The sequence below is a fragment of the Corvus cornix genome, chromosome 4A (genome assembly GCF_000738735.6).
Source record: "Corvus cornix cornix isolate S_Up_H32 chromosome 4A, ASM73873v5, whole genome shotgun sequence".
NCBI lineage: Eukaryota > Metazoa > Chordata > Aves > Passeriformes > Corvidae > Corvus > Corvus cornix.
The window spans coordinates 3,303,965-3,374,210 of NC_047058.1; the positions used below are offsets into that span (position 1 = coordinate 3,303,965).

Consider the following 70,246-nt stretch of genomic DNA (forward strand, 5'->3'; position numbering starts at 1 on the left):
GGAAAAATGTTCCCAGTTCTTTCCCACAGCTGAAGTCCATTACAACCCCGCTGCTGTATCTCCAGAAGATGGTGAGACCAGCCATCCTTGTCCACGAAGAATACTATCTATGGATACAGGGTTGCAGTATCCACAGAAAGTAGGAGTTTTACACCGATACTGAATTTGTTTTCCTCTGCTTATCTAATGATGGTTCTCTTTTGAGGCATGTAGAAACACAGTTCTAAAGAATTACTTCTGATGTACAGATATCACTCTGGACACAATTATAGAGCTAAAACATCCCATGACTCAACTTTAGGCTTCATTAGGAGTAGCAGTACTGACCACAAAAGGATATGGTCCCACTGTGTTTCCAAGATTAGTCCTCATGTTAAACAGAGACTGGAAACATTCCTCATCCTGAGCCCCGTTCATAGTTCATCCTCCTTTTTTTCCCTTTCCACTGTCCTGATAGCCCTCTGTTTCCTTCTTCATCTGATACTTATCTTGATGCCTTAGGTTTCACTTCAGGCATCAATCTCAGAATCTAATACTGGTAATATTGAGTTACAAGTGATATTTTTGAGCCTGTTGGCTGACTGTCTCAAGCATGGATATCTAGGATCCTTGATCAGTATCTTTCCTTACTTTTCTGAAATGGTCTTTGACCAACTCATACATGAAAAAGTTGTACTCAGATTTCCATGACGTTCCTCTCAGTTGTATGTTTTTATTTTCAGACATGCTGTCAATGATGACTTGCTTAGATCCCTAAAGAGATGTAGATGCATGTCTAAGTGTTTGAAAATTTTGCCCAGTACCTTCCAATGGAACGTGGAAACATTAAAAACTGAAATTCCCACCTTCAAGGGGTATCCACAGGTATGGTATAGGTTTCAGATTATCTGTCCTAAAAAAACCCCAAAACTAAACCCAAACAGAACAATAAAGCCCTACTATCGTTGGAGCTGGAAATAAGGAAGTTTTCCCTTTAGTGTTGCTTTGCTGTGAATACAGCAGGATGTGAACTCTATTTCATAACATCGCAAGAGAGACTTAATTTTCCTCATCTGCTGAGCAGGGGCTTTTTTTCAGCAAATGTGTTTGAATCAGAAATTTGCCTGCTCAACCATCCTAGTTTTTTGAATGCCCTTCTCTGTATCATTCAAGTAAAGATTTTTAAATTATTGTTAATATAGTGGAACACTAACCTGTACCCATGATAGAGGAGTAAAATAATATAATGGAGTGATGTCTTAGAACTGGTATGTATGATACAGAAGACAAAAGGTTCTTTCAGTCTGTGAATAACTCCCACATAGCAATTAGTGGAAGAAGATGAATATTTTAATGTACAGTAGCTACAGCCAACCTACTTGAAATCAGACAGATCACCTTCAGTTCCTTGGTTCTATGGGAGAAATCTCGGCACTAAAAACATGCAACCAAGGTCCAGCTTGTACTTGTTTCTAACTTGAAATTGCTTTCAAGGGGAATGAAATTTAACATAAATGGCAGTTCATTATGTTGGACATGAACTATTGTATTTTTTATTTTCTTTAGTAAACTCTTTGTTCCACAATCTGCTGCTGTTTTCCCTGCTTTCCAATGTGAAGCACAACACACTGTGCTGTAGTGCTAAAGCTGTGCCCAACCTCCCCTGCACCCCTAACCTGGCTGCTGCACACCCCACTCTCAGGGATCCTGAGAGACTAAGGAAAGAGACTATGTAGTTCTTTGGGAGAACTGGAGTTTTAGTCCTCCCCCAGGCCCCTTTGAGACCAGTTTCTCTCCACCACATCAATAAGACCAGGTGGGTGGACAGTCTGATGTGTCTCTATCACCTTGCTTTGACCTGCACTTTCTCCTTCATGCAGTAATTCTTTCTGCATCCACTTCAGAGGACAGAAAATAATAGGCTTACATTACAAATAGACGTTCGGTAACAATTTCTATTTTTAAGGAATAAGAGGTCTGGAGAGCACATGGAATTGCCGTCACTGCAGGTCTTAAAAAACACTCAGGGTGATGAGACAAATATCTGCCAGAATTGGTATTGGTTGATTTTTGCCTTAGGGCAAGTCCTTCCAAGAGTATTTTCTATGACTCTAATTTAAAATAAAAAGACATCAGAAGGGGGAAAAACATGAGAGCAACATAAGACTGGCCTTGTCTCCTGCATCCTGTAATTGTTTTTTTATATTCCTGATAAAAGCTGAAATGTACCTTGATTTTCTAAAGTTTTTGCTAGATGCCCTCATAAAGGATTAGGAGAAACAAAGATTCAGGTAAAAGCTGGACAAGCAGTGAGAAAAGTGCTGGAATACGGAAGATTTCTCAGGCTGCCGAGAAATGTCTGGAAATGCCATTTCTTGGGCATATCCATCAGCATGCTTCCCACTTTGGAGGTGTACCAGTGGGAAGAAGGGCTAGCTGCACAGAGGGGAGGTCTTCATTCTTCCTACTGATTATTTTATTTTTTTTTTTTAATCTGGAAGTCAATTTTTAAAAACCTGTCAAGTTGTTTATGTAAAATGCAAAGCGCTATTTGTTCTGGGAAGGTGGTTAGCTCACTTCCACTCTCCATCACATGCCTAATGCCTTTTCCAGCTAAACAGTGTATCATTTATGTTTCAAGCATGGCATTGTGTAGGTTGTCAGCTGGAATGAAGATGTGTAATTTTCCTTGGGCTGAAATAACATCTTCCGCACCAGCACTGTTGCATTTGCTCTTCTCCAACATATCTGTGCTGACATTCTGTCACAGAACTGTGCATTGACGGTTTTCACAGGGAGAGGACACGCACAAAGACAAATCTAATAAAATTTTCTATGCGCTTGTGTTTCACATCCTAATAATTTTAAATGATGGGAGCAGCTTCTGCAGCTCTGGCTGGAACATGAGCGGTGTGTGACCAATACAAGAACATCCTCCTTCTCCCCATTTGGATTCTATCAGTTGACTTCTACCCATGGCAGGGTGCTGGAACGAGATGATCTTAAGGTCCCTTTCAACCCAAACCACTCCATGATTCTATGACTCAATGTAAAAGCTGCTTTGATTTCTAAGTTACTCTCAATTTACTCCTAGATTGCTTATTTTTAGTGATACATACACCAGGAAGTGTGTGCTCTATTTTAAAGCAATAAAAGGATTTCAGAAGGTATATTTATCTATGAAGACAATTATTTGATGTCAGATCTCAGTGGGTTGTTAACAATAGGTTAGGTGATACAAGAGAAATAAAAAATGATAGTAAAATCACAGCAGCAGTTGTGGTAAATTGAACAAAACACTCCCCCCTCCGACTTTACTATTTAGACTGGCACAAAACTCCACCACTCTTCATCCTAGCTAAGTCACGGGACGCAGATCCAAGGTGTAGGCAGCTCACTCATGCGTTCCTGGAGACTTTTTAAGTCTCCTCATGGACAAGTAGCTAAAGCTGCTTTCTAGTTCAGCATACGTACAGTGGTTTGGTAACCCTGGGATAGATAAATATTACATAGGATGACAGCTAAGGGTCAGTATGGCTTGTTTAAGCTTCCTCCTGACTGTGTGAATCTGCAGTAGTGGTTAGCAGTACACCCAAGATGTATAATTCTTTCTAAATTTAGCAGACAGTTACTGGGACAATGAAAGAAATGTCATATGGGAAATGATTTGAGACTAAAAATCAAAATACTGGGAAGATAATTGCCTATTGCATAAGATGATTGTTGAGTCTTAATGCACAATTCTCTGGTATTTTTGGTATCAGAAAGTATTTAGCATGTAATGGCACTTTAATGGTTCCAAATTAAATGTATCGTGGAGAGTTTCAAAGATGCCCAAAAGAATTATCCTTGCTATATTACTTCATTGCCTGATTGCTCCTGTAACTAGAGAAGCGTGAGGACACGTTTCAGTGTTTATTTTTCTCTCTTTTCTAAGAAATTACACCAATATTTCACTGGCCATTCCCATACTGACACTGGCTGAGGAAACTCCTGGAGAAGGGGGCTGGAAGGGATGCAAGAATGGAAAAACAGGATAAAAGGTATTTGGAGCCATAGATTAATGACAGCATCTGAGATCCTGTTGCAGCCAAATTGCAGCACACTAAGTCCACTGAACAGGCTGGATTTGGGCATCGTAACAAAATCAGAAACTCTTTTCTTATATTTTTAACCAAAAAGATACTCCATCTTGTTGCTGCATCACTGAATGCTGCTCCGGACAGCTCCTCTGAACTGACCTTCCATCTCACTTTTGTAACAGTGCCGGCTGGGATGGTATTATTTTTGCTTCTAGACATGCTGATAAGTCTTGTGGTATTTGAAAGTTTAATTGGGTAGCTCGTCTTCAGTTTCAAAAAACAGGGACACTGTTCCAATTAAGCATTGCAACAGGATTTTATGCCCTGAGTCTCAGTACCTGCACAGCTCCCTCAGCCCTTGGTGTAAAATCAACTCCACACAGATATACCCAAAAATAACCCAATGTATTTTTCTCCTAAATAGGTAGTCTTTGACAATAAATGGTTACACTCTGCTATGAATGTGACACAGATGAGGAAATTGTCATTGAAGTGTACTAAAAAATATTTTCCATTTTCATTGCTCAGTAGTTGTTTAGTCTCCAGCTGCTGAGGAGACTGGGCAATAGTAAAAAAATCAAAATACAGGGTAGAGAAGATGTTCCCACTTAGTGGTGAAAACCTTCAGATTGACAGACACTGAAATCAAGCTCTTGTCATCATAAGTGAAGGAATCCAGCGTGGGCAGTGCCCTCTGCAACATTCCTCCCCTTTGCCTGAGACTTGTAGCTCTGAAATAGATGCCTGGCAAGATGAGGAGGTGATGTTCTCTCTGTTCCAGGAGGCACTCGGTGTGGTCCGTGGAAATTACTTACTCCCATTCTCCCAGCAGGACAGAGCAGAACAGAACACAACCCCAAATATGTTGGTAATCTTCTCTGAACATGGACTGCTCTCTCCGACGTGGATGCTTACTCCAGCATGCATTCAGGCTTCTCCACTTAACACTTGCCTTCCTGAAAACTAGAAAAAGGATTGGGAACAGTCACACAGCCATGACACGGCTTTTTGTCCCCTCATCTTGCCATTATTTGTCATGCCATTGACAATATCAGTTTAAAGAGAAGACATTAAAGCTCTAACACATTCTGACTGCTGTAAGTCAGAAACATGGTAATCGCACACACCCATCCCTGAGAATATGGTCTCTAGAGCAGGGACTCCTCTTCCCAACACAGAGGTGCCAAAGCCAGTTCAGAAAACATTAGGAAGAAAAATACATTTCAGAAGTTCTAGTTACAAATGCAAACTCTGGTTTATAAATTGGAGTTGTTAAAGGACTCCAGGTCAGGACTTCTTGATGAAGGAGCAAAAAGCTTTCCTGCATGTCAGAAAAACATGACCTAAAAGGAAGGCTACTGGGACTTGCTGAAAGGGAAAGATTTACATTGATCTGGGAAGACTTCTAGACTTAAATCAGTTTTCCTCATCCTGGGAGGAGTAGGAGGAATGTGCCTGTGGTGTCCCAGCAGCAGAGTCCCACTTTGCACTAAAGAGTTTGGGCACATGGAGAGCAACCAGGCTCACTTGCAGGAGAGATCCTAACCTGAGAACAGCCTTTTATAAGAGAAGATGCCACAACGGAGTCTACCCAATTCAGAACTAGGATAGACAAGCTGTTCAGAACCTCTCTACCGTAAACACCCGACAAACATAAATGTCAGTTCACTCAGGGGAGAGACAGAAGGATACGTCAGCCAACAATAAACAGATGGTGAAACTGCTAGGAGAGACAATCGAAGGGTCTAAAATGAGTTTGAGACATAAAAGAAGAATTAAGACAACTAAATAGTTCTATTCAGAAGTGATACCAATAACAACCGAAAAAAAGTGAGCTAAAATTACCCTAAAAACACCGGGCTGGCTAATATAGCTGCAGTTCAGTGTGTATCAGTTTTGTGTTCCCAGCACTTCAGCTACAAAGCATTCTGACATATTTGTATAAATAACGATCAATGCAGAAAGACCAATGTACCTTGAAATAACAAAAATAAGCAACACAAAACAATTACTATTTTGGAAAATAATTTTCTTTAATGTGAGTTAAGGCTTTGGCTGTTTTCTTCTATTTTGGCTTGGTGCAGAGCAAATGGTTCTGAAAGATTTTTCTGAGTGGGTGACACTATGCAGCGCATGGCAATGATTTCAGTCAGTTGGCACACTGCATTAAAACAGAAAATTTGCATTAAAAATGCAGCTAAATGATATACTCTTGAGTATTTTACTCTTCTTTTTTTTGCAGCATGGAGTTCAAAAGGAGCATTTATTTTCTGTGAAGCTGGAACTTGAAAAAGTAGCCAGAATTACTCAAATTGCTTTTCACACCAGGAGGCAAAGCTCTAAAATAATGCCTTAGAGTACTTTACTGTTTGGAATAACAATGCCATTCTCTTCCTTTTCAGCTGGATTTGTACAACAGAAAGCTATCAGAAATAGCTAAAATTCTACTATCATAAATTGCAGATGTGGTTTGCTGTCTGTCCTTCAGATTTTCATTGGTCCTAAACAATGTTATTTTGTGTGCTTTTTGAAAATAGTGTTTTTCACCTCCTACTGATCCACTAAGACGGTATCTTAGGCTCCATAAAGAGAGAACCTGGGCAACTACCTAAAACTTCCAGTAATATAAGGACTGAAGAAAGAATTGTGAGAAATGATGAAACTTCCTTCTGCCACATTCCCACTGGGAGGCAGAAAGATGGGGGAAAAAGCAGTTTCTCAGTGGAAAGAGAAAACCAAGTAGAATTTCATGTTGCTCTGAGCAGGATTAGACATATGTACTGTGCTCTGTTAGAGAGAGAGAGCAGGGAAAATGTGTCTGTGTTTCCAGACTGGGGGGGATTCTAAAGCATGAAGCATCAGAACGGGCATTCAGGTCCAGGTACATGAACTCAGATCCAGTTCAGGATGAACAGCACATGAAGTACCAAGAGTAATGAGAATTTTAAGCTTTTGCCCCTTTCTGGAGTTGCTTGCATCTGTGACACATGTTGATGTCCTCAAGAGGCTTTAATATGGGTCGGGAGGTCTGTCTGCTTTCCCTTCATATCTGAATCATCCCCCAAACTAACTGGTGGGAGCAACTCACAGCTCAAGAGCCCAGTCCTGTGGATTATGAGTTACACAGAGGGGTATCAGTTTAGGTCCTCCATCCCAACATACAAAATGCTCAAGTGACAGAACTACCAGGCTTCAGAGTTCACACTGCCAGCCCGAATCTCTCAGATGGCTCTGGAAATTCAGGGACTGTAAGCATTGGTTGGGATCTCTGCTGCTGGCTGAGCTTTGGTGCATTAATCAACCTGTGGTGTAATTCAAGGCAAGCAACAAGCTTCTTTCAGCTCAATTCCAGTTTCAGCTAAACACCCAATGCTTCATTCAGATGCCACCCTTGAGTACTCAACACCTGGTGGAGTGCAATTAGTTCCAATGTTTGGTGACACCCTGCTTCTCCCATACAGGAAAATGAAACATTTTATGTAAGTATCTGACATTAAGCTGTCACAATCTGCTACAGTTACTGAACTCTGTATTAAATTTAATGCATGGTACTACGCCAGTGTGGGTGGACAACATAATCAGGATCCTCAAAGGTACCTAAATCTGTGAGCAACCTACATAGTGTGCCTGCATGAAAGGACATATTGTGGTTGATGATGACAAGAGCTTCTCTTCTAAAAGCACTTTCAAAAAGCATAATTGGAATTTTTAACCCATGAATCCTCTTTCCATCAGTGACTCCTTCTCCCACCATGCCACAGTACAGATCTTCCATTTGATGTACAATCTACCACCTGGTCTTTCACCACCTGATATCTATGGCATGGTTATATTTGAAAGGACTGGGGTTGGGAGAGGACAAATTAGGCCTCTCACGCATAGTACTTAGAGAAGTTTTTTTTGAGTAAATGAAACAAGCTTGATTTTGTGTGTCTGCGTGTGTGCAGCTAAAGGGACTCTGCTATAAGGCTGCTTTTGTGATTTGAGCAGGGTACCTTCCCCACTCCAATGTCACAGCTCAAGAACAATCCAAAGCAAAAATACTCCAGCACCTGATCTAAATTTTCGAGGCATAAGGCTTTGATCCCTTTTCCACTCCCACTATTTAGAAATTAGATCTTGGCTTTCTTAATTTTAAGAGATTTAACTCAATGCACCACATTTCTTGTATCTTAGTTTACACAAAAGTTAGTCAGGAGTTCATCAAAGTAAGATGATTTGAGCACATAATGAGATGATGTGAGATTTGACTGTTGACTAATCTAAAGATAAGAAAACCCATACTACTACTAACATGACTGTTTGAGAAAGCATCAGGAAAAGTTTTTTTCTCTCAGAAGATTTAAATCATCAGTTGTACAGCCAATACATACATGAGTTATTGCAAGATAACAGGCATCTATCCAGCAACTACATATGAAGTTGTTCAAACTTTAGCGTAAGGTGTGGTTTTAATGTCAGTGGGGCTGCTTCAAGGGAAAAAACCTAAGTGTTACCAGGACTGTGGCCATGAATTTTGATTTTATATTGCCTTTTGGAAGGTCACTGCATATCTGTGATAGAAAGACTAATCAGAGCATAGTCTGTCTCTATAGCTTTCTCCGCAAATACTAACTATATTCCGATATCTTTTATCTGTCATTAATGTATACTGAAGAGTTTTGTGTTAAATTAGTATGTTCTCTGCTTACCTGTACTACTGAGAAAACTATTTCAGGTTTTCATTTTATTTCCATTTTAGAAAATTTTGAACAACGGTAACAAAGGTTTGCTACGTAATATACAAACCCTAACATTACAGTTTTGATACAATATGATATTTACTTGCCAGACATCTCCAGGAAAAAACCCACCTTATTTCAGCTAATGTCTTTAAAGAAACTTCCTTTCCCTTTTCCCCCTCCCTCTCTGTTCCAGTAGCTGAAAAGCCAATAAAAATATTCTCCTCCTCCCCAGTTCAGAACAAGATCTATGTGCATTTCTCCTAGGCATTTTTCGAGATCCAGAAGGGGATGAAAGTAGTCAATGTGCAACAGGAATCTGAATTTCAGACGCAAACCTGTACCTTTCCCCTGACCCTGCTGATATGCTGCAAGCTAAATGTTAAACATTTTTTTGATTAATTGAAGTCCAGCCTGGGGAGAAGAAACAGTTAAAGAAATGTCTCAATTATACTTGCAATCAGCTAATCAGACTTTGTGTGCATCTACAGATGATACAGAACTGAAATCAAGCTCTGATAATGAAACCACGAATGAAAAATGGACTGAAGACTCCTTTCCAGGATTAAAAATACTGTGCATAATTTATGTTACATATGCTGTGATCATTTCAGTGGGTCTCCTTGGAAATGCAATACTCATCAAAGTCTTTTTCAAGATTAAATCAATGCAGACGGTTCCCAATATCTTCATCACCAGCCTGGCATTCGGAGACCTGCTGCTTTTGTTAACGTGTGTGCCTATAGATGCAACACGTTACATTGTGGATACCTGGCTCTTCGGAAGAATTGGGTGCAAGCTGCTGTCTTTTATCCAGTTAACATCAGTTGGAGTATCAGTGTTTACCCTGACTGTTCTCAGTGCTGACAGGTGGGTCTGTGCAACTGATTTACCAGGAGATGCTGCAGGTTTGAAGTTAGAAATGGATAAAATAGCAGGTATTATCATTTTGCACAGTCTTAAACGGCACACTGTAATAGACTAAAAATCCCAAACTACCAGTCTCCCATGTAATTTAAAAATGCGTGTTAGTAAAATCGTAGCACTTCTTTTTAAGGTAGTGAAGTGAGAAAAACTCTTTAACTCTTCTGACCTTTTATTAGTTTGAAGTACAGTACAAGGGTTAGTCTCAATTGCACAAAAAAGGAAAATGGCTTAAGTTGAGAAAAAAAGACAGTATATTGGTGCTATCTAGTGGTACAGTGAAGTAGTCGAGGAACATGAAAAATAAAACTGAATATGAGTGAAAATTCTTTGATCTATGCACTCAGGGAGGATTTAAAATCCTAGAACATAAAAGACTGACATGGGATAAAACGCCAAAAGAAAACACAGAACAGACTTACGGACAAATGAATTACTCTCATGATGTGATGGCTAATATACTTTTCAGCTTGAAAAGTGCATATCTATTATTTTTTTTTCTCTTGTAGTTCTTCTGTCTTTTACAGAAATATTATAGCCCAGGGGTCCTGAAGTTAAACTCAGGTGGTAAGGACAGCATTGCTAGGAGGGATCAGTATTCTGACTGCTGTCAGGAAGTGCTGAATCTTTTTTCCGTGTACTTCTTTCTTGAATGAATAAAACTAAGATGATATTTCAGTTCTGATAATCAGCAGGAGCAGGAGCATTGAGGAGTAGAAAAACAAAAAAATAAAATTTACTATTAAGAGGGAAAAATATCTTCATCTTGTCCGCCAGCAATTTTAGATTGTATGTAATAGCGAATTGTTCATGTGTCCAGAATTTTACCAATGGTACTGTTACTGTACTCTAAAATAATCAGCCAGCACAGGAATGGCCACATAGGGTCAGATCAAGGATCCATGTAGACCAATACCAGCCTCCAGCAGTGGTAGTATAAGAACAAGAAAAGACAAGTAGGAAGAATAAAAACCTCTATCCAACTACATTTTTGACCCTATGCCTTCAGATGACACTGAACAGATGTGGTTTCTGTCTATTTAATAACCTCAGAGGATTTCTCTTCTGGATACTTGTTCAGCCTCTTCTTGAACTTGTTTAACAATGGCTTTCACTGCCTGTACCAAACAACTCCTTTTACTTCTGCACTGCACATGGCTTCATTTAGGGTGCTGGCTCTTGTGTCATAAGAGACAGTGATCCCTGTTTATGTCTCCAGGTTATTCATGTCATAATCTCTCCTTAGGTTGTTTGTGTTTCTTTTAGTTAAGGTGTGCAGAGCAACACATGGTATTCAAAGGTTGCATGAATCAGGGATACAGGTAATTGCACAATTGTCTCTTTTGCTCTCCATTATTTTCCTAATACTACCTAACATTTTGCTTTTTTGTTGTTGTTTTGGTTTGGGTTTATTTTAGGGTTTTTTAACTACTGCTAAAGATAATGCTAATGTTTACACTGAACTATCTATTGTAGCTCCAAGGTCTTGGTCCTGTATGACATCAATTCAGAATTCACCATGACTAGATGACCTTTAAAGATCCCTTCCAACCCCAGCTCTTCTCTGATTCTATGGTTTAGACACTTGCTTCTGTATTCAATTCTTCACGGTAGCTGCTACATAAATACTCTGCACTACATTCTCACAGAGTCACTACATGGTAAACTTACAGAGAAAGCTCAGGTCATGTGCTCAACACCAGACTGTTATGTTCCACTGTGCTAGAAGAGCTCAAAGTCAATAAAAATGGTATTTATTTGATAAATAGCAAGCCAGCTTCCAGCTTGCTATTTAAATTTGCCTAGAGGAGAAAAAGACCAGATCCTCAGCTTGCGCAAAATGGTACAACTAAGCTGTCTTATCCTCTGGGTCCTTTTTCACCACCTTTCTTTTCATGCCAGCCTTGTGCCCCCCTGGAGGGGTTGCTTCTTTCTGCATTATCAAGACTCCCTGGTCCTTTAGGAACAGGGTATAATGTTTCCTGCTCTTCATCTGCCTTCATGGAAGTTGGTCTTTTTCCATGTGCCACTTCCACACAGATTATCATACATCTATAGATTAATCCAGATTTTTCTCGTATTCCTGACTCAGTCCACATGCTGCAGAATCACAGGCATGAATCAACAGCAGTGCCCTCTCCTGCTTTATAAATATGAATGAATCCTGGAGCATTATTTTGAGTCAGATCACTGCACTCAGCTGTGGTCTTAGGAAGATGGAAGAAAGGAGGGGTGAACATGCTTGGTTTCATGTATTTATGAAATATTTAACCTGTTTCATCCCTTCATCAGTTTTGCATACTAATTCCCTCATTTATCTTTCAAGGCAGTGTCATAAAATTAGGAGTGATGATTGCCCTTAGTGATCCCAATTCAAACTGTAGAAGTCATCTTTACATAGGAAGGTTTCAATGGCAAGTCCTGCCTGCCAATCCATTAAAATACATGCTTGAAGTTAATTTTTACATTTCCATTTTAATTCCAAAGAGCTAGTGTCTCTTTTCATTTCCAAGAGAATTCCAGCACCCTTAGTTTAGCAAGAAGAGTAATGGCTTTAGCCTTAAGAATTTTGCAGTGTCAGAGCTCGCATTATTTCTGTGTTTATTCTAATAGTGATGTTGGTCATTCTAGGTACAGAGCCATCGTTAAACCCTTGGAACTGCAGACTTCAGATGCACTCCTGAAGACCTGCTGTAAAGCTGGCTGTGTTTGGATTGTCTCCATGATATTTGCTATCCCAGAGGCTGTTTTTTCAGATTTGTATTCTTTCAGCAATCCTGAGAAAAATGTAACTTTTGAGGCATGTGCCCCCTATCCTGTATCTGAGAAGATCCTGCAGGAAGCTCACTCCCTGGTTTGCTTCTTAGTGTTCTATATTGTGCCCTTAGCTGTCATTTCTGTCTACTACTTTCTTATCGCCAGAACTTTATACAAAAGTACATCCAACATGCCAGCAGAAGAACATGGTCATGCCCATAAGCAGGTAAGCTCTGATCAAGCACTAAACTCTCCAATTTTCCAAAGTGTATTGTGCTGATTAAATCTGAATTCTTGAGTACAAAACCTGACAATGGAGTAAAAATCGCCACAAACTCAGCCCATACCAAACTCAAATCCAAACTCAGCTGTGCACTTAGGCATGACACATGCTCATGACTCATCACTTGTGAGTGTCCACACTGCCCTAAAGAGGGACGGGTCTGTCATGCTTTATCATGACCCTGTTAAAAAGAGGAGTAGCCTGTCTGTACTTAGTCACTAGTTACTGCCTTCATTTAATATAACAAAGCAGCTTAAGAAAAGAGTGTTTACCTAATTAAGGATTAGCTAGCAAATTGCTGGTTCCCCTCTTATAGGGAGCAAAACATTTCAGAAAAACCTGAATTTTAAACACTGGGACCTCATCCATGTGAGCTGACACATTAATTACTGTACTTTTAAATGCAAGTCTAGATGATAGTGCCATATGATTTATAATGGAAAGGAAATGTGATCTGCACTGGGAATACTTTGTTAAAAAATTATGAAATAGATTTACTTTCCTGTTTAATTCTTCTGGTTTAGGATTTTTGTTTGTTTTTTCATTTTCTTTTTACTTTTTGCTTTTTTGATTACTCATGCATTTAGACTTTTACACTGCTTTGCAAATCAGCACCAACAACACAAACATTTTATTAATTGGTATTAATACCAGCTATGCATTAATTTCTTGTAGATTGAATCCCGCAAGAGAGTTGCCAAGACAGTGCTGGTGCTTGTGGCTCTGTTTGCCTTGTGCTGGCTGCCCAACCACATCCTCTACCTGTACCGCTCTTTCACATACCACACGTCTGTTGATGCTTCCACCTTTCATCTTATAGCAACTATTTTTTCCCGCGCCTTGGCCTTCAGCAATTCTTGCGTCAATCCTTTCGCTCTTTATTGGCTGAGTAAAAGTTTCCGGCAACATTTTAAAAAGCAAGTCTCATGCTGCAAGGCAGCATTCTGTGCAAAGCCTCCCAGTGCTCCCCAGAGCAGTTCTCCTACCAGAGCCCTGTCGGTCACAGGCAGCATGCATGGCTCAGAAATCAGTGTTACACTGCTAACAGATTACAGCATCACGAAAGAAGAGGAAAGTGTTTAGTCCATGTGGGATGAAGAAGGACAGAAACTGAGTCTTTGCTATCAAGTCACTGCTACTGGGATCCTGGAAAGAGGTGCCATGGCTTGCCCTGTCTGTGAAAGTGTGTTCATCAGGAGTTCCTCATTTTTCAAAATATAGAATAAAGAAATCAAACTGGGGGGGGGGGGGGGGGGGGGGGGGAAGAAGCTGAAACTTTCCAGCATAAGCTCAAAGGGATTGCTCATGTTCCCAGGCATGAACATAGATTCCTAGCTGGAATTCCTGGACTGGAAAGGAAAGGACTTAGCAGAGTTGGTGCAAGAATTGGCTGTAAGGATGGTTTTGTTCTTGGTGACTTGCTCTTTGAGTCATGCCTGAGAGCTCCCTCTGACAGCTACTTGCTTCTACAGCAAGCAAGAAAAGCCACTTGGTCGTAACACAACCAACCAGGCACATTTATTTTCTTGTCCTAAATGTTAATAATTGGTAAACACATGAGAAAGAATGCTAAAATGAAAGAAGGCTAAGGTTTGTAGCACTGTGAAGTAAAAAAAGAGAAAGCATTACGGGCCAGATCCACAGTAGCTGTTTCTCTGTCAGTGACTTAGAAATTCTGTGTAAGAGCTGACTGCTGTGAGATGGATGTTCCTAAGGAAGTCAAGGGAACCAGCAGGTGATAATCTCTCCAAGAAAGCTATAATCATCTTTAACCACACTTGTAAAATTCTTTGTGATATATGGGTAAAACATCTCGATAGTGCAGAGTTTCTTTATTGTTACAGTAATTTAATATCAGGAAATTGGGGTGGATCTGTATCAAGAGTTCTAGTTGGGATTTACAGTGCACTTCTGAAGTGCTTAAAACATCCTCTCCTGCCTTACTTTATATCCCAAAGTAGTCTTGAGTGCACAACCTGGACTTCTCTCAGATGTGGAACTGTATGTCCAATCCACCAAACCAGACTAGAGCGAATTTGAAGTGAAAAATGTACAGTGTGAAGAGTCAGACTGGCCCTTTAGCTGCAGAGATCCACTCCTGCTGTAGTGTACATGATTGTATCTAAGTGGTCTGCACACATTCAAGCACACTGGGAGAGCTGGATTTTTCTATTATACTAATTTTCTATTCTTCAAGTCGTATCCCTTTTTAATATTAGGATAGGCTGTCTTAATGCCATAGGCCTTCTAATCTCAGTTCCACTGATTTTATGACTGGGCTTGCAGAGGCAAATCAGGTCAGGCTGTCCACGCTCAGCAGCACTGCTGGCAGGGACTGCCTTCCCATCAGGAAGTACAGGAGGCAAGTCTTCCTACCTCATGGTACAAAATAGTTGAGTGGCACTTATTTTTATGAATTTTGTCTTTCCCTGAACCAAAATTTTGTTCTGTGGAAGCTGGTGATAGAAAACACAATAGATTTTCCATTGTTTAAACTAAGGGACTTCTATTCCAAAAAAGAATTTGTGCGTTAAAGTATAGAACAGAAGTTGCAACATATGCATTAAAATAAGTCTGTCAGTCACACAAGCTTCAATTTTAACTAATCCTTGAAGGTATAGCCCCCCTTCAACTGCACAGAGCCCCTTAGCAACACATGGCTAGAAATCCATCCACTGATGCACTATTATCTGATGAGGAAATATATTTACAGACTCTTTCTGTTGCCTGTTCTAATCAGAAAAGTAAAACCAAACTATAAATCCCAGGGGCATTGCAATACAATGTCGTCATTGTAAACCAGTTAATGACAGACCGGTTTAATCCCATCAGGCCCGGCCTTATTTTACTACAGTCCTTGTACTACAAGCTGCAACGCTACAAGCACTAATTTTCAAATGGATTCCTCCTTTTATTGTACCAATTGTATACCAGGATAGGATCACTGAAATAAATGGAAATCCAACAGCACAGAAATACAATTTATGGCACAGCAGACTCCAGAGAGCTTATTTTGCTCTCTTTGTCTGGTAGAGAGCTATGTACAAATACAACAAACATGCTGCACTACTATTTTCTTCTTCTCCCTTTCCTTCATGGAGCTTCAGGGTGAGACTGAAATAAGTAGATATGCCTACACACTTATGAACCTACATTTATCTTTCTGGATCTTACTATAGGGAATTCTAAACAAAAGAAAAATCCACCAACATTACCATTCCTTACATCGTTCTTTATTCTAGCTTAGTAACGCCTTTGGGAAACAGATCTCCTACATGTTTCTGGACTTCACAATTTGTCTCTGTCAGAGACCAAATTTCCCACTGCAAAATCTTTGACTACACCTCACAGTAGCCCTTAAAACCCAGTTTCCTAATTCACCATTTTTCTTTCTTTGCATGCAGCTACTTTTCACTTATGTAACTACTTCTCTAACTGGATTGTCTATCTACTGCTAATATATCCTGTTACAAAACTGATGGTTTTGCTATATTCTGCACATGTTCTGGTTAAAGACTGGCAATATTTCAAGCCACAATTTAATTATTCTGTGTACTTTATGCTTTGGCAATTCTGTACTTTCAAATCTTCATGGCATGATGTATTGGAGTGATATATGGGTCAACGCATCTTTTTATCCAGCCAATCTGATATTATTAATTCCATCTACTCCCCACAGTATCATTATCCATAAAAAGTCTCCACATTACCATAACTGGATTTAGGGGGAAAGAGTTGTTGCCTTTGCAATCTTTTCTCGGTGTTCCAAAACCAGTTTCTTTGACTGTTAAGTAATACAAGTGTAATTCTATAAGAGCATGTGGGAATACCATCTATTTGCATGAATATTGAGTGTTACCTAGCAAATAAATAGGATGAATAATTAGGGGTTCACTATTTATGTCCACAGTGTAAGAATAGGTAGAAAAAAAGGCACGGAATACTGAAAGGCAGACTCCCTCAAAGCTCATGTCCATCTGGAGTCATAATGAGAAAGTAAATACAATTTCTAGGAAGTACTTTTTTTATTGTTTGTTTTGTGAATGAGATGTACACATTTCATCTTCACATTAGCAACAGTTTTAATGTCTGTGTATCACTATGAGTTGCTGGTTTAGTTAATCCCCTCCAAAATCCACAAAAATTAAGAAACCTATGTCAAAGCACTGCTAAGGTGCAAATGACTGGGGTATTAAAGTCAGTTACACAATTATAGCCATTTTAAAGCTCCCGCTCCTGTTCCCATAGAAATTGTTTCATTTTACATAGGCTGCCTGTTGACACTCCCATGTTTCTGCTGAGAATATTACAATTAAAGAATAACCCAAAGCTACACGCAGCTACAGCACTTACACATTTCAATCAGTGTTATTTAAAAATGTAATATGGGCTTTAATCAGCATTTAGTTGTTGGCTCTGCCAGAGATGGTCCCCTCAGTGTGAGGTGAACTGTGAGGTGGAATTTCTATGCATACGACAGGATATTGAATTTTTAGTACATCTGTACAGGTTCTTTAATTTTTCCCACCATGAAAACTTCTCATCACTGTCAGTAATCTGTGTAACAGCTACAGTCTCCAGGCCCCTGAAAAGCTCAAAGAGGAGTAGCCTGTCTGTACTTAGTCACTAGTTACTGCCTTCATTTAACATAACTAAGCAGCTTAAGAAAAGAGTGTTTACCTAATTAAGGATTAGCTAGCAAATTGCTGGTTCCCCTCTTATAGGGAGCAAAACATTTCAGGAAAACCTGTGTATCTGTATTTTTAGTAGGTGGCACCTCTCGAACAACGTTCAGGTGATATCTTCAGACCATCAGTCAGTTTTGATGAGCCAAAATTGCCTTGTATCACACAGACACAGATACAGAATCATCATGCTAATGCCTTCTTTTCATATTTACTTTGAGACATTTTGCCAGGATTTAAAACACCCTTTCTTGACAGCTTGGACTGATCGAGCTATGGAACGCTTGAGCTCTTTGCACCCTCCTCAGAAGACGCAGCTTGCTGCAGCAGTGCTTATGCAGCCATGACCTGTACCATTTCAAGAGTGAGATTGAGAGGAAAGTTGTCTCGACCCCACAAAATGATGAGTTTCCAGCTGAGTCGGCTCCCGGGGCTGTTCACTCTGTCTTTATCAAGGAGGAGGGGAACAGATGGCTGTGGAGCCATTGTAGGCTACGCCGCAGCAGCTGCGGTCACACGTTCTGTTATGTGAAGGAAGCGTGAGGGAACTCGAGGCAGTTTATCCTCATAACTACATTACAGTGTGCAGAGCAGATTTACTGAGCATTAACCCGGCTGCACACAAGCACTCTCTAACTCCCATTGGATTGAGAGTAAATTTGGATCTCCTGCTCCCCAGGATAGTGTCCCAGTGCCTCACTGTAGGCAGATCCGCACAGTAGGGAAAGCTGTACAGACCTCACTGCAATCACTCAGGTAATAAACATTTAAAACCCTGCAAAAATAAAACAAGCAGTTTAAGACTTAAATTGTATTTCTCTTACAAAGTTTAAGGCTATAATTATCTGATTTCCAAACATATACCCAATTCCAAATTTTATAAGCAAGGGCAGTTTATGTCAAGCCCCTCATGCTTCTCTCCAAAATCCAACAACTGTTTGAAAGTGAAGACAAATGTCCCTTAGGCAGTAAGTTTATAAGTGATCACAAAACAATCTTTGGACAACTACCGTAGTAGACCTGCCAAGAGAAAATTCTTGAAGAATCAGAGATGCCATTAACTAGGCTGGATGTTCTTTGTGCAACAGCCAAAGGTTACTAGAACTCTATATTCTCAGAAATTTTGTCTGACAGCTTGGTGCCCAGGCAGGGAGCTGATGTTTGTCTCTCCCTGCAGAGACAAACACGTCTTTGATTTTATTATCATTCCAGTCTGTATATTTGTTCCTGGTACACTAATTTCCCGAAAACTTCTGTTTATAATTTTTATTTCTGAGTGGAAATACTGTTTTGCCCCTGGCAACCAGCCACTGCCAGCTTTGCTGGGGCTGTTCAGCTCAATTTCCATTTATAACATGTACACTGATACACGGGGCTTTATAGCTCTAGGTTAAGGTTTGCTAAAGAAAACATGAAGAGTGTGCTGGTTTATCCTCTAAATAGAAATACTTTAAAATACGTTGGCAATTAAAATTCGGTTTTGATGTAATGCTGTCTGGGCTACACTGTAAAAACCACTAGATGGCACTAGATGAAGGGCATTTAAAAGAACTGATTTGAGAGAAAATTATAATTAAAATATTTAAGTATCCACGGACAGAGTACTAATTGCAGCTTCATTAATGCAAAAGGAATTAAGTGTTTTGAAGCCAAGCTTCATCCCACTAATACAACGTACTAACCCTTTCCTAAGGGAGTACAACCGCTGGACACCCTCAGCCAAGAGACCAAAGACAAGCAATGTGATTTCTTGACACTTAAGAGTGCCATTTCAACCTCATTTATCTATTTTTGCTTCTATCTTTTCCTCTAGCAGGACATGAGTACACTTCCAGTGCCAGACAGCAGCCAATCTTGCACAGCACCGCTGACAACAAGCCGTTTCACTGTCCAGTGTTGTCCTAGGCGCAATAGGGAAAAACATTGCAGCAGGGAGGACTTTCCGTGCCCCAAACTTTTATCTATCATGTAAGAAAACCTGCAGTAGTCCCCATGCAAAGCCCATCAAGGTACAGCTTCTCGCCCAAAGCAGTCTGGTGCGCCAGGGGCAGCTGCCCTCCTGCAGAACTCCCGCCTGTGGTGAGACAGCGCTGGAGCCTAAGGCTGAAGGGAAAGAAAAAAACGGGAAAGAGAAAAAAGGGCAAGGCCACTGTGCCGACGGCCCCCGTCCCATAGCGGACCCACCGCCCTCAAGGCCCGCCCAGAGGCGGGAAAACACGACCCACTCCCCGCGCCCTGAGTGCGCCCGCGCCCTGAGTGCGCCCTGAGTGCCCCCGCTCCGCCCTCCCCAGGAAAGGCTCCCCTCCCTCCCTCCCTGCTCCCCATTGGCTTCGCCGTTCCCCGCGTGACCCACCAGCGCTCGTCTCATTGGCTACATCGCGAGGTAAAGGGGCGGGACGGGCGGAAGGTACGGCAGCGAGGGGGGTGGTTGTTTCCGGTGTTGTGTGTGTGCGTGCGCGCTGGGGCCCGGGACGGTCACGGCGGCCGCGTGAGGTACGGGGTTGTCCGGGCGCGCTCCTGCCACCGAGAGGGGCGGGGTGGGCGTGCCTCAGGCGGCGGCGGCGGCGGAAAGAGCGCGGGTGCCCAGGCCCAGTGAACGGGGCAGGATGAGCGGCAAGGACGGAAACGAGGAGTTCTACCGGCAGCTGCAGCTCCAGCAGCAGTACGAAGCCAAGCCAACCGAGGGCGAAGGCGAGGGCGAGTCCGACCCCTTTACCTACGTGGACCCGGCGGACGGGGCTGCTTACGAGTGGGACCTGGAGAAGAAGGCCTGGTTCCCCAAGGTGGGTGTGGGAGAGCCCCGAGGAAGGGGGAGAAGGAGGAGCAGTTGATGCCGGAACTCGTCGGTACAGAAGTGTCCGCGTTCAGCCACATCGTGTCTGCTGCGAGGTCTCAGTAGCACCAAAACACTCATTTTTACAGGCAAAACCACGGTGTTGTCTCCGTCTTTGACTGGCTGCGCTGTTGTGAGGAGCTGTGTGTTGCGTGTTAGCGGAGAATCCGTAGAGTTGCTCGGGCCTGGGATGAAGTCACGGTTATATTTGTGAATGTTGCTCGTGGGTGCCTGGGATGTGTTTAGGTCTCTGTCACAGTAGCTGTGATCTCTTTGTGGGCAGTCTAGAAATGAATTAGTATTTTACGAGGTCTAGATGAAAATAGAGTAGTATTATCCGTCTTTTACTATTATCTGAAAATTATGTCAGATAAGCGATGTGTTGTTCTATCTCCTTCAGTCTTAGAAATGCACTTGAAAAATAAGTGTTTGTCTTAGTGGCACTCCACAGCATGGAAATATGTTACACCTTTTTTTTTTTTTTAATTTGGTAAATATTTTAAGTATAAAGTATGATCTTGCTGTGATAATATGGCTCTTCAAGGGGAGAATGAACATAGATTTAATATGTTGAGCCAATCTACTGATATGCAAGTGAAATAGTAGTTTTGTTATCATATAGCAATGAGTGAGGGCAATTACTTAGTTTAATATTAAGACATTTTATGGTATTTACTTGATGGATGTAACGTGCCAGTTCTAGCTTGTGACTGTGAATTCATTGCAATTCAGAGAATCTGAGTGAGAGTGAAGCCTGTAGTGCCAAGTTTGTGTGTAAACCTAGGAAGGTGTCTATGGAGCAGATGGCTTATGGAGGGGTAAAAATGTGAAAAATCCAGACTCACAAAGTGGAGCAGTGGAGAAGTGAGTATTCCTGGCTCCCTGTGGGTGCTATATCCAGTAAGCACAGTAACCTATAAGAGGGTTCTTCCTGTTTTGATCCCATTTCTTCCCCTTCTCACCTCTTTTGAAATGTGTCTCTTCTCAGTAGCATTTGTCTTTCCTAAGTGCTTTTCTTATCTCTTCTGTCTTGAGGAGGAGATAACATTAAGGGTTGGACAGATTAAATAGAAGCAGCAAAGTTCATTAGTAAATATGATGTATAGTAGAAGTTGGTGACCTATCCATGACCCATAGTGCTGCACAAAGATTCTTTACCCGGCTGGATGTCATAGTGTTTTATAGTGTTTTTCAGGTTACTTCTTTTGGTTGATGATTATTAACAGAATGTTTTATCCAGGTAAACTGAGGAGACTGTTGTAACCAGAAGCTGTACTTCATTCTCCACGAGCAGTAATAAAACTTTTAATCTGTTTCTTGACAAAAGATGAAAATATTCTGACTGCTCTAAGTGATCGTTATCTGCAGACTGGGATTGCACTGCTGCTCTGCTTTGGGAATACAGTGTCTGCTGAACTTGCGCTAAAGCATATTTCACAGCAGTGCAAAAAGTGAATGATACTAATTGCCAGCATTCCCCAGAAAAATTTGGAGACAATCAAATATTTTACAGAAGCAATTTTAACCTCGTTTATTACTTAATTTTTTTTCTTTCAATGGTACTGTATTAATGAATACCAACTTTTTTAGTGCTTCACAGACATAGCACAAAATAACATGTGGAATTCATCTGCTGCTTGCGTCACTTGCTGTGAAAATACAGACATTGGCTGTCATCTGCAAGCACAGGGTATCTGTTCTTCATTTGGTTAATCTATTCCTTTCCATTTCAGTGGGACCAGCAGTTAACTACATGCTCACATGTCCTGTAGTATTGTGTTTCTTTTCCTATAAGCTTAATCACCCCAAACTGCTTGACTGTGTGGGTGTGCAGGTAGGACTGATTTCTCTGTGATGTTCTCCACCAGAATGGGATTGAAGCCCCCAGTAACCAGTTTTGTGAGTGCTTGTTTCTCATAGTCATGGTATGATAGAAGTTCCAATAAAAGCTGCTATACATGTATAAGCTTCTCTGTGCTTGCAAAAAAAACATTTTAAAGTGAAGTAGTGGTAATGGTTATATGGTAGGATGATAGCATGTTATGCAAAAACCATCTTTGTTACTGAGTGGCAAAATTTGATAGTCCATGGTAGGTAATTTGCTAATAATAAATGGAGGTTTACACAGAATGCAGTTCCCACAGAAACTGCAAAATAATCCTGTTGCAGGTTTAATCACTAATTTACCAGTAGGTTCTCTGATGAAAATTAATAATGCTGTTCACCAGGAAGTATAGAAGCTTCTTAATTCTCTGGATCTCATCAACTGTGACATTAAGGATTTGCTAAGATTGCTAATGTCAAGTATAGTGAACCTGATTAGAGCACAGAGTCTTCTTTTCTTCAGTAAACTTAGTTGTACTTTTTCTTTCTCATGACGTTCTGTTATGTCATACCTGTAAGAGCAGCCATTTACATTCTTTATTGAGGTGTGTGGCAAATCTTGTTTAGCCTAAGAGTTATTTTGTGCTAACCTTTAAAGTTATGAGGCTCCATGGCATCTTGCATTATTCCTGACAAGCCTGTTACTGTCAATTTTGCATTTCTGATCTGTCATAATGAAATTTTAGAGTTGAAACATCAAGTTTCAAATCACTATGGAAGATAAGAGATTACATTTTCATCACTGACACTTGAAATTGCTCTCTTACAATAGCTTAATGGCATTAAGTTTTGTTCCCTTTTGAATACAGATGAAGCAAGTGCAGCACAGATCAGAGTCAGATAAAATTTTCAAAGGTCAAGGCTCAGTTTTGAGAAAAAATATTTCAGTGTGTGTAACTTCAGAAAATACTTCATAATGCAGGGGTGCTGACAAATGCAGCTATGATGTACCTCTTTGTGTGTGATTGCTAGTGGCTGGAAGTACTGGATGTAATTTATGGGGGGGGGGGGGGGTTGACTGCTAAAACATAGGCATTGGCCAGTCTTATATTTTATCCAGATATAGTCTCTCTCTGGAAAAGAGCAAACTAATTCTTTATCTATTAGTGGGATATAAAGTAAAGCCTGTTGCCTTAGAAGCAGTGTGTTAAGATACATCTCTGGTTAAGTGCAATATTTACTGCCTGTCAGCATAAATATAAGTCATTTCTTGAAGTGATTCGATGAAAAGGCAGATGCCTGCAAATGTCAGCCATTCATCATCTGTGGATAAGTTGTTGGCTTACCATCAGTGTTGCTTTATCTCTTCACCATGGCCAGGAGCACTTGGTTTATGTCCCTCAGGCAGATCCAATTCCCATGAAAAGCAGAAAGCTTGGTTTGAAAAATGTCAGAACTTGTGAAATGTTTGTGTAAAAATTTCTTGTGCTGTATGGAATTTATCTTCGTCTAGTTCAGGTAATGCGTGAACTGGTTGTTCTTGTTGTGTGTATGGCTTTGCAAAGATCATTTAAATAGTTTTAAAATATTGTTATTTTCTATGTTGACAGATTAGAAAATAACCGTCACCTAATTAACGTTAAAATACAAACCTGAATTTATAGTTCTTTGAAATTTTATATTACTCTTCCTAATTTCTTTTCAGATAACAGAAGATTTCCTGGCAACCTATCATGCCAACTATGGCTTCCATGCAGATGAGACAGACACGTCATCTGCTTCTGGTACAGCCGTTGAAAGTAAGCAACCAGTAAGTTCTAAGACATCAGGAACACAACCATCAGCAAATGAAACAGGACGAAAACAAACGGATCCAAAACAAAAATCAGAAAAAAGGAAGCTAGAGCCAGGTAAGTGACAAAGCACTTCCCTCTGTGTAGGCTGTGACCTGTATTGTGCTGAGGGAAAACTGGCAGTTGATTGTTGTTATCTGGTACAGCAAAGATAAGGTTGTGCTGGAAATTTCCAGAATGGTTCTAAAATTGTATGGTGCTTCATAGGTATTCTCCTGAATTTGTATACAAGGGGGGAAAAGCAAATTAAGGCATGTTCAAGGTTTCCCTGTGCGCAAGCAAAAAGTCTTACAAATCTGATGGAATATAAACGTGTATGCTCCCATGTTTAATATATTATCATAACTGAATTAAACTCTTGTGTTTAGGGTGGTTTCATGTTGAAGAAGACAGAAACACAAATGTTTATGTGACAGGTAAGTAATAGTGTTTGTTTATCTACTTTGAGCTAAAGATGGTAAAAGGGACTCATATGTGTCTCTAATATTATCTATTCAGTCTGTCACTTGCAGGCTACTTAATGTTGTGTTCCTGACTGCATAATGTCTTTGTGACCTTTAAATTGCAGAAGGAAGTAGAAGGGACGTATTTCATGCTTTTATCTGTTACATGAGGTATTCTGTGAGCTGTGTCAGCCAAGTCACTAATTTATTCTTTTATAAGAAAAATAATTTCTGCAGGCTTTTAAGGGATAGGATAATGACAAGTTTATAATGAGATAGGGCCTCAACTATACGCATTGCTTAATTTATAATTTTCATTTGCTCTAACAAATAATTATTAGGTAAGAAGGAGGAAACAGTAAAAAAGAGTTTGCAACAGTGAGAAAGTAATGTGAAAACTCAGATGAAATTATCTGTGCACTTATTATGGTGTTTCTCTACCTGTTTTGGATGGTGGGGTGCTATCTCTAGATGTATGTACTTACGTACACTTGGTGGTTGTGAGCAGTCACAGGAGCGCGCATACTTGCATTTTCAAAAAATCTTCAGGCAGGCCAAATTAGGATGGGACATCCACGTAGTTTTCTCGTCCATTTTGGTTTTTTACTTATCCTCAATTCAGAGTTCAGGTCTTAAAATCTCTATACATAATCAGTTACTCTTTTTATTGGATTTGTGAGTGGAGAAAACAGTTGTCTGTCTGTTTATAGGTTGTGTTCTTATGAGGTTTTTTTTTGTCTCTGATACCTAGAGGTGCAGTAGAACTTGAAGCTTGGGCAGGAGAGTTACATTTGCAGAGGCCTTTGTGTCCACTGCAGTGTTGATGACATACGTGACAGTAAAGCTCTAGGTGTCCATATCAGGGAGCACAGAGATGTTTCTGTGCATTACACCTATTATAAAGTACAAGGATTTTCAAAATACTGGTATGAAGTAATGTGTAGAAGGTAAAGCCCAAGGGCAGTGGTTTCATGCAGTGTATGCAGAATGTCCTTTATTTTGATATCTTTCATTTAAAGAAACACTATGGGAAGATTTGTTCCACAGAGGTTTTTTTTTAAGAATCGATCATACTCAAGCCTTCTGTTTGAATTTATTTTGCAGGTTTGCCTCCAGATATTACAAAAGATGAATTTGTACAAGTCATGTCAAAATGTGGTATCATCATGCGAGATCCTCAGACAGAAGAACACAAGATCAAACTGTACAAAGATAAGGAAGGAAATCTTAAAGGAGATGGCCTCTGTTGTTATCTGAAGGTCAGTGGTGCACTGAAATGCAGTTTTCCTTACCAGTGAGGCCACATATGGCCGCTGTTTCAGAATCACATTCAGAAGATTCTTGAAATCTAAAACATGATTTGGAATATAGGTGTCTGTTTTAAAGATTTACTCCGGAAAATCCCACTTAGCTCATTTGTTTCCTCTTATCCAACCCCACCCTCTGCCTGGAAATGGCCATAATACCTGCTGAACATGTCTCTGCATGCTCCTGTCTTGGGTGCCAGAGATTATGGGCTGAACTGGGGGGCTCCTCACCTTTTACTTTGAAAGTATGCCACTGTGTAATCAAGAATACAAAAACAACGATCCAGGAAGGAACATACTGTAGTCCTGTATTTAGAGCTTTTAGTCGAGAACTGGTTTGGTTCAGAACTGTGCTTTCATTCTTTATTAAGCTATAAAAGTTTAGGCTGCAGTACTATTTCTTTGTGTTTCACTTGTGAATCATTTGGGAAGTTGGTGATTGCAAGTGCAGCCTGCTTTAGTTCTGCAAGAAGCACCAGGCAGTACTAAATGAAATGGCATGTAGTTTGTGCTATTTTTGTAATTGTAGTAGTTAGGGCTGTGGAGTGCACAAGCATAAATACAGTCTTCACTCTAAAGCACTTTTAGGAAAACATTAAAAATTACTTCAGAGTCTAAACATCTGCCATTCGTGCAAAAGTGATACAAGTTTTACAGGGAATCAGTCCCCTGAAATCTTTTTATTCTTGCTTTTAAGTTCATCTGCTTGCTTGGATATTGCAATTTAGTGTCTGTGACATATTGGAATGAAATATATGCAGCTGCTTTTGGAAGTATTAATCAATTACAACAGGAGTGAAGAAATACTATGTTTTGATCAGGAAAGCGTTGCCAGCTATGTGTCAGAGGACATCAGTATGTTTTTCAGTGACAGGGACTTGATTCTTAGCACAGTATACTTAATGACATGTTATTGCAATACAGTTCGACTTTGCCATGTGCTTTAAAGTTTGTGCTGTTTATCTTCAAATAGAGAGAATCAGTTCAACTTGCTTTGAGGCTTCTGGATGAAGCAGAAATCCGAGGCTATAAATTGCATGTGGAAGTTGCAAAGTTCCAACTGAAGGGGGAGTATGATGCAAGCAAAAAGAAGAAGAAATGTAAAGACTACAAGAAGAAGTTGTCTCAACAGCAGAAGTTTGTATTTTTTATTTCAGTAGAATATTGCTTGAGTTCTAAGTGCTATTAGTAAAGTGATGCTTTCTTTCAAATGCAATGCTAAGTTATGCCAAAATTAAAGTATTTCCTGACAGTGCAATAACTTAACTATTGCACGTTTAAAGGGGACGAACTCCTAGATTAAGTGTTGATATAATGAACTTCTTTGTGATTCACACATTGAAATAATATGTAGGGAGCAGTGGTGCCTTCAGATGTAGAAGAAAGTACTATGGCTCTGGGGAAATAAGACTCTCTTCCTCAGTGGATAAGAGCATGCAAGTCCTGTCACAATATCTGGGCTTACTGCTGGAAGGTCATAATACTCTGGCTGCTCACATCTATTTAGTGCCATACTGCAGTAGTTGCAAAGGGCAAGAAATGCTGGCTGCCACAGGAGCAAATACTAAAATACCTCTGTAGATTCCCCCAGACATCTCTCTGCTATAAAATATACTGGGGTTTGAGTTCATTGCTTTTGTCAATTTAAAAATGTTTTTCTTCCTTTTGGAACCAAGAAGATGCAGATTAAAGAGGAAAAAAGTTTGAATATAAGACTTTTGATATTTTAATGAAAGCAACATTCCACTTAACATTGTAAATAGTAATGCAGCAATGTTTTCCCATAGTTAAAGGGAGCAAAAGCTACTTGATATCTTATCAATTAAAGCCAGAAGTAACTTGAAATGTATCTGCCCCAAAGATACACTGACAGTTCTTGCTGTAAGAAGTCTTCAGTGTGTAGGCAGGTGTATGAAAATTATGAAATTGCATTTGATAGCAATTAGTGTGAATAAAAGGACTGTGTTCCTTTTGAGTTGAAGAGCATAAGTTACTTGTAGAACTACTCTCATTGGAAATCCAAGTTTTCTTCAGCTAAAGTAGCAGGTATAAGGAGAAACTTAAGATTCCCTCCCCCCCCTCCCCCCTCCCCCATGTATGATCTTGAGATTTGAAAGTGTAAGTAAACGTGTGGGGGTTTTTGTAATAGGATATGAAGTAGGCATTTCTCTGAGAAGTAAGATTTGATGTAGGAAGGCAAAGTCCTAGAACAGATGTGCTGGGTTACATGACTAGTTTATGTTAGTGGCTCTACACTGGGGAACAAAATACATCTTGTAGTAATGCCTGTGTAAGAGTCAAGGTGTTCTTGCATGTTCTTTTAAATAAAAGCAGTTAAATTTTACCAAGGGCAATAGTGGATCTCCTTTTTTACAGAATAAGTTAGGAACAAATGGTAAAACACTGACACTTTAGTTGTAGTTGAAAACAGCTGGTTCCTTTATCTGAGTTGATATTAGGAAGGAATTAATACTTCACAAATATTTTCTCAGTATTTTAAAAAATACTTTACTTTGAAAAATTATTTATATTCTCTCTATGAGCCTTTAAGTACCTTAAAACCTCAAATGCTTTGTAGGAGTAGTAAACCTGGCTAATTACTGCATTTTTTAGAAGAATAACTTAACTCTTTGTGTCAAAATATATGGTAATATATTGCAAGAAATGCCAAATTAACGATTTTTTTTCAACAAATACTTGTAGAAACTGAAGAGAGCCGCAACAATATCTTCTTACTGTTGCTTCATTTCATTAGACAGCTGGATTGGAGGCCGGAGAAGAAAGATGGGGCAACTCGAATGCGGCATGAACGCATCGTTATTATCAGGAATATGTTTCACCCCAAGGACTTTGAGGTAGGAAGATGCAGTTTGCTTCTGTAGATTGTGCTGTTAAAAGTTATCATTGTCTGAACTTTCTGCTGTACAAATTGTAGCAAAATTCTAAGCAGATGAAAATAAAATTAAACTTGCTGTTTGGGAAGGATGTTCTCCTGTGCCAAACATCTGCTTTAAATTCATTCATCTCTCTGCAAAAGCAAGAAAAAAATGTTGGTAAGAATGTATTTTTCAAATCAGGGTTTTTCACTGCCTGAAAAACGTATATATCTGACAATATTCCTTTCTGGGATCAAAAGAGGAGTAAACAACAGTAATTGTTAAAATGGAGAAATGAGCACAAAAAAGCCTTATTAACATGTAGTATTTATTAAATTCAAATAAGAGCTGTCTGCCAACTCCCAGGTGGCTTTGAAAATGCTGTTTAACAGCACTTAATTTATGGACTTTTAACAGACTGGCAGATGTGTACCACTGATTATGGAGCAAAAATAAAGCTGAAAGAAGTGAGTGCTTGTGTTTAATTAAAGCTGTGTAATTGCTTTGTAGGAGGACCCTTTAGTGCTAAATGAGATAAGAGAAGATCTGCGGACAGAGTGTGAAAAGTTTGGTCAAGTAAAGAAGGTTCTCATATTTGATGTAGGTATTTTTACATGTTGTGTTGGCAGAATTAATGTAATGTGCAAAGGTGCAAAACATTTAGGCTGCTTTTAATATGAGTGGAGCATTTATTTGGGTGTGTTTATTTCATGGAAACTTGACTTAATCTTTCAGTACTTTAAAACTTTTGGAACTTAATGTCTAAGCGCCTGTCTACTTCAGCATATGTGAAGGCAAGCTAACTCTTCCCAGGAGCTTGGATACATGTCACAAGTTTGAAAGTGTATGGATACATTATTTGTAGCTAAGCTAGCTGAAATATTTTTTGTTTTCAGTGTTCCAAAATTGTGTTCTGTGTGCCAGTAGAAAAACATATGGAAACTTGAAAACTTAACTTTTAAAATACAATTATGTATGATCAAAATGGAGCTATGTCCTGATTGATTTTATAAGACAATCTAAAGGGTATTGGAATAAATACATTAGTTAGAATATTATTAAATGCAAGTTGCCTGTCCTTACAGAGGCACCCTGATGGCGTCGCTTCTGTGTCATTTAAAGAAGCAACCGAAGCTGATCTGTGCAAGCTGACTCTAAATGGAAGGTGGTTTGGTGGCCGTCAGCTCAGTGCTGAAACATGGGATGGTGTAACGGATTATCAGGTAGCCTTTCATGGTTCTGTTTTATCAAGTATGTCTTCCAAACAGTAAATCTGCTTGAATTCTAGGAGTGATTGGCATTCTTGTCCCCATACCCTTCCCCCGCTCATCCCTGCATTATCTTGCTTCTCTTCAAAAGCTGTAGAATGTCTCCAAAAATCATTCTCAATTATTCAACTTAGCAGAAAATTAGAGGACCTGTTTGAGTACTTAGAGGATTAGCCACTGGATGTACAGATCATTAGCTCACAGTCAGCATTGAGATATTTCTGTAATACAAATATTTGTTTAATTTTATCTTGTAAATACTCATTTTGACAAGTATGACTCTGTAATGATGTGTATAAACTCTTCTTTAACAGGTGGAGGAGACTGCAAGAGAAAGGGAAGAAAGGCTCAAGGTGTGGGAGTCATTTTTAGGGGATCCTGATGCAAAGGAGCAACAGACTACATCTGATTCGGATTCTGCGTCAAATGATGTTAAACTGCCCGAAGGGAAACAACCTCCAGAGGTTAATGACACACCTAAGGAGGATGCAAATGATGAAGCTCATAAGAGGGAGAATAGTGATGAGGGTATTAATGAAGATGGAGCTCCATCCACAGACAGCAGCCTTGCAGGCAGTGATGGTGAAGCTGATACATAACACCTTTAATACTTTATGAAAGCATGATTTTTAGGGTGATGTTTGAGTGTATCACTTTCTTCAGGGTGACTGTTGACAATATTCTTGTGAATATAGGCATATTAGAATGTCATCAACTGTGTGCTTTGAAGTTTTCATTAAAAGCAGTATTTAATGAGGTTCTAAAAGTTTGTATTAATTGGCTGTTCAGGTAAAGAAACTCAAGTTGCCAAGAACACAGTAAAACTCATCAGGCTTCTTTTGTTCTAGCTATGCTTGTCAGTGTTTCATCATGTGTGTGAGAAATACGTTCCAACCCTTAAGTTTATGTAACTATGTGTAGCTTCAGTAATGCAAAGCTTTTACAAGATTTGTGGATTGTACTGTTTATTTTCCTGTACCCCTTGGAACTCAGTATTTCAATAATGTGTGTCCTGATATGTTGGATCATTTTATGGAACAGGTGCTGTGATACATATAGGGTGAATGCATTGGATGCATTGCTATGTATTATATGGCAGATGATGAATAGTATCAGGTCACAAGCTTAAAGAAAGTGGCAGACAGTGTTCACATAGCAACCCTAGGGCAAACTGAGTGAAGATAGGTTATTAAATCACAGCATTCAGCAAATTGTTTTTTTCCTTTCCCTGTTTAGATCTTCTGTTGATGTTGGATAGAGGCTGGAATTATGTCAAGGAGACTAGAAATGCATGAACACTCATATTCTAGGCAGATTGGTCTTAAACTCTCATGGTCTGTATGCAGTAGGTATCAAAATAGGCTTTGGATTTTTGTGGTGGCTTTATTAGTTCTTGCTTTTATATTGGAGTAAAGAGTTTTGTTTAACTTTGTTAGCATGATGAATGTGAGTTCTCAACATTTTAGTTTAGCTCTGTGTACTCTTCACAGTGGGGAGGATCTTCCATACTTCATAAAATTTAAATGGCAGCTCAAACTACAAAAGTTAGTATATTTTAAAATACGCTTTCAACTAATGCTCTTATATGGAAAAAGTAAACGCTAGTCCTCTTCAAAATATTTCTGAAAGCAAGGACTTAAGAGATAATCTAACTTAAGATATCTTAATAAGTGGCGGGCTTTCAAAAATAACTGGTTGGAGCTGTTTTGGACATAGTCATTCTTAATTTAGAATTCCGTTATTTTGATAAGTAAGGATAGAAGAACATGGGTTTAGGCACTAAACAATTAAAAATTGATAGCATGCTGTTCATATGGATCGTTACCAGTACACATTTGCAAGGATGATCTTTTGAATTTTTTAAATTCATATTGGATTACAAGAAACTATAGATGTTAATTCCTGTATTTCCATCACGAGGTAATCAGAATACTCTGAAAATGTTATTTTCAAACTTTGTGCTCTGAGATTACCATACAGATTTTTTCCTGAAGTCTATATGGTTCTCTAAGTTTATTTTGTTGGGTTTTTTTAATATATGTAGTCAATATGTGTGGGTGACTATGCCAACCAGAGCATCTCAGTTGTCAGTTGCCACTGTGGTTATAAATTACATCTTTTTGTGACAGAAATAGCTGTCATATTTGAATTCAGAGGTTAAAAGTCTGGGGGCTCATAATACGCTAATATGACAAATTTCCCATTTTGAGTTGCATTATAAAGAAGAGATACAGCTCTCGACAGCTAAAATAAGTCCATTTTCTCATCTTTCCAAGTGTGTGGACCGTGTGTTTCAGCAAAGCAGGTGTTTGACGAATTCAGGGAATCTGGAACACTGCCTGGTTAGTAGCTGCACATAGTGGTATATTCAGATACGTTTCTGGGTTGTGTTGATTCTGCCTTAGTTATTTTTATTGGTAATAAGCACCACAGACCTTTGAGAGCTGGAAGTGTTTGCATATGAGGAGTGTAATTCAGTGTGGTATTTCTTTCAGTGCTTCTTTTTTCTGCCAGCTTCTAGACTCCAGTCTTTAGATCTCTTACTCTTGTGTTTTGTTTGCTTTTTTTTTTTAAGGGAGCCCATTTGTGTAACACTACACAGTTAAATCACCTGTTTTACAGTAGAATGACAACTGATATAGGGAAACTTGTGGACAAATATATAAAACTTGTAAAGTTCTGTGAAGCCTTATCATGGTATCAGATATGGAAAACAAGGTTAGTGTTAATGTTTGAAATAAGACTTTGAAAAATAAGGAATTATTGTATGTGCAGTAAACCTTCCTCTCTCCAATTAATGTGCAAATTTGACTGGCTTGCTGCAGAAGTCCTTTCTTAGTCCTTTCACCTTCTCCTTTAGATCTCACACTAAGGTAGAGTACCAACAAAGACTGAGACCAAATGCTTTACTGGCTTTCCTATTAACTAGGATTATTAAAAAATAAAAGCTCTTTTTCCATGCAAATACAGTGTTCTCAAGTGTGGCATTATACTCAAACTCATATTTTCCTTTTGTCTACCTCCGTTTTCTCCCGAGTAAAATGTAAAAAATATATTTTTATAATCTATTAATTGAGTTACTGAGGCATTTAGTAGTCCAGAGAAAGGTTAATGCAGCTGTGACTCTTTTCAGCAGATTTTCATTGAAACCAGATTCTTCAGATGTTTTCCTTTTTGAAATTATTTATGAAATTACTTTGAATTTATGAAATTTTTATAAATCAATCTGAACAAAAATCAAAAATTTTCACAGGAGTTAAAATTGCTGTTTTGAAGTATGATTATGAAATTCTTATAGTATAGAGCAGTAATGTTTAATTAAGAAATTTTAACAAATCTGAACTAAGAGTTGCTTTTTAAATGCACACATTTTTCTTACTGATCAGCATCATACGTAAAGTGGTAAGAAATTAAAACCTTAAAGGAATTTTCACTTTATTTGTTCTATAATTAAAAGGGTTTTCAAATTACTTTTCTTGCTCATTAGAAGTGACAAAAACAACCTTCTTGCTCAATTTCTAAGGGTTTTTTAAGTCCCGTTCCAGTATACTGCATGTTCCTCCATCCCTCTGCTTTTGGTGGGAGGTTCATTTTAAGAGAATCTGTCTCCTTTCCTCTGTATACGATGAAAACAGTAACTAGCAGCAGGCTGAAACAATTTGGGGATAACTATTTTTGCTCAGTTTTGAACTAGAGAAATAGTTGTTTCTACCAATTCTCAGTGTAACAAAATGGATGTGAAGCCACTTAAATACAATACAACAGAGTATTAACTGACCCTTTAATATAATTTCACAGAATCACTTTCTGAACCATCCAAAATCATTGCTTAGCTTCAGGATAAATTGGTAGTTTGCTTCAGAATCAAATGCCGTTCAGTGGTTTGCTGAGAAGGAATTTTTATGGGGTTACAGGTATTCACCAGAGATGACGTGGTTTGAGGCGCATGGCCTCAGAGGTAGACACCTGGAAACAAAAAGCCTCAAAATAAAAGGCTTTCTAGAAGGCTTTCTCTTTTTTTGCAGGTTCTCGAATGTTCATATACAGGTGTAAAGAGAGAATTAGTTTCATTTTGCATCAAAATGTTTATCTGTTTCTCCTACTGACTTCTAAAATTTTTTTTAATTGAATTTCAGTCCCTTGTACAGCTTAGGTTTTGTATAAGGATTGCAATTCACTTAAAATCTTTAGTATGTTAAATGCAGTGCATTTTAGCTAAAACATATCCTAGACATTATTCAGTTAAGGTTAACCTATTAACAATTACAAATAATTAATTAGCTTAATTCACTTAAGAAAACTTGAAGGTGTTGGATGCTTCATAGAAACCCAAACTTGCCTTTCTTCAGTATTCATACCTTGAATTCTTGAACCTAAACCAAACCAAATTTAGAAAAAAAAAAATTTAAAATGCATTCCCATAGATTTTAATTGGATTTTAACTTCTTGTTTTTATTTCTGCATTTGAGGAAACATACTGCAGTATGGTAAATGAATGCTGTGAGTTGTGTATTTGTGTTGATTTGACTTGTGTGTATTTCAGAGCTCATTATAGTTTGACATCTTACTGTCAGGATACTCTGAAAGTTCTGTAAAATATTTATAGAATTATGAAACCTTTTGCAGCAAACTGGTTTTTTGCTCATTCTGTAATATGAAAGTATATTGTTAGATTAAGCTTTTCAGTAAGTAGACTTGGAATTTTTTCTGACAGGTGATTTTTTTCAATAAATTAACTGTTTTCATTTATCCCTTAGAAAAGAAACATTAAAAAGCAAATGGTATTTGAATAATATCTGAACTTGTGATAGCATCTGAGAATACCCTTCGTTTGTCTTCAATTTGTTTCTTAAAGGGGTTGTGTTTTATACTACCTTTTTAATAAACAAACTCATGAACAGAACAAGTCTTTGCTGATTAGTTTTAAGATAATGTATTTGTCTTTTTTTCCTCAGTAAAAGATACCATAACACTTGGTGCACAGGGGCTTCAGTTTATAAAGCACATGTGTTAACATGCCAGAGCTTCCAGCTGGACCCAATAGACACACTGCTGGAACTGTAAGTGGGATATGGTATTTGTTTCCTGTTTATGGGTTTGGTCTCAGCCTTCTTCCTGGCTTGGGTGTTAGTGGACCTGCATGGAGAGAAAAGGAGCAGGAGGGACCACTGCAGACACTGTAGTTAAAATTGAGGTTGTGAAGATGTTTTTAGTAAGTACGAGTAATTAATAAGGACAATTTTAATTTTTAGTATCAAAGTATTTTTAAATTTTTTTTCGTCAAAGCTTTGACAATTTGAATACTTCAAAAGCACTGGAAATCAGTCATTCAATTCCTGTACTGAAGAATAGGGATTATAATCCCATTTTACCCTGTAGTATTTTCTAGGAGCTTTAAACTGGTGCCATCTTAACCTGAGGAGAGCTTTAACTGCCAGCATGAGAGGAAGATCTCAAATAAGGTCTTGAAAAGCTTTAGCAGAGGAAATGTCTGCCATGTGAGACAGTTTTGAAAAGGGGGTCAGAGAAAGAGCCATGGAGATGTTCAGGGCACTTGCCCTGCTGGTGGACTGAAATCCAGTCTGTCTCACAATGAAAATGTGTTTATGCAAACAGTGTGTCAATAAAAGACTAAGCAGCATCACGAGAACTCTCCCAGCCTAGTAGTTAAGTTGTTCTGGGAAGGGTAGAGGGTGGATTCATATGTATTTAGGCAGAGGGAATTGGATTGTGCTCTCCAGCTTTCTGGGTGAGTAAAAAAACTCCTAAGGTACTCTATAAAAGACATAATGCAAACTCTTTCCTGCTACAGCCCTTACAGAACAAGAATTTTTTTTTCCTGTGGTTATTAAAACAGATCCAGCAAAGAAAAGAGAGAAAATTGGTTATCCAGTTTATCTGGGTTGGAAACAGGTCATCTTTTTCTCACAGGTGTTTGTAGTTACCAACTTAATAGTAAATATTCTGTAACATGGCATAGGAAAAGTCCTTTATCATCCTGGCCAAGTTTGGTTCTCTGCCATAACTTGTTTATCATCTTACTCCAAACTTTTCCGAAGTCCACACTGTCTTCTTTATTGTGTACACATTGTCATAAAAAAAAAAAAGCCAAACAAACCTAAACCTACTTACAGTCCTATTTTCCTCATTCCTGAAACCTCCTAACCTGGTTGACTTGTTGGAGTGCATTTCATGCATTCTTAGCAGATAGGCTGAAGGAAACGCCTCGTTCTGCGCAGCTGGAGGCTAGAAAGTGTGGGGAGTTCATGAATGTGGCTTGTCTTCTGCTGCAGTCACTGCAGTGCACTCAGAGCTGGCTGGGCCCAGAAAGAATCCCGACCTGCTGGACACAACATGAGTGTCCTACATCTGGAAAATCTGACTGGTGTGACACCGCTGCTGACAGTGAGTTAAGGTAGGAGAACTCAACAACTTCTTCAAATGTTCCCTTATTTGAGGAATAACTTGATGAGAGGGAATGCCTGCTTGTTAAATTGTGGCTTAATACTAGGGAGGTGGGAATTTTTTTTGTTTTTACACTGGTTTGAGCTACATGAAATCCAGAATGAAGAGTTCCCTGTCAGATGCTCCAGTGATGGGAAATCAATACTGCTGGCAAGGGTGGGGAATGTGAAAAACATTGTAAAGTATTAGCTCTTGTGGTGAGCTGTCAACAGCCACCACTCTTAAGCCTGTGTTGACCATGGGTCCTTGTCCACCTGAGGGAGAAATAACTTGGACAAATATTTGCACTATTTTGCCACTATTAACCCATTCTGAGAGTAGTGTGATATGAGCTGGGTCCATTTCATCCTGAGCTCCACTTCTACTCTATTTTGACAATGGTTTGTGGCAGACACAAGTTGGAAGGATTTCTGCCTTTTGCAGACTTTGTGCTGGATGATGGAATAATGGGAAGTTCAGGTAAAGAAGACTACAGTGCTCCAAATTTAGGTCCTGTCTCCTGGGACATTTAGAATCTTTATGTGCATATGATCACTGAGAGGACTGAGGTGTAACCTAGGTTATACCCAGCCTACTTTTGGCTACTTGTTGGAAAGCACAAGAGGTTTTTAAGGGAAACAGTGGAAAAGAGATATAGGGCCTTTTTTTGTTTAAAATATATTATTTTTCCAGCGTTGTAATTGGTCATAGTCATACAAGCTGCTGCACATGAATAAACTATGCTAAAGGAGCCCAGAATTAATGTCAGGAGCCAGTTATGCATGTTAAAGTGGTACAAAGACACAATGGCTTGTACTGAGTGAAGAACAGGAAAAGTGATCCTCTAGGCCAGCGCTAATGCTTTCTAAATTGTATGTTGATGTGTAGTGCTGGAGCAGAGTAGGAAGAGCTGCTTTGCTTCTTGCTGTCAATATGACTCCTTGTCCTTTCTCAGGCCATCTGCTTGCTCATGTCTTTGCCAAGCTTTCACTCCTTGGGTTGGAATTTTCAATGGCAAGTGTTGGCCCCCAGCTGAGCAACCGTAAAGTTCCTTAACCTCAACAGCAGGATGCTTTCTAAAGCAATACTGGGAAAATCCAGTGTCTCTTCCCATGCTCAAAGTCCTTCCAGTTGGGTGGCTGGGTTGTGCTAGTTCCTGCTTCCCCTCATGGGCCTTGGGAAGGTGGCTGTAAATTGGGAAGAAGTGTTTTTTGGTTTTAAGTTTTCCGTGTCTGGGAAAGCTGGGTCAGTTTTAAAGTTGTGAAAGACTGTCTTCTGAATCAGATGACTCTGAGAGTGTGGCCTTGCAGGCCTATTCCCACTGCTGTGTTTAGGTGAATCTAGGAGGATGGAACTGGAGCAAAGCAATAGAAATCCTGAGATAAGGACTAAGGACCTCTCGAGTTTGGACATGAGTTGGCAGGAGTAACTCTTGGTGGCAGGAGATACGGGTTGGCTGAGCAAGTAACCATGAAGCAGGGAGAACTGAACGGAGAACATGGAGGGAGATGGAGGTAACAAGCAAAGCTAGACATGGAAGCAAGTAATAAACATGGACAAGAAGTTTGTAGGTGAAGGCTTAAGCATTAAAATGGGGATAGATTATGGCTTGATAACCTTCATCCTCATATTTCTTAATATCTGGATACTTGTTTTACAGCCTGAACAGTTTTTTTCATGTGTAAGAAAATTCTGAGAAACCGTTTGAAGGCACTCTTCACAGGCACTTCAGAGTATCCTTTGAGACAAAAATTAGTGCAATGCTAATTGGAAAGCTTCTGAGGACTGAGGGATTTATGACTAGGAAAGAAGTCAGATAAATGTGTTGAACTAGGTTAAGCAGTGCTGTGTATTGCAGGGTTAGTTGGATGGAAATACATACCTAATGATTCATGAGGTTTTGTGCAGTACAACTGGCTATTGGCTAAAGGTTTCCCTGATGTCTGAAAAGTAACAGCTTTCCTTTTGCTACCAAGGTAAATCAATTATGCTGTGCAGTGTCATGAGCTGACAATGAGACTGGAAAATTGAATAGAAACAGCAGGCACTTCACTGCATCTGTAACCTGAGCCTTGCTAAATATGATTTTGATTAGAGCAGGACTTGTGAGCTCTGGCTGGGAACTTGCTCCCTTGCAGCCAGAAGCTGTACAAACACATGAAAACAATGCTTCTCCAGGGCAAGTGGTGACATTCCTTGTCTTACTCTTACCATATCTGGCAGCAGAGATTTTTAAAGAGAACAAAAAGGAGTCTTATAGTCTTCTGTTGACTTCCTGCAAACTATTTTAGTGGAGTTCCTGCCTTGAACCTGTAAGTTCTGGTTGACCCAGAGTGTGTGTTTTAGTCTTGCTCCAAAGTTTTAAGCAGCTGGCAGACACACCATGTTGCTACTAACTTGTTTCAAACAAGAAAAGGTTATTTCTTTTGTTGTTTGGTTTTTGGGTGTTTGTTTTTTGTTTACTTGAATTTGCCATGATTTAAATTTCCAATAATTTAATCTGAATGTCTTTTTCTAACAGGTTAAGCAACTAATTACTCTTAGAAGTCTTTTTGTTTTGGAGATCTGTGCTGACAGTGGTCAAGGTACTTCAGACTTTACCTTATCTAAAATTATTATTTTCAGTTTTAATGTAGTATAGTGAGGTTTGGGGGTTTTGTTGGTCTTGTTTTATTTGTTTTGGGGTTTTCTTCACTCTATCATTATGTTTTTTGAGCAATACAAAAATCAGAATTGGACAAAACATCTTGATAAGTTCACCCTGAACTTCATTCAGGGATTGTGCCACCTCTGAATTATTTTTTTAAGTGTTTCAGTTCTTCCAGCACAATTCCATCATGAGGGCACATTTGCACAGTACTTGGTCCTTAGCCCAAAATTATAAAGTCAGGGTGAGAAATGACAGCTGGTGGATAGATGTGCCCATTATGCCCAAGTATTTCATTTTAGAAGTATCTCATAAGGAAATCAGGAAAGAAGAGGTGCATGGAAAAAGCAGAAACACAGAGAATCTAATCCTACTAGTAAGTGTTCTTCTGGCCCCTACCATTTTTGGGATGAAGCTGGGCTCACCACTCACTAGGCACTTGAAGTTGAATATTGTCTCTTTGACCTGCCTGGTTTTTTTGGTTTTGGTTTTTTGGTGGGTTTTTTTTTTTTTTTTTTTTTTTTTTTTTTGCAGGGACTGTTGGCCATACAAAATGGAAGAAACAAGGAAGCTCTCCCCAAAGCTGAGTAAAAGCAAAGAGCCTGTGAAAACAGAATGGGGATCTCAGAGCGTCGTGTTCACCTATTTCCAAGGGGACATTAACAGCATGGTAGACGAACATTTTTCTAGAGCTCTCAGCAATGCCAAGAACCCCCAAGATCTGAGCACAAAGCACAAGGGTGAGACCGTTGTCCTGAAAAATGGTGAGCTCCTTTCCATATATGAGCCTGGTGTTGGATGAGGGTGACTGGCTTTCATTAAGGAATTTAAGATCCATTGAGCTTAAATTTGGAATTGTGTGCAAACAGAAGGCAAGAAAATCATGCTTGTAAAGCCCTAGGTTATGTAGCTGGGACTTCCTGGGTAAATCCCTGTGATTGCTGGAGTGATTCCCAAGCTTTCCACGGGCCTGTTGGCAGGACTAGGTCATTGTTTTCCAGCATCATTTTCCAGCCAAGTTTCTCCATCACTGCTGGAAGCAATAAGTGCATTATGACTTAACTTATCATCTTCACGAAAATATATTTGTCCAAGCTTGCAACTGTCAAAAACCTGCCGAAGTTGGTGGTTATGTAGTACACATTTAATACTTAGTAGAAACTTTGGTGGTAGTTTAATCTGCTTTTACTATGAATTTGTGGTTGATGTTTAAGATAAGCAGCACTAAAGTGATTATATATTTCTGTAAAAATGAATATGCCATCTGGTAGCATTCCCTTAGAAGTCCACTGGAATTTGCCTTGGGAAAAAAAGTAAGAATTGATGAGACTTCAGATGCTTTTTTTCTCTTTTTAAGTAGACAGCATGTCTCCCCATCAGTGGAATTTCTCTTCACATTGCTACAGACCATATCCGTCATCTTCTGCAACAAGCATGGCAAATTCTGCTCTGAATTTTTCTGCTGCTGGTGTGGTAGGCCAGTGCCAGCCATCATCTCTGCAGAGTCGTCCAGCTCAGCCTGCAGATTTATGGCCCTTCCCTCCAATTGGAACTCCCAGTGTCACCAGTTCAGTGTATCCTCACACCCTCCCTGACCTGCATGTGGCTGATGAGCCGATCTCTGACAGGAAATACAGTTCTCTTCTTGGCCTTCTGCAACAGGAAAGATGCTTAGCATCCATGCAAGAATGCACCATGAAGCAACACTCAAGTTCTGCTTGTTTGACTGGACCTGCCAGGTTACAAAATATGAGTCAAAGTTCAGCTCCTGGGGGAGGTAAGAAAATAACTTACTATCACTTTATTCTTTCATGGCATCTGATGTAAAGTGACATCTCTTCCTAAGCTTCTCAAGCTGGATCCAACTTCAGGCAAACCCACAGAAATCTTTTACAGTAGATAACCCTGATATGTACTGTGGTACTTGAGATCAATTAGCCGTATAGTATGGGTTAATCAAAAAACGTGCGTTGCCTACTCACACAGTATTTTACCTTCTGGCTTACATTGGGGAGATATTTTAAGTGAATATAAGCTTTATTCAGTGCTATCACAGTCTCTAATACCCATGGGTATTAGGTGTGGTGTGTACCACACGCCCCCTCATTGGGACCAGAAAGGGGTGGCCAGGAAAGATCCCTGAGCAGCCTCTCTCACTGTGCAGGCTGTTAATTATGTTCTGAATACAGGATGGGAAACTGCAGCCCTTACCAGCATGGCCTGGGGTTTTTCTCCCTCCCAGTCTGTCTGTAGCTGGAATGATGAGGGTACAGGGGCTGGTGGACCAGCCTTGCCTTGCATCCTGGCTAAGAGCTCCCTGCCATGAGGCACTGCTGCCCTGCCTGCCAAAGGCTGTGTCTGCTCCCTGCAGATTTCTCAGAGCTAATGAAATTCATAGAGTGATGATCGTTGCTTGTTTATTATCCACAATTACTAGGAATCCCAATACTAGGTACTACCAGCACACAGCAGAAAGATACCTGAAGTTCATTTATATCCCCACAGTGTCTAGATCTGCTGGATAAAATTGCTCCCTTGTGAGTAATTCTGCCTTTGAGAAGCTCTCTGGGGTCAGACTTCCTGGCCAAAGCACTGATGCATGTTGGGTACATCTGCATTGCTGTTCCTGGGTGTTCCCCAGTCAGGCAGCTTGACACTGGTTTCCAAGAAAAAGGGTTGCGGAATTGCTTAGGGAATCTGCTGAAAAAATACAGTGCATCCTACCTGGTGCTTCTAGACAAAAAAGATCAGGCATGTGAAGAAGCAATCCTGAGGCTTAGGTTTCAAAAAATAAGCAGCTGTGAAATATCTCCTGGTTACCCAGTTTTGAAACTGCATCAGCAGGACTTTGGCAGAATGTGGGCTAAAGACTGCCTGCAGATACAAACAGGAGTTTATCTATGGTTTATCTATTTTGAGGATACAACGGAGCTATGTTGTTATGAGGACCCTGACTGTAGGTGTTTTGTTAACTTATTACTGCTAGAATGTCTAATGCCTGTCTGTGTCTGTGCATGGTAAAGGGAGAATGTCTGTATCTTCAGCTGGAATGCAAACTTTCTGCTCATGGTATATGAGCAGAGGTTTTGTGTATGTGTTGCACAGGCACTCACCCTAGACTTTGTGTAGCTAATGAATGTGAGTTTAATTAAAGACACTCTCTGAACTGGGATTTCATTTAAGAACAAGGTAAGGTGCCCTCTTCCCCCAAGGGGGCAATGTGAGCCTATCAACACTTGGGAGCCCCAGGAACTGACTCATTCAGAAAAAGAGATATTTCATGAAATTAGTTTTGTGTTGAAAACAGGGAAATACTGCTAAAAACAGTGGACTTTTTTTCCCAAAAATTCAGGAAGAAAATGAGTGAGGGAAAAAATTGAAAAGGAAATTAAAGAGCTCAGTATTCCCCAGCCATTACCAATTAAAGTCTTTGCTTTCAGGATGTATACAGGGCTTTTCTGAATATTCGGGAGCCTCTAAACAGCACACATGTAACACTATCCTTGTGATTATCAAACAACCCAACAAGGATCAATAAGAAGTGGCTGGTCCATGTTCACAGGAAGTCTTTGGCAAATCCCTAGGATGTGTGCATTTAGTTTGGCTGTAGGAGTCCCTGTTTCTTGGCTCTATCTGTTAAATATACTTCTTGCTCTGTGTCATGTTTAAGAACAGCTGATATTTATATTTCTGGAAGTGTATGTTGCTGTGCCAGACCAGCACAGAGCTCCTCAGCACCTGTGCTATAGGCTGGGCTGCAAAAGCGCAAGGTTTCTTTAGTAACTACTGTCTACTTTTAGCTCTGTGCTGAATCTCTGCTCATTGCTGGTATTTTTAATTTTTTTTTTAAGAGAGGAAAGCAAGCTCTTACCAAGGCTCAGAAAATCCCAGTGTAAGTCATGCCACTGCAGGTGAGTAAAGAAACCAGCAGGTTTGGAACAAATCAGACAGCAGCCTTGCTTATGCATGCGGCATTAAAGATGCTTCCTTGTTTGCTTCCAGACTGTATTTCAAAAGCTTGTTTTTCTCCCAGATAGAACCACCACCCCCCATAACTACATTAACAAAGAAGAAGAAAAACATTATATTAAAATGAGATACATTTTTTTTTTTTTAACCCCATCTACCTTAGTTTCTGTGCTTATACCATCAGGCTGCCATTTCACAAAGCGTGTTTTGCCCTCACTGTCCAAGTTTCAGATCCCAGAAAGATAGAACAGCCCTTGCATTGTACCTCAAGCACTCATGTGGTAACACCGCTGCAGTTTGCACCAACAAACCCACCATACTGCTGGGTGAGTTGTTCTAAGAAATTATTCCCAAAGCATTCAGGCTTCCATATTTTTATTGGTCTCTTGAGACTGGTCATACCCCATGTCGGTTCTTTGATGCGCAGTGTTTTGCGGATACTTTGAATGGGTCATTCTGGTTATTCTAGTAAGGGCTCTTTTGCACCAGACCCAAAGGTGCAATTTTGTTTGCGTGACATCTTAAGAGATTGTGAGGACTGTGCTTGCTGTTTGACTGTCCTGATGCTGCTGTATCTTTCAGGTATTCAGATTCATGACAGAAGACGAGATTTGTACTTCTAGCAACGGAATGTTTCTACTTTGTTGGGAAAGAGAAAGTTATTTCTGTGGACTTTTATTATTTGCAACTGTGAATCAAGATGAAATGAACTGCAGCTATCTATCCTGTGTTTTTCTCTCAGCTGGAAGAATACATGTACTATTTACTGTTTGGGGAATGACAAAATAATCCTTTTCTATACAGTAAATAATTTCTAATGTTTGTGGTATTAACCTGACAGTATGTTTGTTGTGGTGATATATTGTCTATTTAAGGCTTTTCATGTAGCCCTCTTGAAAGGATTCCTGCACTTTTTAATCTTTCTGTGTTTATTCATTTACCATCTCCTGATACGAAGCACAATTCTTATCAATGCAGCTGATAACCGATAAGTGCAGGGATGCAGTTAGCATAAATTCAATGCTGCAGCTTCTTAGCTTGATTTGATATCTCAGTATTGTTTAAAATAGTCTTAGACCACTTGCGAGAGACTTCAACCACAGGCTAGTAAAGCACATTATTTTATTTATGTTTTGAAAGTGCAGCAATTTGTAACCATACTTGCCTTCAGGGATCCCAGGGATACTCTTCAGAAGTTATATAATATGCCTGTGCCTGAAGGCTCTGTTTTGCCATCTCACTAATGTATAATCATCCTCTAGAAAGCAGTGAATTCACAGTAGCTCTGAGAGGAAACCTGGATTCTCACTGAGTACAATTAAAATACCATTCAGCAAAAAGCTGTAGGTAGGACTCTTCTATTTTCCCAGCCTCTCTGCAGGTGTAAATAAACTCTTTGGGTTTATTTTTTCCTTCTCCATTTGTTATACATTAATATAATATAATGGAGCATGATTAGCATTTTCTGACAGCTCTATGCAGTTGCGTAAGGCAATTTGACCTCTGAGATCACAGAGCTTGTGATTTTATAGAACAAATCCTGAGCTGGTGTAAGTGTTTGTGACTGTTGCACCAGATATCTCTGCTGCCACTGCTCCAGTTGTAACACCTTGTGTAATTTTATAAATAATGTGAGTTTAGCAACATCAGGTACTAATTTACAAACTGAGATTTTTAAAATATTTTTTTTTATTTTACTAGTCTCCTCTAGAAGTTACCTGCTCTAGATCAATCTGAGATCACAAGATTTAGTTAAAATTCTGTTTTAACTAAATTAATAAAAGATATACCAATATCCTGTCTCCCTATAGATGAGCACTGAAAAAAACACCCACTCTTTTTTAATATTTCTACAAAAATACCTTTCTTCTCTTTTAAGAATACTTTTCCAAGTAGTTTTCTTTTGTTATCCCAAATCACTTGATTCCCTGATTTTTAAGGCTACATTGTAATATAATCTGACTTCCTCTGTGGGCCAAAGCCAAGATTTCCAAGCTGTGCTCTGTACATCTGTCTTACTGGCATGCGCTATAAGTCTAGCAAATTATAATTCTATTGCTTCAAAATATTGAAGTATTTTTTTTTTCTTCTTCTTCTATCCCTTCCAAAGGAAAATGCTTATGTAACTTCTGTGCAAGGTCTGAGAAGACAGTAGATTTAAATGCTCTTAAATGTAGTGCTTCCTTGAACAATTTGGTTCTGGGCATGTTACAGCTGGGAAATATTCAAAATGGCTTATAGAGTCCTTGGTGCTGGTGAATCAGCCAAGTGGGTTTGGACAGTGTGGGGGGAAAAAACAATTTTTTAAATGCCTGTCCCTTATTGCAAGAACATGAGGCATCTGCCTTGACAGGGTAACGCTGTGAGCCGTTGCTGCAAGGTTTGTGTCCTCAGTGTCCAGCTGTCTGGCAGACCTGGAGAAAGGGAGCAAGTGTCCAAGTAGCCCAAAGGTCCCTGGACCCCTTGGCAGTGCAGGCTCCACACCAGGCACACAGATACTTGCTCTCTTCCCTGGCTTTTAGAGGAATGAGGATGGAATATAAAGCTGCGGCACAGAGGCTCTGCTACTTTGGCATTTTGTCTTACACCACCACAGCACCATGCACCAGAGTGTGCCTGCATTTATGGCGTCTCACTGCTCTTCTGCAATAACCATAGTTAACCCATTGCTCCAATTTGCCTCTAATGTTTTAGTATAATAGAGTTTTGAACATTTCACAGAAGTTCTCTACATCAGATAGGCTTTTATTTATATGTGTATGGATTAAAACAATATAGATACACATATATGCTCCTCTAAAATATTGTTTGGCCAGAGTGGAGTGTTTCTTGCTCTCCAGCCCAGGCTGTTGCTGTGTTCCTGTGCTGTCCTGCTGTCATCATGTTCCAGTGACTGTGTCTTCATTCCCATTCAGTGTGTACTCTCCTTCCTGGGAAGGACTTGGCAGCTGGGACACTGCATCCAGCAGCTGCCATCTGGTACTTCCCACAGTTATTTTCCATCCCTCCTCTGAATGCAGCAGTCCTGGAGGTGATGGGAGAAGGGATACTGGATGTTCCCTTTTCAACAGCTTCTGACTCCCTGAATGCTAATGGGCCTCTGCAGCGACCATTCTGAAGGATAGAAAGGGGCCAGGTGTTACATCCCTGGAAGTGTTCAAAAAGTGTGTGGATGTGGCTCTTGGGGATGTGGTTTAATGGTGAAACACAGTGATGCTGGGTTAATGATTGGACTTGATGCTCTGGGGGATCTTTCCAACCGTAATGATTTCATGATTTTCTATTAATTTACTAACCCTGTGAGAAACCACTACTTGGCTTTGATTGGGTGTCCTCTAGTCCAGGAATAACTTGTTTGCACAGATGGCTTTTGTCCTGTCGTTTTCTGATGGGCAGATGTGATGCCAACTCCATGCTCTATGAGCTCTGGTCAGAGATTAACGCATCTCTGAGACGCATTAGTCTCAGAGATTTATGTCAAGCATTGGACATGCCTGCCCTGTGTGGAGTCTGGGCCTTTTTTCACTCAGCTGCAGGAACGAAGTGGTGTGCATTTTTTCCACCATGTGTGACCCAGGACACAGACACTTTGCAGGCGTCTTGCAAACTCTGACTCCTCACATGAGCTGGCCCTGGTCCAGGTCTTCCTCTGACGGTCAGATAAACCTTGTGGGTGGCTGGGAGCAGCGAGCTGGTTTAGCTACTCCACCCTGCTTTAGTCACTCATTAGAGTTAAAAATAGTCCCAGACTGCAGTGGCAAACAAGAGAGATTCTTTTGCTATGAAAGAAAAACCTAAAGTGTTTTTTATATATATATATATATATATAAAAGGCAGCAATGTTCATCCCTTTCAAAGAAGGGAACACAAGTTTTCATTTGCTTTCATTTTTGTTTGGGTGTCAATTAATTTGTCCCCTCCCAGGTGAGCAAGGGACACCTCATGTACCCATGTGGCATGTTGTAGCCTTTGGTAAACAGTCATCACTGGAATTTTCAACTGGCTTGTGGGTTTTAGTTCTCTTTTCTGGCAGGCTGTACCAAGCACAGCAATCCTGGTCCAGGGAAAAAGTGTTGCGACACTTTGTTCTGTGTTGTTTTCATGCAGTGTCTGGTTTAAAACACTGCATGTTTTGGGCTCAGGGCTCTATTCCACTTAGCTGCTGACCCACTGAGAGTTTAGTACTCCTCTGAGCTAGCATATATCATTACACTTGGAGGATTTCAGCAGAAAACTGGTGCAAACTGCTGGTTTTGGTGCCTTAGTATCTGGGAGGGGTTTCAGTATCGGGGGCCATGTCAGAGGGTTACTGCTCTGACAATATTGCTGCACAAGCAGCTGCTGTAGGTCACATCCTACAGATCACAATTTACTGAGGAGGTGCAAGGGTAGCTGAGAGGTGGGCAGGCAGCAGCTGGGCTCTCCAGAACAGCACAGAGGATGTTTTCAGGTGACTGGAGCTGTAATGGAGCTGGCTGAGCCAATGTGAGCCAACTCAGATGCGGTGTTCCGCAGGACCAGGGTTCAGCAGGAGTGCCCAGGGTCCCCTGTGAGCCACCATGAACCTGGCTGAGCCTAGTGCCAGGAATTCACTGCTGTGATTCATGCTCTCCCCAAGCCTGGTTTCTAGGTGGGGGTTAAGTTGGGTGCAGCAAAGCCCTCAGAAAGGTGGCTGCTTCCGTGACCTTCATCCTCACCTCTGTACCCCCATCTCATTCCATTGCCCCAACCTGGGATTTGCAAGCTCTGGATTTGTGTCTGAGCAGGGACATTTGTGTTTTCCCCACCTCTCTTTCTCCAAAAGGCTAATGCTGGAATCAGCGCAGGCTTATAAAACTACTATCAAACAGCATTTCATTCTGGAATACAGCAGTATTACAGCTCCTGATTATGACCTTTCTACCTGAGATAGGGATAAAATAACAGCTCTTTCCCCCACAAAAATAAAAAGTTTCTAAACTCAGAATTATAAAGCACTCAATTAGCTCCCAATACTGTGTTTTCCCAGAGCGCGATGTCACTTTAGATAGATCCCTCTGCCAAACAGAAAAACAAATTGAGTGGATGGAAGGAAACTGAATGTACTGAACACCCAACGGGCATCGCTGGTGACTGAATACAGCCTAAAATAATCCTGCACCAGCTGTCTGTTGGGTACTGTCATCCTGTGCCTGGAGAGTAGTGGAGATGCACCCACACTCCAGGGGCTTCATGTGAACTGCCCAAATATCGTCAAGTCTCAAGCATGTGCTGGATAAATGATATATAAGAGAAGTTGCCATATGCTGCTCCCCAGCCAAGGTACAATGTGTGTAGTCTGGGTACTGTGCTCAACCCACTCCAGGGGAAAAACACATCAGCCAATTAAAAATGATGGGCAATAAGGAAAGTTCTCCAGCTGGACTTTTTAATGCATAAAGTTGTTTGGTTTTTCTTTTCTAAGGTAGACTAAGTAGATCTTAAGGTAAACTTCCTGGCTTTAGTCAAGCTGTCACATAACCAAGACATTTGAGGCATGTGATACTGTCACAGTTCCACTTACCCCACATTGTTCGTTGGTGCTGGATTTGTGCCACATTTTAGGAAAAGATTAGCATGAAAACTCTCTTTTTTTCCCCTTCCCAAGGTTGCACTAATGACTGCTGACTGGAAGTGTGCAAAGAACAGTCAGGCATTATTGTGCTTGCAAATGACAAAGGGACTTTGCTAGAAAAACAGCAGTTAAGGACTGTGCCACTTCTGGATGCCCAACAACCAAATTTGCTGTGTAGCACAAAGGTGATTTACTCTGACTAAAAGAGCAGGGGCAGGAGAGGCTGGGCCTGTTTCCACTCTGCTCCATGCAGGATTTAAGCACCCTCTTGCTGACCTCTACATTTGCAAACGGAGCATGAAATGATTGCCCAACACCTGCCCTGGATGATTGGGACTGTTTTTCTGTGTTTGTTCAAATATGTAGGAGCAAGATCATGGCTGCACTACTGTCTCCTGCAAAAAAATTATTACAGAGAATTTGGTTTATTAGATGGATTTAAAGGCATAAAATCCACATGTAACACCTCTAAGGTGGTACATTGAACAGAGGTGGTCAGTGGGGCTCCTTCCCCATCAAGTTGGGGCTGAGCTGCTGACAGGGCATGAGTCAGGACAGGGCTGGAGGATGAGCTGGGTCTGATGAGGAGGCTTCTAGGTCTGCCCTTAAAAACACGCTGTTGTGGGGCTCGTCTCACAGGAACACCCGTGGGATGGTGGGACAATGGGGAAGATCAGGAGGCAAAGTCACAGTGGAGCTCACAGACCTGGGCAGACAGAAAGTCAGGGATGTGCCTCATCCCTGCAAGGCATCCTGGGCAGCATTCTCCTGGCACAGGCACAAGGAAGGATGCCCCTGCCTGCACAGAAACCTGTTGTCTGCCCACAGGCTGGGTAGAGATATCCCAAAAAGGAATTGGGTTTATTTGGGGTTTGGGTTTTTTTTCTTGCTTCACAGGAAAGCAGCCTGAAAATACTGGTGAGAAATGACAGTTTGGGAAGCAGCTCTGGGATTATCCTGCAGAGCTGGTGCTGCAGCAGACTGCCAGGCTGCTCTGATTCCAGGCGGTTTTCCCACACTGACAGGCTGCAGGGCACAAAACAACTGTGTAACAGTGACTAATGAGAACGGCTGCCTGTCTCTATGAAGAAGCTTGGGAAGGGAGGGGTTTCAGGAAAATAAGAGCCTTCTCTATTGCTCCTCCTTGCCTGGGAAAAATGCTTTCTGTGGTTTTGCAACTGGGGAGCATGAGAACCCAGAGCCAGGTTTACACCCCTGTGCAAATCCACGCCCTGGTCTCTAATGCACCCAGCTGCAGCAGGCACAGAAACCTGCTTTAATGCAGACTGAAAAGCCCAGGATTTCCTGGCCTGATTCTGCCTGTTGTGCTTATGAAGGCAGACACAGGCTCCCTCAGATGCAGAGGAACATCAGGAGCTGCAGCTGTGGCAGTCCTTCCCATGCCTCTGAGTTTGTTTATGTCAATAAGAGCAGGAATGTTGCACATGTCTGTAGGCACGACCAAAGGAAGAAATTAGTGTCTCTAGTCTCTCTGGCTCAGTTTGTGCAGTTCTGGGATTGTGTTCATCTTTTTAAGCAATCCTGAAAGGAGAAAGAGAAATCTGCAATTAAATCGATACATACGTAAATGAGCATCTGCTGCAAAACCAGTTTTACTTCTTTGTGTTAAACATGTATTTCTGTTGATGCATTATTTGTGACATATTCTTTGTCTACAAGGGTGTCATTAAATTGGATTTTGGCTTCATTTAAGCAATTAAATGAGTCAAATCGTTCTAAGCATTTGCAGCATTTTTTAAGCTGTTACGTTGGCTCTTGATGCATGTTCTCGAGGCTGTCTCGGCTGACAGCTTCTTTTGATTATTTATGATTATTCAGAAGTAGGTTTGGATAAATTATTCAGGTAATAACCAGTTTTTGGGTTTTCATGATTAAATGTGGTTGGATGTGAAACTAAGAGCCCTTCTTGCAAGCCTGCATTTAGATCTGGTTTGTTTCTGGACTTCTCTAAGAACCCTTCAGAAGCAATGGCTTCAATCACTTCAGTCTAATTCCTTGGTGGCTCTAAAATCAAGTAGCTCTATTTCATTCATCTAGCATACAGGAAAAATACTGAGAGCCTATAGTCTTTATGGCATGAAAGAAGATACTGTTTCTGCCCATGGAGGAAATTAGTCTGGTCTTACATTTTTCCTGAATGCTCAGTGTAACTGAATATCCGGGGACAAATGTGATCCACTATTTTTTTGTTTGTTTTCTGAGCTTGGATCTCCCTAAATCTCTCTTCAAAAAATTTAATGTATTCCTAGCTGATCTCTTTGGAAAAATAATAGTATTAGTGATTATGATGTGATCGTTCATTCTGCAGTGATGCTCCAGGGGTTGCTGGGCTTCTATGTTGTGCTTGGGTGCTGCTGGTGTGTGGGTGGCAGGGTCAGAGGATGAGCATCTCCTCTTAACTTGGGAAGTCTAGCTGTGTCAGTATGGCTCAGTCAGGAAGGTTGCTTGATCTCACCCTGTTATATATGTATTTTTTTGCAACAGGTCTTCACACATGTGCAATAGTCTCCTGTGTCATTGGATCAAACAAATACTGCATCTCTCTTTGCTTTCCAGGGTTTTTCTCTTTATTTCCTGGTTTGTGTTACTTCCACCACTACAATGCTAGGAGAGTGAGAACAGTCAAAACAGCAAATCCAAATGTCTGGCTGCTTCTGCACATTCCAGCACCTGGCAATTATCACTCTGTGTGCCTGAAGGTGTGCAATGTATTTGCACATGTGCCATGAAGTTTGCCTCTGGTTTGTGAGTGCACTCATGGTGCTGCTGGGGCTTGTGAGAGATACATGGTGCAGCTCCTGGGTGACAGATGCCATGTCATGATGCTGGCATGGTAATTACAAGAGGCTCCATCAGTACAAGGCTCATCTGGAGATGTTCAGATTACAAACATGCTCAGTAAACGCAAGGACTTTGACATTCGTCACACTCTGCTACTGCTGCAGTCTTTGAACGTATATTGGCTGTATAAACAGCAAAAGGCCCAAGAATAAGTAATGGTTTAGGGCAAGGAACACAAATACTACCTTTTTGCCTTTTGATAAAAGAGAAAGATACTTGGTAAAGCCGCCTGCATTGCCCAGTGGAAGAGGGATAATGCAAAGTTCATGCCTGCTCCAGGCACAGTGCTTTGCATATGCCTTAGTCCTCAAAAGGTGACAGTAACAGACTGCAGGCAAGCCAGATCTTCTTCCTAAGGTCCAGGCTCTGACAGCTACCACTGCTTCCTAGGGAGCCATGCTATGTCCCAGAGCTGCTGTCAAACAGTGCAGTGTGGGAAGCAAACTTTCCATCAAGTTTAGCTTGGAAAAGTGCCACATTACTGCACTGCATCAGTAAAACCAGTGAATTCTCAAGGCTAAGGAAGTGGAAGCTATAGAGCAGCTTGGCAAGAATCAGACAAGGTGAAGCAAGGAGAAAGAACTGTTTCTGTTGCAGTGTGTGACCAAACTGTGGTGCTCCCAGCTCAGGGATGCTGTGGGGGACAGCAGGAAGCACAGGGCTCTCCTAAACACAGCTCTCTGGATGTAACCTCCAGTGTAGGAAGTTACAGGCAAACTTTGATGTGGACAAGGTGGATCCTTAATTTCCTTGGTTGTCAGCTATTCTTGAAGGTCAGCATTGCAGCTGTGATCTTAATGTAGGATGGCTTTTATGCCTGGTGTCTCCTGAGCTCCAGCTGGACTGGGCTGGAATCATAATCCAGCCCTTGATCTGTGTGATGGTGTGTGCTGAGCATCATGCTACCCCATCTCACATCCTCTAATGTTGTGTGTGTGGACCAAAACCACTGGGCAATGTGCTGCCAATCCAGGGGAGAGCTCCTGCCACCACCACACCCTGCAGGGACACAGAAATTCAGGAATTGTGTCTGGTCAGTGCTTCCTTGGCCTTAGTCACATCTCATAGCTGCAGGTGCTGGGGTTTGGTGCTCACCAAGGCTGCACATTGGACAGATGTATGAAACCCTCAAGGGTTCCTCATTAATTTTGTATGTTAGTATCCCCAGGACAGCTACAGAACTTCAAGAGCATTTAATTTCCCATGCAGAGCTCTGACCTTTTTCCTACCTGAGGTATAATTTTATGAATGACTCACTGGCACCTTGCCACCCAGCAGGAGCCACCACGCTGCAAAGGGTTGTAGTGGCAGCTGTTAGGGAAGAAATTTCCTCCTCATTCTGCGATGGAGCAGAAATTTGCCCCATCCTATGAACACAGGTTATCCAAGGCTGTGAAGAGGACATGGCAGCGGAGGTTTCCAGGGAACGTTGCTGCACCTGTGCCATGCAAGAAGGGTCCCCACCCTGTGGCATGTCCCCACCTGTGCGAAGGGATTGTAAATTGTGCTTCTTCCCAAGTCTGGAGAGGGATATCTCACGGTTTTAGTAAATCTACTTAGAGCAAGGAGTGATTATCCACATCTTTGCTGTGTGATAGTGCCTTTGGCCATGACCAAAGAGAACCTGGAGAACCTGGTGTGGATATCAGTGGGGACAGTGTTTGGCAGCTCCTGAAATGGGCTAAAAGGACATAGTTTGTCTTAGAGATGCCCATTGCCTGCTGTCAGTCACATCTGGCCTTTCCATATAGTTCTTTCCAGGTACCTTGAACCTCAGGCTCTAGTCTCCTGGGAGATGCCTGTCCATCCTCACCATACAGGGTGGAAAACTTGCTTTACATCTTCTCCCTGTGATCTCAGGTATGTGAAGGAAAGTGATGTGAGAGCTCTGGGTTTGTACAAAACACTTTCTTATTTGAAAACTGGGGCTCATTCTCAGAGACCTGAATCCTGTGCTTCTACCCTCTGGGACAAGCTCAATGGGTTTTCTGCCCATTGCAGACCAAGAGGTCTTTTCTACCTAAAGTCTTCTGAGGCTGCTTTATGCAGCAGCCAGTGCTCAGAAAATGAATGTGGTAAACATTAGAAGGAGGTTGTGTAATTACCTGGTTTTGTGGTTCATGATAATTTTGCATGGGTGGGCACTGTGGTGTGAACTGACTTTCAGTTCCATTGATTTTCTTGCCCTGCAAAACTTAAAAAAACTCACCCGAGTCCACTCTTCAAAGACCCCAACAACCATCCCAGAGGCTGCATGCTCTGCTGTTATGAAGGGAATTTGGGGTAAATTTGCCTTTCTGCACCAAATCCAGGCTGTGACTTAGAGACTCTGTATGTGTCAGTGCAACAGAACTTCACAGCTGTGTGCTTGTGGCAGCACTAGGACTCAGCATTGCAGTACATCATTATTAGCTGTAGTGATTCAGCTCAGTTTGAAAACCAGGTGAATTCCTGGGCAAGGAAGCCAGGAAGGGCAGTGATGCTCCTCAGGAGCTGCATTGCAGGGTAGCAACTCAAGAGTAGCTCATGGGAGGGCTGGGACCTCGTGGTGAGTTGACCTTGGCTGCCACATGCCCACCCAGCCACTCAACAAGACAGGGAAGGAAGCTAAGATGAAAAAAACTTTGACATAAGGACTTGGATATCACTCTGCAATTACCATTGTGTCCAAAACAGACTCATCTTGGGGGAAAAAAAGATTTTGCTTTTCCTGCAGCCTCACACTGAGATTCAATCCACCCTGAAATTATATTGCTCTGCAGATTAGAGCTGGCATAATGATTTTTTTCTATATATGCTGAATCCATTTGGCTATTTATAACTCTGGATCTTTACCCTTCCCAGCAGCAGAGATGCCTCATTTCACCAGTGATGAAATTGAGACCAACTGACTTATCTAAGGTATCATAAGCAACCAGACGCAGACAGCAGGAGAAAGTGAGCGTCCTGCCTTCCAGATCTCTCCAGATCCATCTGTATGCCCAGATCCCAAAGGCAAACAGGATGCACATCCTGGCTGGCTCATGGCCTGAAAGGGGATGTAAGGAGGCTGATGCTGAGAGAACAGATTGGGATGTGCTCTAGGTTTGCTTTCTGTCCAACCACTGAACTTGGTTTCCGGTATGATTCCCCCAATTACTGTCATAGAGATGACAACACAATACTTACGTGGGTAGATTTTCTTGTGGCTCAGCAAAATGGTGATTGTTGCATGTTCATCTTCCCCTCCCTGAATACTGGGGAGAAATGGTCCTTTTTTCCCTTTCCTTACGCTTAGTGCCAGTAATGTTTTCCTTGAACAGCATGTTTGGGGTTTTCCTTTCATTGTGTTTTGCAGCAAGTGGCCATTCCAGCATTCAAGCCTCTCTGACTACATCACCTCTGTGTAATACTTCCCTCCTGGTGTGCAGGGGGTTTTAGGCCAAAGATTTTCCACTTTGAAATAAGGTCACTTTTCTGCTAAAAGGGAATTACAGCCTCTGGGTTTGGTGACTCATTCAAGCGAGTGAGGAGAAATATGTCCAACAGCCTGGGCTTATAGGGAGCTGCTCTGGAAAGAAAACGTGTGTCCTGAAAAGCATCTGTCTATCCTCAGGTGAGTTCTCATCAGTGAAAGTAAGGGCATGGTTGTTCCAAGGGGGTGTGGGGATGTGCTGTCGGGCACCCTGGATGAGCCTGGGCACCAGCAAAGAAGTTGAAATCCCATGGCCATGCAATTTGATGTGGCGATCTGGACCCACAACTAGCACACACCCATGAGGCACATAGCTCTGTGTCTGATTTATTATGCATGAGATGTGTTTGCAGGGGTCTTCTCCATGAGAAACTTGTCTCTCTGGTGTGACTTCATCCTGGGGGACCTGCATGTGGATACTCATCTCAGTCTGGGGGGTTTTTTAACCCCATCATATCCTGAAACAGAGTGCTTGAACAAGCCATGTTTCTCTGTTTTTTCTATACAATTTTTTCCACATCTAACAGGAAATCTCTGGCAAGCTGCTGACACATTCAGGGGTTTCCAGCCACCAGCCCATCACAGCCTGAGTATGGTGGGAGAGGAGCCAGGCGTGGGGATCCAAGAAGGGCTGGTGCTCTGTGGGCACTATCTGGATGCACCTCTGGCCCCTGTGGTAAATGTGAGATGAGCTGAGGTCTCTCAGCCTCTGTAAATAGACAGTGAGCTCTGAGAAGCACCCTATGTCTGCCAGTAAGAACCACAGGTACCTAGAAGCTGTAATGGCTTTGCTCCCAGCATCAGCAGGATGCAGGAGCTGGGGCTGCAATATCCTCTTGGAGATGTCCTGCTTGCATGTCAGAGCCTTGCTGGCTGTGATCCACCCAGGCTGGAGCCACCTCTTGGAAATGCATATCCTCTGCGTTGAAAAGGGCAGAGGAGAATGCTGAACTGGCCCATCCAATGTTGTGCCATCACCAGGTGCCATGCGTGACCACCCCTATTGTCCTCATTGCTCATTTTCAAGTGCGCAGCACCCTTTGCAGAAAGGATGCTTAGCACAGACATCTGACCAGGGTGTTTGGAGACCTGCAGATCTTTGGGTGGTGACCAAAAGAATAAAATTCAAAGCAGGTATTCCTGATGACAAGTGTGTCTGGCTGTAATGGAAACAGTGTGCCAGCAGGAAGGAGGGCTCAAGCCACAACCCAGCCTTTTGCCGTTGATACCTGTGTTGAAAAGGAAATAATCTGCCTTGGGAAAATAAGGTATTGGTGGGGCAGCTCATCTACACAGCAACCATGGTTTCAGCTTTCTCACTGTTTAGAAAGAGAAACTACTGTTTAGAATCTTAAAGGCCCTCATATCAGTACTTCTGGTCACACCATCCCACTGCAGCACTGCCACAGGGAGTGTCCATCCCCCACCTGGTGGACACCCCAAGTGCTACAAGGAGAGGCAGTCCCCAGACCCAGAGATGCAAACTTGGCATTTGTCGTCATACTGCCACTATTTTCCTTTCCAGAACCCTCTCGGAGCTTTGGTGTGGAGGTGGGAATTTGGGGCTGAGGCTCTGGTGCTTCAGCCTTGGAGATCCTGCACCCCAGTACTCCAGGACACTGCTGTAGAGGAAAACAAAAGAGAAAATTAATTTCTGGTGCTTCAACACTCCCACTTATCACACACAGCTGCCTCTGTGCTGCTTAGGTGTGAACTTAGGCATGAGCTGACACTGTGCTGCCAGTGATGTTCTTGTCCGTAAGATTGAGAGTCTTCCCAAATCTCTGCAGCCAAAGCTCCTTTGCTTTGCAGTGCCCCAGTGTCCAGGGTTTAGTCCATGAGGTACCTTCCCACACAGGCAGGGTGGTTTTCTTAGCACCAGGGATATTTCTTATGTCTTGTTTCCTTTTAATTTCACTACTGAGGTGACACTGAGCTGATTGTGCTGCTCAGGTGTCTGTACTCAGCCCAGTCAGGAGTTCCTACAAAAGGGGGGTTGTCTATGTTCCTTTGACCACCAGGAGAACCAGCTGAGTGAGGTCAGTGCTCAGCCCAAACCCAGGCTTTGCACCCGCTCTGGTCATGGTGTCAGGGCTGCAAGACTGGCTTGGGACTGTCACCCACTCTTCCCTGCCGTGGCTGCCAGTGTTTGGGTTGAGCACACGCTGAGCCAGCCCTGCTCCCATGGACTGTGAGGAAAGCCATTGTGAACCTTTGACAAGACACTCACCAATCATGAGGTGCCGCTTCCTTGCAAAGGAAACCTGCACCTGAGGTGTCTTCAGAAAGAGGAATTCCTGAAGCATCAGTGCTTTACGGAAACTGGGCTTTCTCTTTTCCTTAAACAGGTCTTGTCCCTTGCATGAGCGCAAAGAATGTTGTTATGTCAGCAGCAGCTTTTGCAGCTTTATGTTGCTCTTCTCCCCACAAAGCTCTTTTCTCTGCAGCCTGAACTGTGACCACATCCCTGGGGCACTGGCAGGTGAGGCAGGATGTGTGCTTGACTTCAGGGCTTCTCTGGCATCTCCTGTGGCGTCACATCCCAGCATGGAGACCCTTCATTTTTAGCCACAATTTTCCAGGTGGCTGTGTGAGGCAGGGATGGAGGGATGGATGGGGCAGGGAGAGGAGCCGGAGGAATCAGCAGATGGCAGAGTTGTTCTCTGCTCTCTGCTGTTCCTCTCACAGGTCACAGGGATTTTATGGTGGATTTGTTACCAAGATGATGCCCCAAGGCTGGAGGTGTTCAGCCTGGCCAAGGAGCAAGCTGGGGCTGGAACTGAGGTGAGCATTCCCACCATGGTGCCACAGCTGCAGCAGGAGTGGCAGTGTGCAGGGAAAGGGCTCCATGTGATGTCAACATGACCTGCTCAGAACACCTGGGCTTACAGCTCCGAGGCAAAAGGGCTGTGTGACACCATTGCAGTGTCTATACATGCATGGAAGGCATCATTTCTCTGCTTCTGCATTGCTTTGCAAGGGATTCAAGATTGGTTTTGCTGCCTCTGATCATGCATGCAGTGTCTTGGTTGGGCTCCCAGACTGAGATGGCTGCATGTGAATTTCCACCTGAGCACAAATTCCTGCTGTCCACGGTGCTGCCTTCTCCATGGGGTTGGTTAGTGCCAAATAGGGGCTGAGGATTTCCTCCCCTGAACTCTCAGGCCAGAGCAGTGTTCCTTTTCTGCCACTCACCCCTATGGCTGCTCACCCTGCCTGGCTCATCTTCTGCCATTGACACACTTAGTGCCACTCTCTCTTGCTCACCTTGGCGTTGTGTGTGACCCCAATGGGATCCTAGTTATCTGGAGGTTGGAGCACAGCCCCTGCAGGGGATCCAAAGATCAACGAGGAAAGAGGAGAAATGACAGCAAAGGCTGAAAGGGGATGAGTGAAGAGCCACAGAGGTGATTCCTGTAGTGGTGAAGAAAGCCCTGTGATGAGAGCCTTGTGGAGCTTGATGTGTGAAAGATTTGGGAAAAGATGAGTAATTTGCAATAATATTTCCTTGGCAGGGGGATTGTGATGTAATGCAGAAGAAGCAGGCAAAAGATTGAACTAGTAGCTGCCAAATCTGCCTTGGGAGATTGCTCATGTCTTGATAATTTCCAATCAGGATCCAGATGATTTGCTGCAGGATGTGTCACTGTGCTGTCCCAGTGGGATAACAAGGCACGGCCAGCCCAGGACTCAGCCATGGTGAAGGCTCACTGCAAACCTCCACCTGTGGAGGGAGGGAAAGGAGAGAAAGGCTGAGCTGAACGGCAGTTGATTCAGGTTGTGTGTTACCCACCTCCCAGGACAGAACCCACACGAAATCCTTGGGGTCCCAGCCATCCCAGTGCTGCACTTGGCATCACCTCCTGGACTTTGGTCAAGAGCTGTGAAACTGTCCATGGGGCACAATGCCTTGATCCGTTGGCATGTCCTACCCGGTTACCAGGGACTCTTGTGGGGTGGTGGGAGCTGAGGTGGCTCTGCTGTCGCAAGGCTGGGTAGTGGCAAGGCTTGTTTGTGGAGTCCAGCCAGTGCTTGGAGCCAGTTGCAGTCGCGGCTTCCGGGGCTAAGCCCCACAGTGGGGAAACGAACAGCAGCATCCTCCCTCTCTTCCCGAAGCTTTTGTTTGTGTGTCCCACACGGATACTGAACACGCAGTCCCGTCCACCCTTTTGTCCCGACGGGGCAGGCAAGGAGGAAGGAGAGATGCAAAGGTAATGCTAGGACCCTCCCCACCCACCCATCGCGCCGCGCCGTGGGAGGCAGCGCTGGCACCAGCAGTCCTGCAGCCTCCCCGGGTTTTGCTTTCCCCCACTCCTCCCCTCTCCTTTCACAACATGAAAGGGCAGAGCGCCGCCGGGGCGTTTCACTGCGGTTTTGATGGGCGCAGGGCCCCGCACCCCGTGCAGGGAGAGCAGCTTTTGGCACTTGACCCAGAGTGGGGGAAGGCACGGGATGTTCTGCTCCCTTCCGCCGTGACTCAAGCAAGAGGGGCTTGTTTGGCAGGGCTGGGGCCGTGGGCCTCCCCACACTGGGCTCTATTTTTAGGAAGTTGGGAGAAGTAGGTGCAGCCTTCACAGCAAGAAGTTTCTAGTGCCATTTGTGGTTTCGAAGCTTCGGCAAAGCTCAGCATCAGCAGTTTCGAGGCCAGGTGCTCTCTGTGGCTCAGCACAGCAAGGCTGGCATTGTCACCCAGATGTGGCATAAAAACCACATGCCCTTCGGGGCCCTCCATCCTGCGCGGGGACACTGGGGCTTGTTTCTTTGCTGTTCCCTGCTCACCACCCACCTCAGTCTCTTGGGGAAAAGGCTGGCTCGGGGTGCAACTGTGGGTCGTACAGAAGGGCAGGGAGGTGAGGGGATGAGGAGGGAAGGGGGCGCAGGGAACGGGGTTGCTCAGAGGGACAACAGCACCCCAGTACTACCCCCTGCTGCTCTTTTTCTATTGCTCTTTGCTGCTCTGGAGGGTGGCAGAGAAGATGTCTGGAGGGGCAGATGTCCCCTCACATCTGCAGGCAAAATGCAGTGGAGATGACACTGTACATCTGATCTGATCAACCTGCTGGGACCACCTGTGTTCACATCTGCTGGAGCTTGGAACCTTTGCTGATCTCCACACGGGTGTCTCCATGGCTGAGGACCATGGTGAGCAATGGGGCTGCAGCCTGCCATTGCCACTATGCTGGCTACAACCAGCATACTCTCTTCCACAGGGGGATGTGACTTTCACAAGCATTGGCACATTTGTCTCTCCCTGAAACTGCTTCTCGCTGCTCTGGACTCCAAGAATTCTCTCTTATTCATACTGAGGTAGATAATTAACAGAAAGTGCAATGCAACCTTTCCTTCTCTGGATGCTGGTGGTGTTTTCTGTGGTGTTCTGGCTATTTCTGTTCCCTCTTCCTCTCGATGACAGGGTTGTCCTGGAGACATGAGAGCAAAGAGCATGCAGGAGAGTGAAAAATCTAAAGAAGCGACAAAGCAAATGGCAGAAAAGTTCAAATTTCCCTTCTGCCCCTGGGCCCTGGGCTGAAGGGACTTAATTTAGGTTTCTCTCATAGATTCCTTTCTGCATCCCTCCCACGGCATTGCAGGCAAACTCCTTTTCTGACTCAGAATAAAATCTTCTTTTTGAGTGTATTGTTCTTAGCACTGCACAACACCCAGCTTTTGTTAATTGTAAAGAGTATGTGGGGCAAGCAGCACATTTTAAAAAGCTAGTCAAGAAACCACAGCGGGCACCCAAAAAACCCCAAAAAATCACTCTCTTCTCAGCAGCTTTCACCTTGCTGCCTTCAGAGATGCTCCCAGCCTTTGACAGATCACAGGGGCAGGCAACCGGATATTTTCTCAGTAAACAAAACTCAGAGCCCTGAGTACAAATGGAGACAATTTGCTGATCAGCGGAAATACCACAACTAGGGCAATAGGAATGCAAGCAATGGATCACATTTTCCCATCGTCTCACCCAGGGGTTATCTGGCTGGAGGAACTGTGCTAGTTTGGGTTCACAAGTGGGTGGGCATGGTTATGTTCAGAGAGTTTGGTGGGAGGTGAGAGAAAACCCAGTTCGTTTCTTGGTGATGGGCTCGTCACTGGGTGAAGATGTGACTTCATCTTCCCTGGAATTATCCCACGAAGGCAGACTCTTCCTTCTGGCGCTGGGTCCTCTCTTGCCCATCATCTCTCTGGATCATGCCCCACTTTCCCCAAGACTGTGTTCCCCGCCCTGCTACACTCCCCCATGTTCCTACAGCAGCCAAACAGTCAGGGATATGCATCCCCCCCATCCCTACCATCCATGTGTGGTGGCAACAGACCATGTCCCAAGGGGCCAATAACCCCACACACCCTGCAACAGGTCCTTCCTCCTGGGTTGCCTGGCTCTGAACAGCAATGGTGCCAGAACAGCTCACTGGGGCCCTGCCTGCCACAGGACTTGGTCAGCACCTCCTGTCTGATCCAACACTCCTGGCAGAGCAGCCATGGTGGTCAAGCACAAGTCGGAGAAGCCTCAGGACCAGGTGCTGCAGGGTGGATGGCTCCTGAGGGTTGCTCCCCACCAGCTGCAGCAGTGAGGGGCTGCACTGCCGGTGTGAAGCAATGGTTTCCTGAAGAGGAGCTGCCACAGACAAACCTCTGCCAGGATCCCCACTGTCATATTTTCCACCTGGTTTCTCCTATCAGCGTGCTGCCAAGGAGCAACTCAGTTTCCTGGTTTGCAGCACAAGCTAGCCAACTGGTGATGTTTTGTTCTGGGTACCCAAAACTGGAGCCTTTCCCCATCCTCCTCACCAAACCTGTCAGTGCATTCAAGGCTCCAGCCTCCCCATCAAGGTGCATGCAATGGGACCAGCAACATACTTGGGCTTTTCAACATTTCCTACAGGATCTTCTCATTTCAGTGAAGCAGGTGGCTATACAGAAATGTCTTTGGAAAGGTTTTGTCTGCTGGAGAAAGCCAGGGCTCAGGAATAGCTGTGCAAAAACTCTGCAACACTCAGCGCTGTGGTTTCACACATTATTGGCTGCCTCTGTCCCAACACATTCAGGAACAGTATCAAATGATGACTTGTCATATCATTTAGTTTCACATGTAGTGACTTCCCCCAGATGTGTTAAATTTAGAGGAAACTCTGAAGAGCCCTGGAAAATGCTGGTGAGTGTGATGGGACTAAGGTATAGCATGAGGACTTTGGGGAGCTGGTGCTGCTCCCCACTGTGGCCTCACGGCCCTCAGCTGTCTGGGGTGTTCTTGGGAATTTTCAAATGGCTTTTTGCTGGTGGCAAACTTGTCATGGTAGGAACAGTGTGCAGGAGCTTGATGTCAGAGCAGATGCCTGAGAAGAGGCCAGGCTTGGCCATTCCAAAGATTATGGCAATTTTAAGACAAAAAGAAACAAAATCAGGCACTTGGCAGTGGCCCCAGGCTGTGTGCGCTTGGCCCTCTGCACAGCAGAGCTGCAAGCCTGAGGGACCAGGTCCAAAGCTCAGTGATGCTGAGGAGACCCCCTTTGGGGACACAACTAATGTATCCCCAGCACTGTTTGGGTCTCCTTGCTGCCATTGGGAGGATGCTCCTGAGGAGACTGGAAAGCCTTGGTGAGCTGAGCAGCAAGACAGCCCTTGGATGCTCAGGTTGTGTGGGCAGCCCTCAGTGTATGGGCACTCAGGGGCAGGGACTCCCTCTCCTCTAGAAGGCAGAAGTGGGGCTGACAGCCTCTACCCAAAGGATGAGCCCTACCCATCATGGCAGAGGTGTGATAGTCCTGGCAGTTTAAGGAGTTAGATGACTCCAAAGCACCAGCCAGGGCCACAGCCCTGAGCTGTCCTCTGCCCTGTTACTCAAATGCTGCCCACAAAGACCCTGGAGTCGTCCCGTACTTGTGATTAGGATGTTATATTTAGGAGCACAACGACCTGCTAAGGTCAAACCCTGATTCAGCTGCAGAGGTGTTTGTGCTTTGTTATCAGCATTTGCATTTGCAGCTCACAGCACCTTAACCACACAGGGCAGGATGCGGGAGAGAGGGCAGATAGCAAAAGCAGATGCTGGACTCCATCCTGCAATGCTCTAAGCAGCCCCAAAAGGCACTGTGTACTCTCCTCTCCTGGGGCTGTTAGCGAGCAGCACCTGCTCAGCACCCCCCTACCTCAGCAGGATCCAACCCTGTATTGGCTGTGGGCACATCTGATAAGAACATCTCCTCTAACAGACCACTTTCAAAACAACTCCACATGATGGTTGATGATGCCTTCAAACCAGCGTCCCAGCCCCCCTCAATACATCCTTGAGCCCTCCTTCCCTACATCCCAAAAAACCCCCAAATTTATTCTCTTTACATGGAGAAAAAAGGTCTGTCCCCTATTGCAAGCAACGAGAACCTCTTGGTATATTATTTTACAGGTGTTACATGTACTCATGAATATTGGATTCCTGAAGAGCTGGGGGGCAGGACCTCAACTCCCTGCAGCCAGCTCAAGAGGGGTCAGGGTGTAGAGGGGACATGGGTTTCTCAGAGTTGCATGGCAATGATGTTGGGAGGTCAGAAGCTGGCAGGAGTATCTGGCATTCCCAACAGCCCTTTTCATGCCTAGGTACATAGATACAGGTAACAGGGATAAGTGGGGCAGGGTCCGAGATGGCTTGTGTCCTTGTGTACAGGATGAGCACCTCACTAGGGTATCAAGAAAACTGCTTAAAACTTGTCTCTCCAAACTGATGGCCAAGCACCAAGCCCAAAGTCCCACTGTCTGCTGTGGAGCATAAAAGCTGTGCCCACACCAAGGTCATGGTGTCTTTACAGTGAGTCCTTTCTCCCAGATCATCCAGACTACCCAGGCAGAGATATCACCCATGAGGAGCACAAGGGAAGGCAGAAACCAGCACAACCCACCTGCCTCAGCAAGCATCTTCACTGCAGAAATCATCCTTCTCTTAGAGGAAACGAAGAGCAAAAAGCCATTCTTCCCGTTCTGAGAAACAACCAACTTTCTGAGTGCTTCCCAGCCCCTGGCAGCCCACAGTACTGCTCAGCAGCTCTGTACCTGTATCCAGTCTTCATTTCTTTTAAGACAACGTGCCACAAAACTTTCATCCACAGCAGTAAAAAAACCCCACCAGGGAACATTTTGGAGTGATTCAAGGGCAAATATGAATGTACAAAACAAGAACCTCTCTCTGTTTCAGGTAGAACAGTAGGAAAAAGCATGGAAGTGCAACAGAGAAGAAAGTCTAAGCAACTTTTTTGTTGTTGTTGTTGTCGTTGGAGATGGTAGTGAACAAACCTACCCACTACGAAGAGCTTTTTCCAGGAAGTGTAGGTTGCTGTACCCTGTATCCCTTGAGCAGCAGGCGCTCGCACAACAGTTCTCATGCTACTTGCAAGCAGCGCATTTGGAGGAGCCCCAGCAACGTGCATAGAAGATGAACGAACCCTATGGCCCTGAGGCACCCCGTCCCATTGGCAGCCCATCTCCTGGCATCATGAAAATGTTCATAGGCTTCCTCACTGTATTTATTGTAGTGCAGACCATTGGGACCGTGCTCTTCTGTTTGTATCTTCACATGAAGATGGATAAGGTAAGCGGAGAGAGAAGGTTGTCTCTGTCTCTGCTGGGTTGCTGGCATGGTTTGACTTCGGCTCTGGTGAGATCTGCTCACCAAGAGGATGAACATGGTGGACGATGGTGCTGACCGCTGGATGGAGGCAGCAGTACCATTTATCACACCCATGTTCTCATTTCTGCTTTAATTTGCCACGGAGATGCATGTGGGAGGTCTGTTCCCCTTGCTAATAAAAAGAGAATGACCAATTGAGAAGAGACATTAAGAGCAAAGCTGGTAGCTGATGGTCAGTCTGAGGACAAGAGGGTGTGGTTTAGACATGCAAGTGGCTATTTTAGGCTTGGTAGGGGTTTTTCTGATTTTGTAGCACTTAGTAGCACTCTGACACTAACTGAGAGGATGAAAGGTCCAGAAATGAAATTTTTTTTAGTGTTTCAGTGATTTTACCAACATCTCACTTCAGATGCTGTCTTGCAGTTTAGGGAAGAAAAGACTGGACCACAGCACTTTCTCAGTTTTTGAAGGTACACAGTACCAGTGATCCTGTCCCATACTTGGGACAACATTTACCAAAATGTTAAAGTCTGGAAAGCTGTTTTTGAGGTTGGTATGACTGCAGCTGCACTGCATGATGCCTAAAATCACCAAGGTAAAGCCACTTTCCTCCAAGCCAGAAACAACTGCCAGCTAAAGAAATATGTGCCTAAAATCCAGAATGAGTTTTTCTTACCAGATACACTGATAAGGTGGATGTTACTGATTTTCAAATGTGTTGTCTCAACTTAAATTGAAATTTAACTGTGTGATTCCTGATCTACAAGGGTGGAGAGCAATCTTGAGCTAGGGGGGCTTTAATATCAGAGGGTTGGAAGGGGACTTCGCTTCATGGAGGTTGCAGCCTGTGGTGAAGGAGTGTGTAGAGGGTCTCTGGCAGAGGGAAATGTGACTGCAGAGGGACATGTCAGAGGATCAGAGGCAGCTGAAAGGCAGTCACAAGTGGCAAGAGGATTTCAGTTGCCTTCTGAGCTTGTGGCAGGGCATCAAATCTGACCCTGCCCATCCTAGTGCTGCCTATGCTGAGCACTGTGCCTGGCTGTGTGTCCTCATGTCCAGCTGCACTTTACCATTTAACTGAATGTTAGATTTTTACAAGGAAAAAAAACCAAACAGGTGTGAATTTAAAAATCAATATTTGGATGCATTTAATTATTTTCTTACTGGCTTTCTGAATTTTTTTTATCTGAAGATCTTGGCACAATTCAGCCCCAACACACATGTTTTGTTTTGTTGGCAACACTTTTAGTCAATAAGCAAGCAGAAAAAATTTAAAGCCCCTCTGTGTGGGCAGGGCACACAGAGGGCAGGGCCCCTCTGTGAGGGGCTGAGTGAGCATCCCAGCTGCCTGCTGGGGCCCTTGGGGAAGGAGCTGCAAACCCCAAGCCCCTGAGCCACCCACTGGGATTTCTGTGCCTTTAAGAAAAGTCAGAGACGGACATTTAAATTATTTTTCAAGGTGATAGAAAACAGGTCCTGAGCAATCCTCCTCTCACCTAGCATTGTCAGTCAGGGTGGGCTCCATGGGTGCAATTCCCAGTGGATGAGGGCACAGATGCTGTGCTGGGTCTGGTGAGAGCTCTTGCTACTCACAGATTGTCTGCTCAGCTTATCCCTGTGCTGAATATCTGACCCTGAGCTTCCCAGGCTGGATTTATTGCTGGCAGGAGTGCAGCATGGCTCTGCTGCCAGCTGTTTCAGGTGTCCTACTAACATCCTATTGACCCTCCTTTCTCTCCTTTGTCGGCAGATGGAAGAGGTGTTGAGCTTAAATGAAGATTACATCTTCCTGAAGAAAGTACAGAAATGTCAGACAGCAGAAGGTCAAAAGTCTACATTGCTGGACTGTGAAAAGATTTTAAAGGGCTTCCAGAACATCCAGTGCAAGGTACGTGCTGTTGGGTGGATAAAGATCCCACTGAAGGGGGAGAGGGGCTCCCAGTCACACACAGAGCTTCATCCCAAGCTTTTTTTTAAAACCATGGGTACTCTCTACTTTAGGGCTGTGTAGCAAATGCCCTTTTTTGTACTGTATTCTTTTTACACTATATTGATATCATTGGAAAATCTCATTGATTCTTTTCCTAAAATGCTCTTGATCAGAGCACATCCAGCTGCAACATGCCATAGTATGTTTGGGGCTTGTGGTGGGAGGGATGGAGCTGCAGCCACTTTGGCTCTTCTCCTTGATTCTGGTCTGAAAAATATTGATTTTCTGCTGTCTCACACCTGGTGGGTGTGAGGACGCTTGTGGCCACCTGCCACTAGGAACCCTTTTCCACCCACTTTGCCCAGGTGTCAACGACAGTGCAAGGCTTGGGCCAGGAAACAGAGCTCCTGGCAACCAGTGAGGAGCATGAGGGTGCTGTGCAAATGCCATCCCATGGACTCAGGGGTGGCATCTCTAGTTGGAGCAGTGGCTCCTCACATTTGGGTGCAGAAGAGCCAATTTGCATTGCAATATCCTCCAAGAGTGGCTGAGGGATGCCCAGCCAGAGATGAGGTGCTCTCATCCTGCTCAGCCCTGAATTCACTTCTTAGGAGTGTCTGTGCTGGCCAGAGTAGATGGGAGAGGAACATTCTTCCTCATTGTCACTGCCTGATGACAACAAATGCCTCAGCTACACCTGCCTCAGATAAACCTTCAGGTTTGCAACAGTACCCAACAGACCACCAAAAAATATGTCTGAGGTAGGCCATGCTCAGCAGTCCTGAAAACCCCACTGCAGGGCAGGGATATGCCTTGGCAACACTTACAGCATGTCTCCCACATGAAAAGGAGATTTTTTTTTTGTTTATCTTATTGTTTTCAAATTTTAATTTTAATTGAATTAAACTTAAGAGCATAAACCCTACAAACTCCCTGCTGCAGACAGCCCATGGTCATATGTGAAACTGGGGAAGGTACTAGAGGGGCTCTCTGGTTTCAGGTACCCTCTGTCAAGAGCTGACAGGGCTGTTGGAGCCAAATATCACCAACCCCAGCAGTGACCAGAGCATATTTTATATAGAAACTTTCAAAATCACTGATTTGGAAAAAAACCGATATATTTTTGCTGCTGTTACAGGACGGAGCCCTCAAGGAGCAGCCCAAGTTTGAAATGCAGAGAGGTGAGTTTCCTGATGTAACCAGTGCACTCATGGCTTGCAGGGGCAGAAGGAGTTCCTTGGCCTGGGAAGGGACTTCAACAGCCCATGAGTGTCTCAGGGCATGGTGTGGAGGCAGGGGACAGGTTGGGGTTTGGAGCATCCCTATGGGGGTAGGACTGAGCTCGGTGGGGGCTGGCAGAGGGGGACACTGGGCATGGCCATCTCCCCAGGGCAGGCAGTTTTGGGTGTCACAATGTCTGAAGTTGTTGAAATCAAACCCAAAATTAAATCTGCGGCCTTTTACATTGCAGGTCCTGAGCACCACGAGCGTTCTCGTTTGACACACAAGAATGAGACGTCTTTTGCAGGTGAGGTGTGCACATCCAGGTCCTGTTCCAACGGCAGGCATGGTGACACCATCTCCTCCACAGGTTTTATCCGTCAGAGGTTTCACTTCAGAGGCACCTGCAGGTCTTTGTTGAGTAGAGGCCACGTCCTACCTCACTCAGGGGTGGGGGTGGAATTTGGAGATGGCGTCTTGGCCTGTAGAGAAACATTAAGGGCAGGAGGTCCTGCAGTCCCTGCAGAGGAGCACTGGGGAAAAAGTGGGTAACAAGGCATCAATAACACTGGCCTTTCTGAATTGCAGCAGAGAAGAGGGAGCCAATTGCAGTTCACCTGGCAGGTCAGCAGAGCAACAAGGCAGGCTCAGGTAAGACAGACTCACTCGGTCCTACCTCAAGCAGGGAGCCAGAGGGATACAGCAGTGTGCATTCCCAATCCTGCCCTGTGGCTCTCTAAGGGCAGAGACAGGGACAGAAAAACTCCAGCATGAAAGTGTGCCCCAAAACACAGCAAACCTCCCAGTGGCCACATGTGCAGCTGTGCCACGTGGGGTTCGTCCATCCCAGCTGTCCTCAGTAGCCCTGTATGTGCCTTCCTAGAAATGTACCACAAGGGCTTAATCTTTCCAGGATATTTTATGAACGGAAAACTTTTTGTCTTTGTATTTAAGGAAAACAACCTCCCACTTTTCTTTTGTTCTTAAAATTGATCTTTTTGGTCTCCTGGTCATGTCTCACTGGGGTGGCTGCTGCAGGAGGGCTCTGCTCCCATTTGCATCTGCTGATTTAATCCTCTTCTCACCCAAAGTGGTCCTGGCAGCAATATGGGCTGGCTGAGGGCTTTACAGTCGCATCATAGATGGCTCCAAATGGATTTAGTCAAGTTGCAATTATTCACAGCCATGGCCACATTAGGTTTGAGAGATATACCTGAGTCCTTTTGCATTTGTGCATCCCACTGTATTGGCCGTGGCTGCTCTTGCTGCTCTGTCCCCCAGCGTAGCCTTAGTTGAAGGACTTCCCACAACAGCAAGGACTACCAAAGTGAGTATGAGCTTGCAAGGTCAGTCACTCCATCTGGCAAGGATTTCGCAATCTGAGCATTTCTGATTTAATTCTGGAGTAACTGACAATAATCAGCAACTGCTCTTTCCATCTCTGACGCAGCATTTCACCCAGAGCTCATTCTACCTATGGAAAGCTTAGAGTTAGATAAGATCAAAGAAGTGAGAAACTCGCTGCATTTTAAAACTCCCTGCTCAAGCACTTGTTGAGCCTAAAAAGCAGGGTCCAGAGGGCAGCAGCTGCCTGGAGCTCAACTCGGTGTGGGGAAATGTCCCTGTGGGATGCTTGGTCATGGCCCATGGGCTGCGTGGCGCCCCCAGGACTACCCATAGCACACTGTCTCTGAGCAGCGACAGCCGAACCCATTATTCCCCTTGGAGCCAATCTGCTTCCCCTGGCTGCTCTTGCAGGTGTCTCTGTAGGCTCGGGAAGGCAGAGGTCCAAATTCCAGAGGTCATAGCTGAGCTCAGCCCCCACGGCCATGGCTTCCAGGTCTCTGTATTGGCTTATCTGCACCAACTGCATGAGCTACTCTGATGACACCAAAAGTATCCCAAAATCCATGGCATCACCTGATCTGTGTGGGCCATGGTGCTGGCAGTGGGAAGCAGCACTCACCGTGCAAAGCCCTTGCAACTCTGCACCCAGGCAGGGATAGCAGTTGTGCAATGTTAATTTTTGTACTTCCTTGGTAAAATCTCGCCATCCTCAGAGGCCAGGTGGAGGAAGGACTCTGGAGGAAAGGCAGCCCCCAGCTGGGAAAAACTGGGATGGGAGGCTCTGAAGAGCAGAGTTGCAGCATATTTTGGTAGTGCTCTGAGGGCTTGGAGGGTGTCCCACTGAAGTCCATGGAGGCAGCAAAAGGAAGTAACACCGTGTTTGGTCTGTTGTGGTAAACACAGGCAATCCTCCTCCCTATGCATTTCCACTCGGCTGGATGAAGGAAGCTAAATGTTCCTCCACTCACATACCGATTCAAGGGTGACAAAGCCAGTGATTAGCAACATGGGTTAAACCTGCTCTGGCCTTGGGGAAGGGGTCCCTGCTCCCATGGGCTGGGAATGGTGACCTGGCCTGGGTATCCCACTAACTGCACCCCACAGACAGACAGAGAGAGGCTTTGAGGCCAGATGTCTGTGGGGTGCCCCCCCAAATCAGCCTGCCAAACTGGAAGTCTCCTTCTTTGAGCTCACCTACCATGCTCTCTCCCTACAGTGCTGGAGTGGAAGGAGACGATGTATGGCCCCACAAACAGCTTGGTATCCAATAAGGAAGGGAAATTGAAGGTGGAGGAAGCAGGGCTCTACTACATCTACTCCCAAGT

At 42.8% G+C, this 70,246-nt stretch overlaps 4 protein-coding genes across 10 annotated transcripts in view; all 4 read left to right on the forward strand.

The window, feature by feature from the left end:
• Window positions 1-9,012: 9,012 nt before the first annotated feature.
• Window positions 9,013-13,981, forward strand: BRS3 (bombesin receptor subtype 3). The gene is made up of 3 exons (XM_010402789.3): window positions 9,013-9,652; window positions 12,338-12,689; window positions 13,422-13,981. The coding sequence occupies exons 1-3, from the start codon at window positions 9,222-9,224 to the stop codon at window positions 13,827-13,829; spliced, it is 1,191 nt and encodes a 396-aa protein (XP_010401091.1). The 5' UTR covers window positions 9,013-9,221; the 3' UTR covers window positions 13,830-13,981.
• Window positions 13,982-19,860: 5,879 nt separating this feature from the next.
• On the forward strand, window positions 19,861-34,738 carry HTATSF1 (HIV-1 Tat specific factor 1). The gene is made up of 9 exons (XM_010402827.3): window positions 19,861-20,214; window positions 23,794-23,998; window positions 24,310-24,357; window positions 25,489-25,643; window positions 26,665-26,828; window positions 28,447-28,546; window positions 29,078-29,167; window positions 29,653-29,790; window positions 30,150-34,738. Exons 1-9 carry the CDS (start codon window positions 20,038-20,040, stop codon window positions 30,432-30,434), a joined length of 1,362 nt encoding a protein of 453 aa, XP_010401129.2. The 5' UTR covers window positions 19,861-20,037; the 3' UTR covers window positions 30,435-34,738.
• A 95-nt stretch (window positions 34,739-34,833) lies between these two features.
• On the forward strand, window positions 34,834-45,678 carry VGLL1 (vestigial like family member 1). 7 transcript variants are annotated; one of them, XM_019287787.3, is made up of 8 exons: window positions 34,834-36,250; window positions 38,801-38,864; window positions 39,461-39,690; window positions 40,284-40,493; window positions 40,589-40,703; window positions 42,778-42,837; window positions 43,080-43,221; window positions 43,478-45,678. In XM_019287787.3, exons 3-8 carry the CDS (start codon window positions 39,480-39,482, stop codon window positions 43,682-43,684), a joined length of 945 nt encoding a protein of 314 aa, XP_019143332.2. In that variant the 5' UTR covers window positions 34,834-36,250; window positions 38,801-38,864; window positions 39,461-39,479; the 3' UTR covers window positions 43,685-45,678. The 7 variants fall into 7 exon arrangements, with proteins under 7 accessions (XP_019143332.2, XP_019143333.2, XP_039427788.1 ...); XM_019287788.3 differs by having other exon boundaries at window positions 43,121-43,221; window positions 43,478-43,619; XM_039571854.1 differs by having other exon boundaries at window positions 38,801-39,302; window positions 40,284-40,703; window positions 43,121-43,221.
• An 18,376-nt stretch (window positions 45,679-64,054) lies between these two features.
• CD40LG (CD40 ligand) overlaps window positions 64,055-70,246 on the forward strand; it is a 6,638-nt gene continuing 446 nt past the window's right edge. The window contains exons 1-6 of the mRNA XM_010402785.3: window positions 64,055-64,384; window positions 66,174-66,311; window positions 67,492-67,534; window positions 67,825-67,881; window positions 68,163-68,225; window positions 70,138-70,246. The exon at window positions 70,138-70,246 is cut by the window's right edge and continues 446 nt beyond it. Of these exons, the coding sequence (XP_010401087.1) occupies window positions 64,229-64,384; window positions 66,174-66,311; window positions 67,492-67,534; window positions 67,825-67,881; window positions 68,163-68,225; window positions 70,138-70,246 (566 nt within the window). The 5' untranslated portion in view covers window positions 64,055-64,228. The remainder of the gene's footprint in view (window positions 64,385-66,173; window positions 66,312-67,491; window positions 67,535-67,824; window positions 67,882-68,162; window positions 68,226-70,137) is intronic.

Coding starts and splice junctions, on each gene's coding strand:
- BRS3 (XM_010402789.3), top strand. CDS start 9,222: ATGTCTCAATTATACTTGCAATCAGCTAATCAGACTTTGTGTGCATCT. Junction 9,653..12,337: donor ACTGTTCTCAGTGCTGACAG/GTGGGTCTGTGC, acceptor TGGTCATTCTAG/GTACAGAGCCATCGTTAAAC. Junction 12,690..13,421: donor ATGGTCATGCCCATAAGCAG/GTAAGCTCTGAT, acceptor AATTTCTTGTAG/ATTGAATCCCGCAAGAGAGT.
- HTATSF1 (XM_010402827.3), top strand. CDS start 20,038: ATGAGCGGCAAGGACGGAAACGAGGAGTTCTACCGGCAGCTGCAGCTC. Junction 20,215..23,793: donor AGAAGGCCTGGTTCCCCAAG/GTGGGTGTGGGA, acceptor ATTTCTTTTCAG/ATAACAGAAGATTTCCTGGC. Junction 26,829..28,446: donor AAGTTGTCTCAACAGCAGAA/GTTTGTATTTTT, acceptor TCATTTCATTAG/ACAGCTGGATTGGAGGCCGG.
- VGLL1 (XM_039571854.1), top strand. CDS start 39,480: ATGGAAGAAACAAGGAAGCTCTCCCCAAAGCTGAGTAAAAGCAAAGAG. Junction 40,704..42,777: donor AAGTTCAGCTCCTGGGGGAG/GTAAGAAAATAA, acceptor TTTTTTTTTAAG/AGAGGAAAGCAAGCTCTTAC. Junction 42,838..43,120: donor TGTAAGTCATGCCACTGCAG/GTGAGTAAAGAA, acceptor TCACTGTCCAAG/TTTCAGATCCCAGAAAGATA.